Consider the following 72,089-nt stretch of genomic DNA (forward strand, 5'->3'; position numbering starts at 1 on the left):
CGATACTTTTTAATATCTTTATTAATGACCTTGTGGATGGGATTGATAGTAAAGTGTCAGTCTTTGCTGATGACACCAAACTATGTAGGATATTAAAAACTGACCTTAATAGTACAATATTAGAAAAAGATCTGGATAAGATGTCAGAATGGGCAGATACTTGGCAAATGAGATTTAATGTTGATAAATGTAAAGTAATGCACCTAGGATGGAGTAATCCTATAGCTGCGTATACATTAAATGGAAGTAAACTCGAGACTATGGAACAGGAGAAGGACTTGGGTATTCTTATTACAAATAAGCTGAGCAGCAGTATTCAATGTAAGGTAGCAGCTGCTAAAGCAAACAAGATTATAGGGTGTATAAAAAGAGAGATTAGATCCCGGGATCCCAATGTATTGTTACCCCTCTATAAATCACTTGTAAGGCCACATCTGGAATATGGGATTCAGTTTTGGGTTCCACATTTTAAGAAGGACATGCAGAAGTTAGAATCAGTTCAAATACGGCTAACTAGACTACTACAAGGAATGGAAGGCCTCCCATATGATGAGAGGTTGAAAAAGTTAGCTATGTTTAGCCTAGAAAAAAGATGTCTCAGAGGAGATCTCATTTATATGTATAAATACATGTGTGGTCAATATAAAGGACTGGCACATGACTTATTTCTTCCAAAGACAATACTAAGGACCAGGGGGTATACACTGCGAGTGGAAGAAAAGCTATTCCAACAGCTAAATAGGAAAGGGTTCTTTACAGTTAGAGCAGTCAGACTGTGGGATGCCCTACCACAAGAGGTAGTAATGGCAGACACTATAACAGCTTTTAAAAAAGAGCTGGATGATTTCCTCAGTACACACAACATTGTTGGTTATAAGTGTCTTAGGGACAAAATGTAGACTTGGTGGAGGAGTGCCCTGACATGCCGGCGGCCGAGCGCCCAGCTGAGAGCCGTCACATGCTGGCGGTCGTGCGCCCAGCCGAGCGCACTGACACGCCGGCGGCCGAGCGCCCCGCTGAGCGCCCTGACATGCCGGCGGCTGAGCGCTCAGCTGAGCGCCCTGACATGCCGGCGGCCGAGCGCCCAGTTCTTCTTTACAGTACCGGCCGAGCGCCCCGCTGAGTTCCCTGACATGCCGACGGCCGAGCGCTCAGCTGAGCACCCTGACACGCCGGCGGCCGAGCGCTCAGCTGAGCGCCCTGACATGCCGGCAGCCGAGCGCTCAGCTGAGCACCCTGACATGCCGGCGGCCGAGCGCCCAGCTGAGCGCCCTGACATGCCGGCGGCCGAGCGCTCAGCTGAGCGCCCTGACATGCCGGCGGCCGCTGAGAGCCGTCACATGCTGGCGGTCGGGCGCCCAGCCGAGCGCACTGACACGCCGGCGGCCGAGCGCCCCGCTGAGCGCCCTGACATGCCGGCGGCTGAGCGCTTAGCTGAGCGCCCTGACATGCCGGCGGCCGAGCGCCCAGTTCTTCTTTACAGTACCGGCCGAGCGCCCCGCTGAGTACCCTGACACGCCGGCGGCCGAGCGCTCAGCTGAGCACCCTGACACGCCGGCGGCCGAGCGCTCAGCTGAGCGCCCTGACATGCCGGCAGCCGAGCGCTCAGCTGAGCGCCCTGACATGCCGGCGGCCGAGCGCCCAGCTGAGCGCCCTGACATGCCGGCGGCAGAGCGCTCAGCTGAGAGCCGTCACATGCCGGCAGCCGAGCGCTCAGCTGAGCGCCCTGACATGCCGGCGGCCGAGCGCCCAGCTGAGCGCCCTGACATGCCGGCGGCCGAGCGCTCAGCTGAGCGCCCTGACATGCCGGCGGCCGAGCGCCCAGTTCTTCTTTACAGTACCGGCCGAGCGCCCAGCTGAGCGCCCTGACACGCCGGCGGCCGAGCGCTCAGCTGAGCGCCCTGACATGCCAGCGGCCGAGCGCTCAGCTGAGCGCCCTGACATGCCAGCGGCCGAGCGCCCAGCTGAGCGCCCTGACATGCCGGCGGCCGAGCGCCCAGCTGAGCGCCCTGACATGCCGGCGGCAGAGCGCTCAGCTGAGAGCCGTCACATGCCGGTGGCCGAGCGCTCAGCTGAGCGCCCTGACATGCCGGCGGCCGAGCACCCAGCTGAGCGCCCTGACATGCCGGCGGCCGAGCGCTCAGCTGAGCGCCCTGACATGCCGGCGGCCGAGCGCCCAGTTCTTCTTTACAGTACCGGCCGAGCGCCCAGCTGAGCGCCCTGACACGCCGGCGGCCGAGCGCTCAGCTGAGCGCCCTGATATGCCAGCGGCCGAGCGCTCAGCTGAGCGCCCTGACATGCCAGCGGCCGAGCGCCCAGCTGAGCGCCCTGACATGCCGGCGGCCGAGCGCCCAGCTGAGAGCCATCACATGCCGGCGGTCGGGCGCCCAGCTGAGCGCCCTGACACGCCGGCGGCCGAGCGCTCAGCTGAGTGCCCTGAAAGCCCTGAGAGCCGTCACATGCCGGCGGCCGAGCGCTCAGCTGAGCGCCCTGACATGCCGGCGGCCGAGCGCCCAACTGAGCGCCCTGACATGCCGGTGTCCGAGCGCTCAGCTGAGCGCCCTGACATGCCGGCGGCCGAGCGCCCAGTTCTTCTTTACAGTACCGGCCGAGCGCCCAGCTGAGCGCCCTGACATGCCGGCGGCCGAGCGCTCAGCTGAGCATCCTGACATGCCGGCGGCCGAGCGCCCAGCTGAGCTCCCTGACATGCCGGCGGCCGAGCGCCCAGCTGAGAGCCGTCACATGCCGGCGGTCGGGCGCCCAGCCGAGCGCCCTGACACGCTGGCGGCCGAGCGCTCAGCTGAGTGCCCTGACATGCCGGCGGCCGAGCGCCCAGTTGAGCGCCCTGACATGCCGGCGGCCGAGCGCTCAGCTGAGAACTGTCACATGCTGGCGACCACCGAGAAATTCTCGGCCACCGAGAAATGTTGCAGTAATGTTGTCCATGGTCCATCAGGACCACGGACAACATACAAAAACACGCAACCTCAGTGCCCTCATGTGCAGCAATCGCGGCAAGTCCCCATACGGTACATTGCATGGAGACTTGCTGCGATTGCTGTGTGATTTTTTTCCAATATAAGACATATCCCGAAAGTAAGACATAGTGGGACTTTTGGGGGTAAAAAGAATGTAAGACACTGTCTTACTTTCGGGGAAACACGGTAGGATGCCAAATTCAGCTTTTTGACAATGGTCACTACATTGCAACCTAAAATCCTTTGGTAATCAGATTTCATGGTGGCTTGCACACAGACAAGACATCCAGTGCCAGAGGTTGCAAAACAACCCCAAAACATCTTGAACCGCACCAAATTTGACTGTATGTACTGTGTTCTTTTGTTTTTAGCTCTATCTTGGTCTCATCTGTCCACAAGACACTTTCCCAGAATGATTTTGACTGACTCACATGTACAGTACCGACCAAAAGTTTGGACACACCTCATTTAAAGAGTTTTCTTTATTTTAATGACTCTGAAAATTGTAGATTCACATTGAAGGCATCAAAACTATGAATTAAAACATGTGGAATGAAATACATAAAGTGTGAAACAACTGAAAATATGTCTTATATTCTAGGTTCTTCAAAGTAGCCACCTTTTGCTTTCATTACTACTTTGCACACTCTTGGCATTCTCTTGATGAGCTTCAAGAGGTAGTTACCGGAAATGGTTTTCCAACAGTCTTGAAGGAGTTCCCAGAGATGCTTAGCACTTGCTGGCCTTTTTGCCTTCACTCTGCGGTCCAGCTCACCCCAAACCATCTCGACTGGGTTCAGGTCTGGTGACTGTGGAGACCAGGTCATCTGGCGTAGCACCCCATCACTCTCCTTCTTAGTCAAATAGCCCTTACACAGCCTGGAGGTGTGTTTGGGGTCAATGTCCTGTTGAAAAATAAATGATGGTCCAACTAAACGCAAACCGGATGGAATAGCACACAGCTGCAAGATGCTGTCGTAGGCATGCTGGTTCTGTATGCCTTCAATTTTGAATAAATCCCTAACAGTGTCAGCAGCAAAGCACCCCCACACCATCACACCTCTTCCTCCATGCTTCACGGTGGGAACCAGGCATGTAAAGTCCATCCGTTCACCTTTTCTACAAAGACACGGTGGTTGGATCCAAAGATCACAAATTTGGACTCATCAGACCAAAGCACAGATTTCCACTGGTCTAATGTCCATTCCTTGTGTTCTTTAGCCCAAACAAGTCTCTTCTGCTTGTTGTCTGTCCTTAGCAGTGGTTTCCTAGCAGCTATTTTACCATGAAGGCCTGCTGCACAAAGTCTCCTCTTAATAGTTGTTCTAGAGATGAGAAGTTGTGTCCAAACTTTTGGTCTGTACTGTATTTTGGAAAACTGCAGTCTAGCTTTCTATGTCTCTGTGTCAGCAGTGGGGTCCTCCTGGGTCTCCTGTTATAGTGTTTCATTTCATTCAAACGTCGGTGTATAGTGTGTGCTGACACTGATGCTCCCTGTACCTGCAGTACAGCTTGAATTTCTTTGGAACTTGATTATGACTGCTTATCCAACATCTATACTATCCTGCGTTTCAACCTTTCATCAATTTTTCTCTGCAGTCCACGACCAGGGAGATTAGCTGCAGTGCCATGGGTTGTAAACTTCCTGATTATATTGCACACCATGGACAAAGTAACACCAAGACCTCTGAAGATGGACTTATAACCTTGAGATTGTTGACATTCTTCAACAATTTTGGTTCTCATGGGTTTTTTTGTGTTGTTCCAATGTATATAAAAGAAATAACATGTGTATGACAAAATATGTGTAATTGCAATAATTTTCTGGGAGAAATACTTTATTTTCTGGAACAATTTCAAGGGTGCCAACATTTTTGGTCATGACTCTAAAGTGTGGGATCTACTGTGAGGGCCTGTCACAATTGTAGGCACTATTGTGGAGGGCAGTAATAATCTGTGGGAACTACTTTGGGGGCCATTATACAGTGTGGAAGCTAATGTGAGAGCCTATATAGAGTTTAGGGGCTACTGTAGGGACCATTACACAGTGTGTTGGTTACTGTGAGGGCTATTATACAGCTTCAGATGGTGAGGATGGGCTTGACTGCCAGTAGACGCTAGGTGCCACTACCAGGTCAGTGTCTGGAACTGTGGCAGCTGACCTCCAAGGTCGGGATGGGCTCAGGTATGGACAGACAGAGTCTCTATGGTAGGCAGGTGCAGGCAGAAAGGCAGATGCAGGTAATGATGACAGGTAATTGGCACAAGGAAATGGGACCTCAGAACTAGCTATGCATACAGACACTAACTAACTGTCCAGGTTACTCAAGCACCTGCCTAGTGGGAGGATGCCTTAAATACCTAGTGCCTCTCAGCCATAGCTTTAGAGGCACCTCCGGGTAAAAGGGCGTCAGCCCTGTAAAAGCAGGGAAGATGTGCGCGTGCGAGCCTTAAGCGCACTCCCGAGGGACATGTGCGGCATGCCAGGCCTCTGGAGCAGGAGGCAGCAGGAGCATAAGTGGATGGCTGTGGAGAGGCAGGGGAGGGTGCAGGCCGGCCGAGGCGGTAAGAACTTCGGTGTCCCTGCAGCAGGGACGCCAGCATTGCATAATGTAAGATCATCACTCAAACTGTGTGACTGGAGGGTGCTATGTTGAAATTCATTTATTTGCGGGTATCATACTGTGTTTTTGGGAAAGTTTGGTTGGCATGGGAACCAACAAAAGGATATCTTAATACGTTGGGACACTAAGGGGCTTCAATAGGAAGAAAATTGCTTTGTAAAGGATGCAATGTTGTGTGGTATGCACGTTTGTAACCCCACCAAATACAGTTAGGTCCAGAAATATTTGGACAGTGACACAATTTTCGCGAGTTGGGCTCTGCATGCCACCACATTGGATTTGAAATGAAACCTCAACAGCAGAATTCAAGTGCAGATTGTAACGTTTAATTTGAAGGTTTGAACAAAAATATCTGATAGAAATTGTAGGAATTGTACACATTTCTTTACAAACACTCCACATTTTAGGAGGTCAAAAGTAATTGGACAAATAAACCAAACCCAAACAAAATATTTTTATTTTCAATATTTTGTTGCGAATCCTTTGGAGGCAATCACTGCCTTAAGTCTGGAACCCATGGACATCACCAAACACTGGGTTTCCTCCTTCTTAATGCTTTGCCAGGCCTTTACAGCCGCAGCCTTCAGGTCTTGCTTGTTTGTGGGTCTTTCCGTCTTAAGTCTGGATTTGAGCAAGTGAAATGCATGCTCAATTGGGCTAAGATCTGGTGATTGACTTGGCCATTGCAGAATGTTCCACTTTTTTGCACTCATGAACTCCTGGGTAGCTTTGACTGTATGCTTGGGGTCATTGTCCATCTGTACTATGAAGCGCCGTCCGATCAACTTTGCGGCATTTGGCTGAATCTGGGCTGAAAGTATATCCCGGTACACTTCAGAATTCATCCGGCTACTCTTGTCTGCTGCTATGTCATCAATAAACACAAGTGACCCAGTGCCATTGAAAGCCATGCATGCCCATGCCATCACGTTGCCTCCACCATGTTTTACAGAGGATGTGGTGTGCCTTGGATCATGTGCCGTTCCCTTTCTTCTCCAAACCTTTTTCTTCCCATCTTTCTGGTACAGGTTGATCTTTGTCTCATCTGTCCATAGAATACTTTTCCAGAACTGAGCTGGCTTCATGAGGTGTTTTTCAGCAAATTTAACTCTGGCCTGTCTATTTTTGAAATCGATGAATGGTTTGCATCTAGATGTGAACCCTTTGTATTTACTTTCATGGAGTCTTCTCTTTACTGTTGACTTAGAGACAGATACACCTACTTCACTGAGAGTGTTCTGGACTTCAGTTGATGTTGTGAACGGGTTCTTCTTCACCAAAGAAAGTATGCGGCAATCATCCACCACTGTTGTCATCCGTGGACGCCCAGGCCTTTTTGAGTTCCCAAGCTCACCAGTCAATTCCTTTTTTCTCAGAATGTACCCGACTGTTGATTTTGCTACTCCAAGCATGTCTGCTATCTCTCTGATGGATTTTTTCTTTTTTTTCAGCCTCAGGATGTTCTGCTTCACCTCAATTGAGAGTTCCTTAGACCGCATGTTGTCTGGTCACAGCAACAGCTTCCAAATGCAAAACCACACACCTGTAATAAACCCCAGACCTTTTAACTACTTCATTGATTACAGGTTAACGAGGGAGACGCCTTCAGAGTTAATTGCAGCCCTTAGAGTCCCTTGTCAAATTACTTTTGGTCCCTTAAAAAAGAGGAGACTATGCATTACAGAGCTATGATTCCTAAACCCTTTCTCCGATTTGGATGTGAAAACTCTCATATTGCAGCTGGGAGTGTGCACTTTCAGCCCATATTATATATATATAATTGTATTTCTGAACATGTTTTTGTAAACAGCTAAAATAACAAAACTTGTGTCACTGTCCAAATATTTCTGGACCTGACTGTATACATTTATTTTTTTCTATGTGTGTTTGGAGGGGGGATGTTTTTACATCGCTTCTTCTTCTTGGCATGTATTTAGCATTATATTATACATTAATTATACTCCATTACTTTACTAGTATTATCAATACACAATCCATCATAAGCCTTTTATCATGAAATTATTTTCCACTTCAGTGGTTTTCAGAATCTGATATTATGTTTCATTATCTTATTTTTCACATTTATCCATACTGGCACTTAGAGAGTTAATTCTTCTCATTTATTCCCTGTATAACTGGAACCTGCTAAGCACATACTGTACTTCTGATTAAGTAATGGAGTAATCAGAAGCTGTAAACTCTCCCATCTCTCAATGTGCCACTATTTTGCTAACTGGTCATTGGGACTGACTTTCCCCCGTCACCTTCTTCCACTGTGACTACCAGTATTTATCTGAGAATGAGCTGAATTTCTCTATTTTTGTTGAAATATACGGTTTTATCTCCATAAACTGTCACTAGTACCCACTTACATATTAGGAGGTGAACATCGCTGATAATGTCATGTTTACTGACATCTGCCAGGACACATATGTGATAGAATAGACCAGATGTCACTGGCCCTTTTCACATGCCAATATGGAAGGGAGCCAAGCTCATATAAACTTTTAGCATAAAATGACTGTTCAAACCAAGCACAGTTGCTTCGTCCAGTATAATTGGTTTTCCATAAATAACTACCATCCTTTAATTATGGAGGAGTATATGTCACTCAATGAAGAGGGGGACAGATATATATGTAAAGCAAGTAGGTGCAAAGGTGAACTGAATTATTCAGCAATGCCAAGGGTACATCAAGCTCCCGTGTTTAGTTTGAACAGTCGTTTTGCTCTGACAGACTCCCTTAAGTTGATTTATGCCGCCCCCTGCCAGCAGCCGGCGCCTCTCGGATCCGGGGCCTACAGCACGGCTCGAGGGGTTTTCATTCGCGCGGACACTCCGAATAAAAGGGGGACGTATTTGTATGGGATTGATTGTAGAATGTCTGTGATGCCACCCACGGTGTGTGGTGAAGTGGAACACCACTGCTGCTGTTGTGGGATACCCGGGGGAGATGTAATGGCACCCGGATGTTAACCCCTCCGTGGGTAGGAATGGTTGCCCCGGGGCCCAGTGTCTCTGTGCAGGGTATGGTGACGGCAGGGCCTTGCACGCCCAGGTGAACCAGGGGATAGTTGATTACTCACAATTGAATGAATCACACGAGTCTTTTGGTAAACCAAGGTGCTGGTGGCCGGTCACCGTGGCCAGTTGTACTCTGGTCCGCTCACCCAGGCTGGTGGGCTCTGTCCTTTTCTCTGCACTGTTTTGTGTATTGTGGGTTGCCTGGTTTTGAACTCAGGAGTCTGCTCCCGGATTTCTGTTTGCCTAAGGAGCCATGCCCACTGACGCTGACCCGTGGGATCTATGGGTAGTGGCGGTTGCCCTATCCCTATCTGTGGGAGGTTGTCTGCTTTTGGGACTTTGGTTGGGACAGGACCTATAATCCTGCCCTCAATCGGTTAATTAGCTAGGTCTCTGGTTTCGGTCCTGGTTTCAGGGTCCGCGTACCCCCTCTGTGTACGGTTTCCGGTCGGGTCTCCGGTGTCGGTACCGGTGGGCTCCAACCCTTCTCCGGTCCTCCTCGGATCTGCCGATCTGTTTTCCCGTCTCCTGCTGATGGAGACCACCGTCTGCCACCTAGCCAAGGTACCAGGGCTCCGACCATGGCACCGTCCAACTTGAACTTCCTTGTTGGATTCAGCTAAGCCTTCACGACTGTGTGTGACAAGTTTGTTGATGGATTTTAATGAGAGAAAAAACAGCTATGAAGTCAGTTACAGCCAATATTACATGATATATAAAGCAATGAATTTACAAAGTTTCTTTAGTGTCCAAAGTTGGAAATAATGTAATAATAAAAAAATGTGTTTGGTTTTTGATTGAGATTGCTTTTGTACCTATTGTGCATTTTAATTTAGAGTAAAAATTGCTCAACATTCAACTTGTGGAATCCCCTCATTAATATGTTGTCTCTTTTGTCATTATGATTGCTACTATATAAAACGCTAATCTTTGTTTCTCTTTTGCTTTGTTTGTTTCTGAATGCATAGTACAACAGAGACTTTCTGTCACAGCTTGAGTCTGGTTAATCTCAGTTGCAACATAATCTCCATTTTAAGGAAAACAAGCACTGTCCTATTTTCTGATCTGAGGAAAGATACTGCTCGTTTCTGTAACTCTTAGGGGTGCTTCACACACAGCGAGCTCGCTGCCGAGATCGCTGCTGAGTCACGCTTTTTGTGACGCAGCAGTGACCTCATTAGCGATCTCGCTGTGTGTGACACTGAGCAGCGATCTGGCCCCTGCTGCGAGATCGCTGCTCGTTACACACAGCCCTGGTTCGTTTTCTTCAAAGGCGCTCTCCCACTGTGACACACAGATCGCTGTGTGTGACAGCGAGAGAGCGACAAATGAAGCGAGCAGGGAGCAGGAGCCGGCGTCTGACAGCTGAGGTAAGCTGTATCCAAGATAAACATCGGGTAACCAAGGTGGTTACCCGATATTTACCTTAGTTACCAGCCTCCGCAGCTCTCACGCTGCCTGTGCTGCCGGCTCCGGCTCTCTGCACATGTAGCTGCTGTACACATCGGGTTAATTAACCCGATGTGTACAGCAGCTAGGAGAGCAAGGAGCCAGCGCTAAGCAGTGTGCGCGGCTCCTTGCTCTCTGCACATGTAGCTGCATTACACATCGGGTTAATTAACCCGATGTGTACTGTAGCTAGGAGAGCAAGGAGCCAGCGCTCAGTGTGCGCGGCTCCCTGCTCCCTGCACACACAGCTAAGCGGTGTGCGCTGGTAACTAATGTAAACATCGGGTAACCATACCCGATGTTTACCTTAGTTACCAGTGTCCGCAGCTTCCAGTCGGCGGCTCCGTGCAAGCGCAGCGTCGCTTGCACGTCGCTGCTGGCTGGGGGCTGTTCAGTGGTCGCTGGTGAGTTCTGCCTGTTTGACAGCTCACCAGCGACCATGTAGCGATGCAGCAGCGATCCTGACCAGGTCAGATCGCTGGTCGGATCGCTGCTGCATCGCTAAGTGTGAAGGTACCCTTAGTCTTCAGAATATATAAATTAGTATATAAATAACAGTTGCTATAAACAATCTGTTAAAAAGAACCATATTCTTATAATGTTTCTGAAAGGGGCATTCTTATTTTAAGAAATTGATATAGTTAAGACAGCATGAAAATAAGCAAGTTTTCAGTTGACTTGCTTTTCCTATCTGCATACATTCTCCTTTTGTTAGAGCTTTTATGTTACATAGTGTACAGATTGTTTCCAAGGACATCAACTACCCCAGCCTGGTCAAGTATTCACCTTTGCTACATTCTATCATGAAACAATAACACATGAGATACAATTCAGGTCTCCATAGTACATTCATTTCTATACCGCAGTTAGCTGCTCACCTCCCTGTTAGCTCCTGACCTATTATCAATCCTGCAAAATTGTAATCTACCATCCCATTACACTTGCACCATGGGCAGTTTTCACTTGAGTCATAACTAACTCATTGACCAGGCACCACCCTTATGAAGAAGGTGCCTTAGACACCTGAAGCTTTTCAGCCAACCTGAAAGGCACTTCCGAGTCACGGCGTATAGGCTCTTTAAGAAAAGGGGCATAGCCGCACGCACACCCTACAGGCATTCCCAGGAGGCCTGTGCGATGTGTGCAGGCCCTGAGAGACAACAGTATGGACTGGAGTCGGAGCAGCCATTGCTGGGCGGCCAGGAAGGTGAGAGTGATGGTGTCCCCAACGGGGGAGTGGTGTAAGACAGCACAGGGAGGTTGGCATGGGCATTACAGTTATTAAATTTTGTCTTGAGAAGCACATTGCTCTTCAGTCTCTTTCACTTCCTTACTGATGAGGGAAAGGCATTTCTATTGAGTTTCAGTTCTGACTCAGTAACTGGTCTACTGCTGAGCTTATGCTACTGTTACACATTCAGACAAAGCATGGATTAAAACTTAACTTTTACTACAATTAGCTAAAAACATACAAAAAGTGCAGTGTATAATAATAAAGTGCAGTGTATAATAATAAAGTGCAAATAATTGTCAGGATCTCACCCAATCCTTCTCCACGAGTTCGTATACCATGCACACTGATCCAATAATGTAGTCAAGGCAGAAGATATGCTGGCAAGTCCAAAGGTATAAAGATAACAGCTAACCCCTGTCGTGCCCCATGCAATTGCTTCCAGGGCAGCACGACAGGGGTTAGCTGTTATCTTTATACCCTTGGACTTGCCAGAATATCTTCTGCCTTGACTACATTATTGGATCAGTGTGTACGGTATACGAACTCGTGGAGAAGGATCGGGTGAGATTGTGACAGTTATTTGCACTTTATTATTATGCACTGTACTTTATTATTATGCACTGCACTTTTTGTATGTTTTTATCTAATTGTAGTAAAAGTTACGTTTTAGTCCATGCTTTGTTTGAATACTGATCGGACTTAGGGGCACTATTTGTCTCTGTTTAGCAGAGAATTGGCTTTATTGTTGTTGTTACACATTCAGGTCTGTAAATATATTTTCTGATATCTATACTGTTATTATATATACATATAGCAATAAAACTTCATGATTACATTGCTATCATGCTTCTCCGAAAATAAGAAACTGCCATATTATTTTTTGCCTCGAAAAATGCGCTAGGCTTATTTTCAGGGTAGGGCTTATTTTCTTGGTCTGGTGTGACTTTTTCAAGTGTGAATTTTTAAGTGGACTATCAGAAATGTAATTCATAATATATCCTCCTGAATGCTGCCACCTCTATTGATCCGACAATCCATTTGTTTCATCCACAGGTATGTTGCTTTGCTGGCACATTTCCCACATGCACTGAAATCTCTTTTTACCTGTTTCTTTATTTTCCCCTGGTATGTTACTTTTCTGGCATATTTCCCACATCTCTCTGTATTGAATATCTTTCTCTTTAATCCCAGTTCACACCTGTATATATATATATATATATATATATATATATATACATATATATATATATATATCATCCATCTTAAGTGTCTACCTTTCTTGTGAAGCAGTCCAAATGTTTCTCTTAAGGTCCAGTCACACTAAGCAACTTACCAGCGATCCCAACAACAATAGGGATCGCTGGTAAGTTGCTAGGAGGTTGCTGGTGAGATGTCACACTGCAACGCTCCAGCGATCCCACCAGCAACCTGACCTGGCAGGGATCGCTGGAGCGTCGCTACACAAGTTGCTGGTGAGCTCACCAGCAACCAGTGACAAGCCTCCAGCGCCGCGTGGAAGATGTTGCGCTTGGTAACTAAGGTAAATATCGGGTAACCAACCCGATATTTACCTTGGTTACCAGCGCACGCAGCTACACGTGCAGAGAGCAGGGAGCAGTGCACACTGAGCGCTGGCTCCCTGCTCTCCTAGTTACAGCACACATCGGGTTAATTACCCGATGTGTGCTGCAGCTAAATGTGCACAGAGCAGGGAGCAGCGCACACTGCTTAGCGCTGGCTCCCTGCTCTCCTAGTTACAGCACACATCGGGTTAATTAACCCGATGTGCGCTGCAGCTACATGTGCACAGAGCAGGGAGCAGCGCACACCGCTTAGCGCTGGCTCCCTGCTCTCCTAGTTACAGCACACATCGGGTTAATTAACCCGATGTGTGCTGCAGCTACATGTGCACAGAGCAGGGAGCAGCGCACACCGCTTAGCGCTGGCTCCCTGCTCTCCTAGTTACAGCACACATCGGGTTAATTAACCCGATGTGTGCTGCAGCTACATGTGCACAGAGCAGGAGCCAGCACTGACAGTGAGAGCGGAGGAGGCTGGTAACAAAGGTAAATATCGGGTAACCAAGGACAGGGCTTCTTGGTTACCTGATGTTTACTGTGGTTACCAGCCTCCGCAGAAGCCGGCTCCTGCTGCCTGCACATTTAGTTGTTGCTGTCTCGCTGTCACACACAGCGATCTGTGCTTCACAGCGGGACAGCAACAACTAAAAAATGGCCCAGGACATTAAGCAACAACCAACGACCTCACAGCAGGGGCCAGGTTGTTGCTGGATGTCACACTAAGCAACATCGCTAGCAACGTCACAAAAGTTGTTCGTTAGCAGCGATGTTGCTAGCGATGTTGCTTAGTGTGACGGGGCCTTTAGTTTCTACCTACTAATTCACCCCTGCTGTGATTCTGTGTCCTGCTTTCCTGTGATCCCTCCCTCCTGCTCACAACTGAGACATCTTCTGTGCAAGATGTATAAATGTGATTGTCCAGGTCTGATACGACCTTGGTCTGGTGTGACTTTATCAAGTGTGACTTTTTAACTGGGCTATCAGAAATATACCAGAAATGTCTCAGAAGTGACCAGAAGGTAAGAGTTACCTCTCTTTAACTATGTTTGCGGCTTTCATTTTTTTTCCTCCTTTTCAAACCTTAATCTCAACATGCTTATGTGGCGCCCCTGAGGCTCAGTCGCCACAGGGTACTGCATCTCTTTTAAGATGTAGTATTCATTCCGAGTAAGAGGAGGTTAATTGCTGGTATTTGTTTCACTTGCACAACATCCAGTCAGTGAGTCAGCCAGTTATACAACACTGGAAGCCAGACAGCCTGGGGAATTCCCGGTTACCAGGGCAACAGCCACTATGCGTCATCCGAAAGTTGGGGGCTGTACTCAGAAAGTGTGAGCACACAACCAGCTTCTAGTCAGAAAGGTCTGTGACTCTGAAGAATATGGTCGCAAGAGAGCATGCTTAAGAGCTTCTCTTGCTAGAACCGGGCAGACTGGAAGAGGGTGAGAGTCAACCGGTGGAGATGGTGAGACAGAGGAGAACATGGTAGCTGGAGGTCGAGCCTAACCGTTCCCACAGTACCAGCGCTGACAGGGTGCAGAAGCCCTAGGGAAGATCATACTTTATGTTGTCTGCCAGAATCTGCAGGGGAAGGGGATTTTAAGTCCCATCGCTCACCACCCATTTTCCCAGAGCACAGTGATACATAGGATCCGGGGTTCTGATTGCAGCCAGGCCCCACGGCAAGGATCCGCGCCACCTGCATACAGGACAGGACACTTAACAAAGACACTGGGGTCCCCAAGCCACTTTAAGCCACGGGGATCCACAACCAAGCGCAAAGAAGGGAGTTCTCACACTACACAGATACCTGTGATTGCCTCTGATTTACTCGGGACCGGCTGATGCCCATTGCGATGGAGAGCAGCACCTCCGGGGCATCTTACAACTGTGAGTAAAGAGAACTTTGAACTGCAGCCCCCTGTATTGTCCCTGTCTTTGTCGTCGCCCCGAGCTTTGGCGCACCGTGGACTAGTGCCCTCGTCATACATCCAGGGCCCGCTCCACCTGTGGGGAGCGACACCATCCCAGCTGCCACAACATCTGTCCTGGCGAGGAATTCTGCAGCGGCGCCTACTCCCTGGCCACAGGTGGCATCACGACAAACTCTCCCAACAACCCCACTTTCCCTTCGTTTTTTGTACGCCTCGGGGCAACGAAACCGGGCAAGGCCACCCGTGACATTGCCTGAACTGACCCGCAACGGCCCGGCAACGAGTAGGTTAACCACCTGCCCCGTGGGGCGCTACACTTACCTATGCCCTTACAGTCTTTGCTCCACTAATCCTCACTGTGTTTCGCTATCCCCAAACCCCAGCACTCGCCAAACAAATAATTATCTCCCCTTCCCTTCTACCTTCTCATCTGTCATCACCTGATGACCTGCTCCTAATTCTCAGGTCTCTCCTAATAGCACGCAGAACATGCCAGCCGCTCTCCTCTCATCTGCTCTCCCTTTCTCTACTTCTCCTCACTGCTGGTGACATATCTCCCAATCCTGGACCCCCACACATGGTACACCCCTCTTTATCACCCAGTTATCACTCCCCACCTACATAAACTATCGCCATCATTCCAATATAAAATCCATTTCCTTCTCACCCACTCCACCACTCCCTTTCTCTGGAGCACTCTGGAATGCCCATTCTGTTTGTAATAAACTGCACGTCATTCACGATCTCTTTACCTCTAGCAATCTATCCTTCCTGGGCCTCACCGAAACATGGCTGACACACTCCGATACTGCCTCCCCTGCTGTGCTGTGCTACGGCGGCCGAAACTTCACCCACATGCCTCGCCCTGGCAATAGACAGGGTGGAGGAGTGTCTCTTCTTCTTTCTAACAACTGCAGCTTTAACCCAATCCCACCTCTAGCCTCCCTTGTTTTGCCTTCTTTTGAAGTGCACGCTGTCCAAATCTATTCTCCCTCCAACCTCCAAGTGGCTGTCATATACAGACCTCTGGGCCCTACCACTGCCTTTATCGACCAGTTCTGTGCCTGGCTTCTTTATTTCCTCTCTGCTGACATTCCCACTATCATCATGGGTGACTTCAACATCCCCACTGACACCCACCAGTCGGCAGCCTCCAAACTCCTGTTCCTCGCTTCGTCTTTTGGTCTATCTCAATGGTCCACCTCTGCCTCTCATAAAGATGGACATACACTAGACCTTATCTTCATCCGTCTCTGCTCTCTAACTGACCTCTCAACCTCCCAACCTCCCTACTCCCCCTATCTGACCACCACCTACTGATATTTTCAGCCCTGTCCTTCTCACCTACTCCCTCTGTCCAGTGTGACGCCCTGGGCAAGCCAGGGGTCACAGGTCACAACATCACATGCACCCCACATTCCCGGCAGGTACACCTAGGCTAACCTAAAATCCTTGTTGCCTTCCTCCAGGGGCTGATGTCCACACCAGGGGGTGGGCCAGGCGCTTGGCTCTGCCTACCGAGGAGTTCACAGCTCTGGAGGCTGGAAAACCAGGCAGTTAAGCTAGGGAAGTGAAGGAGTAAACAGTGAGAGTAGAGACAGTGAAAAGAAACAGTTTGTAAAGCCTGAAGCTGGTCCGGGTGTGTGCCCCGGACTGAGACAGCAAGGTCAGCAGACGGCGGTGATAGTCTGCAGGGGGACTGCTTGGAGGTTGCTGGAAGGACCGCGGACGGGTGGTGACCCGGCGGTACCGGAGCAGTATACGAAGAACAGTCAGCACCAGGGCAGGGGCCTTTCGGATCCCGGCAAGGCTAGGAGTCGCCATAATTTGCCAAATCCATCAGTGAAGGGGACCTCTGTCTCCTAACAACCAAGTCCCGATTGAAGGCAACAGTCCGACCGTTAAGGGGAGACACCGCCACCGCCAAGGCACCAGTTTCCCAGGGCCAGCGCCTGCGGGCAAGAGAGGGGCTCCTCCGGTCCATATCCAAGCCGGGGAGCGGGTAACCGGTGGGAACCCATCGCTACCAAAAAGACTTTACATAGGTGCAGGGAAGAGACCGTCACCGCTAACTGCAGGGAACAGCAGCACCGTGACCGTCCAAGGGACCCGTCCAACCAGCCGTTTGTTTACCGAGAACTGTGTCGTGTTTACTGGCTGAGTGAGTACCTCCGTGCCGTGCGGCACAGCGCTGCCCCTGCGCCCCTGCACCTCCACAGGCCCCATACCCGCCTGTCCATCATACAAACCCCATCACTGGGCCCCGGGAGCACCAAAACCCCCTACCCACGGAGGGGCAAATCAACAACTGGCTGCTCCACACCATCACTCCCGGGCTTCCCAGACAGAGCAGTGGTGGTGTCCACTTAATCACCACAACCGTGGGTGGCGTCACGGACAATAAACTATCCCAAATCCCAATCCCCTTTCACTCACGGGCGAGGAGCGCCTCTCGAGTCCCCGGGATCTGGCCCATCGCTCGAGCCACCGAGCAGCAGCAGGGCGCAGCAGCCGCGGCAGCCGGACCCGAGCAGAGGGAGAGCGCGGCGTCCCCTCCTCCGCCCGCGATAACTTGGCGTCACGAACAGGATCTTACCGCTCTGCCGTTGGGTAGAGGTGCGCCTTGTGACCGCCGGAGGTATCCGGCCGGAAAATTTCAGAAGTCGCCATCTTTGGCGCGAAAAGTTCCCGCTCGAGCGTCTTCTCGTGTAGTAGAGACGCGAAGGCCAAAACCCCGCCCCGATAGAGGAGGGGCCGGAAAGAGGCTAAGGGAGACGGAATGGCGGCTAGCTGCATGTGAGCGCGGCTATAAAAGCAGGGACGCCAGGACCCTGCAGCCATCTTGTTCCTGGGAGAAGCCGCCAGCAACATGTGGATGCCGTCCCGCAGCACCGTAGCCCCCGCGCCTGGAATCGCGGCGTGGGTGGAGATCCGGACCGCGCAGCTGTACCAAAGGCTGCAGGTCAAGATGCAGCTCCTCATGGAGGAGTGGGAGACCGACATGGCAGACGTCATAGCGACTGTGCGGAGACGCGAGGAGGAAGCGGAGGAAGGGAGGGTGAGTGACCCACGCCCCGATGCCCTTGATGGGCCGGTCATCGCGGCTGCGGGACCCGGTGCAAACCCTCTCCCCCTGCTGCCTCCCTTGCCACCCGTCTCGGAAGCCGTGACCCCGCCACTAGGCCCGCTACCACTGCAACCGGTAGCGATACCCAGCATGTCCGCCCAGGCGGACCGACCTGCAGCCGGAGCCCGTAGTCGACCGGAGGTGCTGCCATGGAAAGCCCCGAAAACCGAACTGGAGGCGTCCCCCGAGAAAGTCTCCGAGCCGGAGCCGATGACCCGCTCCATGCCGAAGGCCCAACTGCGGAAAGCCCCTGTGCCCATGCCCCACACCTCGGCTGAGGTTGCGCCGGGTTGCCGATGCAAGGCAGCGTCTAAGGCCAAGTCACCGCGGGACCTGTCGCCCAGAGTACCAGCAGTGGGCAATGTCAAACAGGTCTTGCGGGGCCCGACCCGTGTGCCGAAGCTCGCAGCAGCGCCGTATTGGGACAGGGAGCCGGTACTGTTTGGCCTGGAAATTGGTGAACGGGAAAGAAAGAAGGCGGAGTTGGTGGCCCGTGCAATCCGGGAAAAAGAGAGCCTCCGTCAGGCAACGTTCCGTGTCCGGGGCCCGCTGTACGAAGGGCAGGTGAGGCGGTTTGATGTCCGCCGGGGCTATGGGTTTATATATGAACCGGGCCTGGAGGCCGAAGTGTTTATAGCCCGGCGGGATGTGAATGCCCACCTGCCTGAGGAGCATCCCGGTCGTAACCTGATGCCGGGCGACATCGTGCAGTACACCCGGCACTGTGGGGAGAGGGGGTGGTTCGCGCTGGACGCTAAGGTAAGGGGCAGCCAGGAGTCCCGTGTGAGCGCCGCGCCCCCTCCCTCAGGTGATGTGGAGGACTCGGAATAACGGCAGCGGAGCACCGTTGCACTGTCCCCGTTGGGACCACCAGTGTGTTTGAAAGTTTTTGCAAAAATGATAAGTAAATGGAACCGAGGATTTATCTGATTCAACCGTGATTTGGAAACCGGCTGTTGCCGGCACCGTTGTCCCCGTGGGGACCGTTTGAAAAGTTTGCATAGAGAACTTTCTATGGACAAGCCCGTGAACTTGCAGGGCAACCACAGACGCTAATGGCTTGTAAATAAGTTGTGTTACCGTTACCGTTTCCGCATTTACCGCCTCCGGAGAGGCAGGTTGGAGGGAGGGCCCACAGCAGAGCAGGCTGGGGCCCAGCCACCACAGGAACCGGTGGCTACCCTCTGGAGGGAAAGGACAGATCCCGCTCGGGTAACTGGATCAGGACTGGGGTCAAGGGGTGCTGCCTGGGTTTTAGGGGCAGCATCAGGGCCAGGTTACTTGGGTGGGAGAGAGCGGAGACCGTAACCGTTAACCGTTTTGATGTTTGCAACGTTTAAGAACCGAACCTCCCGATGTGGGATGATGTCATAATTTGTATATATGTTACCGTTTTTATCTTTACAGAAAAAAACCGAAACAAAAGGAAAATAAAACCGGTGTTGGACGGGCAGCCCGAGGACGGTCTGCGTTTTGCTAAGGGGGAATGTGACGCCCTGGGCAAGCCAGGGGTCACAGGTCACAACATCACATGCACCCCACATTCCCGGCAGGTACACCTAGGCTAACCTAAAATCCTTGTTGCCTTCCTCCAGGGGCTGATGTCCACACCAGGGGGTGGGCCAGGCGCTTGGCTCCGCCCACCGAGGAGTTCACAGCTCTGGAGGCGGGAAAACCAGGCAGTTAAGCTAGGGAAGTGAAGGAGTAAACAGTGAGAGTAGAGACAGTGAAAAGAAACAGTTTGTAAAGCCTGAAGCTGGTCCGGGTGTGTGCCCCGGACTGAGACAGCAAGGTCAGCAGACGGCGGTGATAGTCTGCAGGGGGACTGCTTGGAGGTTGCTGGAAGGACCGCGGACGGGTGGTGACCCGGCGGTACCGGAGCAGTATACGGAGAACAGTCAGCACCAGGGCAGGGGCCTTTCGGATCCCGGCAAGGCTAGGAGTCGCCATAATTTGCCAAATCCGTCAGTGAAGGGGACCTCTGTCTCCTAACAACCAAGTCCCGATTGAAGGCAACAGTCCGACTGTTAAGGGGAGACACCGCCACCGGCAATGGCACAAGTTTCCCAGGGCCAGCGCCTGCGGGCAAGAGAGGGGCTCCTCCGGTCCATATCCAAGCCGGGGAGCGGGTAACCAGTGGGAACCCATCGCTACCAAAAGGACTTTACATAGGTGCAGGGAAGAGACCGTCACCGCTAACTGCAGGGAACAGCAGCACCGTGACCGTCCGAGGGACCCGTCCAACCAGCCGTTTGTTTACCGAGAACTGTGTCGTGTTTACTGGCTGAGTGAGTACCTCCGTGCCGTGCGGCACAGCGCTGCCCCTGCGCCCCTGCACCTCCACAGGCCCCATACCCGCCTGTCCACCATACCAACCCCATCACTGGGCCCCGGGAGCACCAAAACCCCCTACCCACGGAGGGGCAAATCAACAACTGGCTGCTCCACACCATCACTCCCGGGCTCCCCAGACAGAGCAGCGGTGGTGTCCACTTAATCACCACAACCGTGGGTGGCTTCACGGACAATAAACTATCCCAAATCCCAATCCCCTTTCACTCACGGGCGAGGAGCGCCGCTCGAGTCCCCGGGATCCGGTCCATCGCTCGAGCCACCGAGCAGCAGCAGGCCGCAGCAGCCGCGGCAGCCGGACCCGAGCAGAGGGAGAGCGCGGCGTCCCCTCCTCCGCCCGCGACACCAGCACCTAGCACACCCCCACAGACACCTTGCACATCTCAACATGCACACTCTCTCTGACTCTATCCTACCGCTGTCCTCCATATCTTCAGTCCATGACACAGACAGTGCCACCATTTTCTACAACGCCACTCTCAGATCATCTATTGATTCAGTTGCCCCTCTCATGCATGGCAGAATGAGATGAATCAAGAATCCTGGCACAACAGCCACCTGTGATTGCCTCTGATTTACTCGGGACCGTCTGATGCCCATCACGATGGAGAGCAGCATCTCCAGGGCATCTTACAACTGTGAGTAAAGAGAACTTTGAACTGCAGCCCCCTATATTGTTCCTGTCTTTGTCGTCGCCCCGAGCTTTGGCGCACCATGGACTAGTGCCCTCGTCATCCATCCAGGGCCCGCTCGACCTGTGGGGAGCGACACCATCCCAGCTGCCACAACACCTATCCCGGCGAGGAATTCTGCAGTGGCGCCTACTCCCTGGCCACAGGTGGCATCACGACAAACTCTCCCAACAACCCCACTTTCCCTTCGTTTTTTGTACGCCTCGGGGCAACGGAACCGGGCAAGGCCACCCGTGACATTGCCTGAACTGACCCGCAATGGCCCGGCAACGAGTAGGTTAACCACCTGCCCCGTGGGGCGCTACACTTACCTACGCCCTTACAGTCTTTGCTCCACTAATTCTCACTGTCTTTCACTATCCCCAAACCGCAGCACTCGCCAAACAAATAATTATCTCCCCTTCCCTTCTACCTTCTCATCTGTCATCACCTGCTGACCTGCTCCTAATTCTCAGGTCTCTCCTAATAGCACGCAGAACATGCCGGCCGCTCTCCTCCCATCTGCTCTCCCTTTCTCTACTCCCCACCGCCGGCGACATATCTCCCAACCCCGGACCCCCACACATGGTACACCCCTCTTTATCACCCAGTTATCACTCCCCACCTACATAAACTACCGCCATCATTCCAATATAAAATCCATTTCCCTCTCACCCACTCCACCACTCCCTTTCTCTGGAGCACTCTGGAATGCCCATTCTGTCTGTAATAAACTGCACGTCATTCACGATCTCTTTACCTCTAGCAATCTATCCTTCCTGGGCCTCACCAAAACATGGCTGACACACTCCGATACTGCCTCCCCTGCTGTGCTGTGCTACGGCGGCCGAAACTTCACCCACATGCCTCGCCCTGGCAATAGACAGGGTGGAGGAGTGTCTCTTCTTCTTTCTAACAACTGCAGCTTTAACCCAATCCCACCTCTAGCCTCACTTGTCTTGCCTTCTTTTGAAGTGCACGCTGTCCAAATCTTTTCTCCCTCCAACCTCCAAGTGGCTGTCATATACAGACCTCTGGGCCCTACCACTGCCTTTATCGACCAGTTCTGTGCCTGGCTTCTTTATTTCCTCTCTGCTGACATTCCCACTATCATCATGGGTGACTTCAACATCCCCACTGACACCCACCAGTCGGCAGCCTCCAAACTCCTGTCCCTCGCTTCGTCTTTTGGTCTATCTCAATGGTCCACCTCTGCCTCTCATAAAGATGGACATACACTAGACCTTATCTTCATCCGTCTCTGCTCTTTATCTGACCTCTCAACCTCCCAACCTCCCTACTCCCCCTATCTGACCACCACCTACTGATATTTTCAGCCCTGTCCTTCTCACCTACTCCCTCTGTCCAGCACCTAGCACACCCCCACAGAAACCTTGCACATCTCAACATGCACACTCTCTCTGACTCTATCCTACTGCTGTCCTCCATATCTTCAGTCCATGACACAGACAGTGCCACCATTTTCTACAACGCCACTCTCACATCATCTATTGATTCAGTTGCCCCTCTCATGCATGGCAGAATGAGATGAATCAAGAATCCTGGCACAACAGCCTCACTTTAAAACTTCAGCAAGTGTCTAGGGCTGCTGAGCAGCAGTGGAAGAAAACGCACTCGCAGGAAGATTTCACCACATTCAAAAATGCAATTCACACATTTGTTTGGACCTCACCTCTGCTAAACACGATTACTTCAGAACCCTCATATCCTCTTTAACATACAACCCCAAACAGTTATTCAATACTTTTAACTCCCTGCTTCACCCACCACTGCCCCCTTCAACTCCGCAGAAGACTTTGCCACATATTTCAAAGAAAAGATTGACCAAACAAGGCAAGTCTTTTCTGCTCAATCACCACAACCCCTTCATATAACACACCACTGGCCCTCCCCCATAAACTTCCTCCCCACCATCACCGAAGGAGAACTTGCACATGTTCTCTCAAAAGTGCACCTCATCACCTTTGTACTTGAACTCATCACATCTCACTTCCTCCCCAACCTCACCACTATTCTTATTCCAGCCTTAACCATCTTTTCAACCTATCTTTAACCTCTGGTACCTTCCTTTCTGCTTTTAAACATGCAATAGTCACACCGATCCTAAAGAAACCTTTCCTCGACCCAACCTCTACTACCAGCTATCGCCCCATATCACTACTCCGTTCGCTTCAAAACTCCTCGAACAGCACGTCCATGCTGAACTTTCCTCCCACCTCTCATCTTAGGGGTACTTTGCACACTACGATATCGCAGCTGCGATGTCGGTGGGTCAAATCAAAAGGCATCTGGCGTCGTTGTCGATATCGTAGTGTGTAAATCCTTTATGATACGATTAACGAGCGCAAAAGCGTCATAATCGTATCATCGGTGTAGTGTCCGACATTTCTATAATGTAGCTGCAGCGACGGTACGATGTTGTTCGTCGTTTCCCTGCGGCAGCACACATCGCTGTGTGAGAAGCCGCAGGAGCGAGGAACATCTCCTACCTGCGTCATCGCGGCTCACGCCGGCTATGCAGAAGGACGGAGGTGGGCAGGATGTTTACGTCCCGCTCATCTCCACCCCTCAGCTTCTATTGGCCGTGTGACGTCGCTGTGACGCCGCATGACCTGCCCCCTTAGTATGGGGGAGGTTCGTCGGCCAGAGCGACGTCGCAGGGCAGGTGAGTGCATGTGAAGCTGCCGTAGTGATAATGTTCGCTACGGCAGCAATCACAAGATATCGCTGCTGCAACGGGGGCGGGGACTATCGCGCTCAACATCGCAAGCATCGGCTTGCGATGTCGTAGTGTGCAAAGTACCCCTAACTCTCTCTGACAACCTACAGTCCGGCTTCTGTCCACATCATTCTAATAAAATCACAAATGACTTACTGCCAAAGCTAACAGACACTTTTCTATACTCCTACTTCTAGACCTGTCCTCAGCCTTTGACATTGTCGACTGCTCCCTCCTAGTACAGATCCTCTCTTCCCTTGGTGTCAGAGACCTTGCCCTCTCTTGGATCTCTTCATACCTTTCCAACCGCACTTTTAGTGTCTCCCAGAACCTCTTCATCCTGCCCTTTCTCTGTTGGTGTCCCTCAAGGCTCCATCCTGGGACCCTTACTTTTTTCCATCTATACATTTGGCCTGGGACAACTCATAAAGTCCCATGGCTTTTAGTACCACCTATATGCTACTCAGATCTACCTTTCTGGCCCAGATGTCTTGTCTCTGCTGTCCAGAATCCCAGAGTGTCTATCAGCCATGTCCTCCTTCTTCTCCTCTCACTTCCTAAAGCTCAATGTGGCCAAAACTGAACTAATCATATTTCCTCCATCTCACCTACACTCCCTACCTGATCTATCTATTACAGTAAACAACATCATGCTCTCACCAGTACCTAAAGTTCTGTGCCTCGGAGTGACCTTCGACTCTGCTTTGTCCTTCATACCACACATCCAATCCCTCACCACCTCCTGCCATCTTTAACTCAAAAATATTTCCAGAATTCATCCTTTACTCAATTCTTAATCTACAAAAATGCTAGTGCATGCCCTCATAATCTCCCAACTCGATTACTGCAACATGCTCCTCTGTGGCCTCCCTGCTAACACTCTCACACCTCTCCAGTCCATCCTTAATTCTGCTGCCTAACTAATCCACCTCTCTCCTCAATAACACCCCACTTCTCCACTCTGCAAATTCCACCATTGGCTCCCAATCCTCCACTGTATCCAATTCAAACTAACTAACTAACTACTAACACTGACCTACAAAACCGTCCATAATCTGTCTCCTCCGTATATCTCTGAACTAATCTCCCACTACACTCCAACCCTGCAGGTATGCGCCACACAGTCCTCCCATGCTTTGACTGACACACTCACATGCATCAGATCAAACACATAAACACACACACACACACACACGCACACATCAGATCGCACACATAATCACACATCAAATCTCACACACACACTTACCAGACCCGGCGATACTGATTGCTTCTGGCTGGCAGGGTTTAGATGGGATGCAGTGCAGTAGAGCGCGAGGGCCTGCGGTGGAACGCATTGATGTGTTCCACCACAGGTCCGTCATATATTCCACCATAGGTCTTCACGCTCCACTGCAGTACATCCCAGATTCCCCTGCCGTCCAGAAGCAATCAGTATCGCCGGATCTGGTGAGTGTTTGTGTCATCTGATGTTTGTGGGTGTGCGATCTGATGTGTGCACAATCTGATGTGTGTGTGATCTGATGTGTGAGGGTGTGCGTTACACTGCAGGTCATCCCATTCGGCATCTGGTGAGTATGATTGGGGATCTTCTGTCTTCTCTCTTTTGGGGGTGTCTACTTTCTATGATGAAGTGTCCTGCAGTATTCTTTAACTTTCTTAGCTGCATGGGCACTTCATTATTGAACCGCGACTAGGGCTTATTTTTGGGATAGGGCTTATATTTAAGCCTTATGCTGAAAATGCTGAAATATCCTGCTAGCAGCACTAAAGACCTTAGAACTAGCAACATAACTAACTCCTTGCCCAGGCACCTCCCTTAAGGGGAAGGTGCCTTAAATACCTGAAACCTCTCAGCTGACTTGAGAGGCACTTCCAGGTCACAGCGCAATGGTCATATATGAAAAGGGGTGTGGCCGCGCGCACACCCTACAGGCATTTCTAGGGGGTCTGTGTGATGTGTGCAGGCCCTGGAAGACAGCAGATGATCCGAGAATGGGGTGACCACTGCAGGACAACCGGGCAGGTGAAAGAACCAACGTCCCCTCTAAGGGAGGGGGGCAGGACAGCGCGGGGACGCCAGTATGGGCATTACACTAAGGAAGCTGTCTATTAGACAGAGGGAAGTTGTTGGCAAGCTATAGTTCTTACCTTACTGGACTCTGGTAGAACCTTTGACAATTTCCACAATTAAAACAGCTAGTTGTTGGAAAACTAATGGGTACTTTACACACTGCGAGATTGCTAGCATTTGCTAGCGATGTCGAGCGAGATTGCACCCGCACGCGTCGCACGGCCGATATGTGGTGATCGCTGCCGTAGCGAACATTATCGCTAAGGCAGCCTCACACGCACATACCTGCTCTGCGACGTCGCTGTGACCGGCGAACCACCTCCTTTCTAAGGGGGTGGTTCGTTCAGCGTCACAGCGACGTCACAGCAGCGTCACTGAACCGCTGCCCAATAGAAAAGGAGGGGAGGAGATGAGCGGCCGGAACATCCTGCCCACCTCCTTCCTTCCTCATTTTCCGGTGGAGAGAGGTAAGGAGGTGTTTGTCGTTCCAGCGGCGTCACACATAAACGACAAACAACATCATACCTGCAGCAGCACCGATATTATGGAAATGAACGGCGTGTCAACGAGCAACGATTTTGCACGTTTTTGCGCTCGATGATCGTCGCTCATTTGTGTTACATGCTGCGATGTTGCTACCGGCGCCGGATGTGCGTCACTAACGACGTGACCCCGACGATATATCGGCAGCGATGTCGCAGTGAGTAAAGTACCCCTAAGAATCTGGACAAGCATCTCTTGTCTGTAACAATCTCTTTAAATTGTATTTCCTGACAACTCTAATGGTTCAATGTATTCTGATTATTGAAGAAAAAGGAGGGTGATCCAGCTTCACTAGCAAAATTCCTTTATTGTAAATCAATTTAAAAGTCCAAGCAGGATAACAAAGATTAACTCAATCAATGTTCATGGCACTCTCCACGTGTTTCTGGTGTGTGAACACCCTTAATCATGATCACACAATTGATTAACAATAAAGTAATTTTACTCGTGAATCTGGATCATCCTCCTTTCCTTGGATAGTTCACGTCCGAGCAAAGATTACCCCGTGCTCTGAGTACTATGGATAAATATTGCGGTGAGCTGGATTTTTATTCCCTATCAGTATTCTGTGATTATAGACCCTCTATTTGTGTAGCACGTCCATATAAGGCTATGTGCGCACGTTGCGTTTTTTCCCATGTTAACGCTGCGTTTTGAACTGCAGCGTTTCAGTGCCAAATTGCATGCATTCTGCTTCCCCAGCAAAGTCTATGAGAAGTCCGAAAATTCAATGCACACACTGAATTTTTAAATGCAGTGTTTTGGATGTGAAAAATCGCTGCGGAAAAAAAAGCAGCATGTCACTTCTTTTGTGCGTTGTAGCTGCATTCTCCACCCATTGAAATCAATGATGTGGGTCAAAACGCAACCAAAATGCACCTGGACTGCATTTTTGTTGCGTTCCACATGCTTTTTTAACAAGCAAAACGCAGGTCTTTTAGTCTCTCTCTGCCGATGTCGGTCAATCTCTGACTGTGGATGTCGGTCAATCTCCATCTCGGTCGGTCTCTTTCTCTGTCAGTTGGTCGCTCTGTCTGTCTCTCTCTCTGTCCATCGGTCTCTCTCTGTCTGTCCCTCTCTCTGTCCGTCGGTCGGTCTCTCCCCCTCTCTCATACTCACCGATCCACGATCACTGGCACGGCGCAGCACGGCTGTCACAAAGCTCCGTCAGCTTTTCCGCTTTTAAAAATGCCGGCCGCTCATTATTCAATCTTGTATTCCCTGCTTTCCCCGCCCACTGATGCCTATGATTGGTTGCAGTCAGACATGCCCCCCCACGCTGAGTGACAGCTGTCTCACTGCAACTAATCACAGCCGCCAGTGGGCGGGTCTATATCGTGCAGTAAAATAAATAATTAAATAATTAAAAAAAAACGACGTGCGGTCCCCCCCAATTTTGATACCAGCCAGGGTAAAGCCACACGCCTGAAGGCTGGTATTCTCAGGATGGAGAGCTCCATGTTATGGGGAGCCCCTCAACCTAGCAATATCAACCAGCAGCCGCCCGGAATTGCCGCATCCATTAGATGCGACAGTCCTGGGACTCTACCTGGCTCATCCCGAATTGCCCTGGTGCGGTGGCAATTGAGGTAATAAGGAGTTAATGGCAGCAGCCCATAGCTGCCATTAAAGGGTGCTTTACACACTGCAACATCGCTAAAGATATATCGTCGGGGTCACGTTATTAGTGACGCACATGCAGCGCCGTTAGTGACATCGCAGCATGTGACACCAAGGAGCGGCGATCAACGAGTGCAAAAACGTGAAAAATTGTTGCTCGTTGACACGTCGCTCCTTATAAAAATTATCGTTGCTGCTGCAGGTACGATGTTGTTCCTCGTTTCTGCGGTAGCACACATCGGTATGTGTGACACCGCAGGAACGACGAACATCTCCTTACCTGCGTCCACTGGCAATGAAGAAGGAAGGAGGTGGGCGGCATGTTCCGGCCGCTCATCTCCACCCCTCCTCTTCTATTTTGATGGCCGTTTTGTGACGTTGCTGTGACGTCGCTATGACGCTGACCGCACCTCCCCCTTGAAGGAGGGATTGTTCGGCATCAACAGCGACGTCGCAGAACAGGTATGTGCGTGTGACGCTGCCGTAGCGATAATGTTCGCTACGGCAGCGATCACCACATATCGCACCAACGACAGGAGCGGGTGCTATCGCTCGCGACATCGCTATCAATCAGTAGCGATGTTGCAAGCGTGTAAAGCACCCTTAAGTCCTAGGTTAATCATGGCAGGTGTCCCCCCGAGATACCTTCCATGATTAACCTGTAAGTTAATAAAAGACAAAAAAAACACCCTCTTTCACCACTTTATTAACCCCCAAATACCCATCCAGGTCCGGCATAATCCACACGATGTCCCACGACGCTCTCAGCTCTGCTACATGAAGCTGACAGGAGCGATCACAGACCAGACCGCTCTCTGTCAACTCCATGCAGCAACTGAAGTGAGCCGCAAGATCAGCGATGACGTCAATCAGGTTACCCGCGGCCACCGCTGGATCCTCCAACTGTGACAGCAAGTCGCCCGAGTGACTGAAGTGAGCTGCGCGATCAGCGATGATGTCACAGGTTAGTTGCGGTCTCGGGTGGAGGAGTCCAGCTGGCCGCGGGTAACCTGAGTGACGGCAGCGCTGACCGCGCTGCTCACTTCAGGGGATTAGCGGTCACCGGTGAGTCCTTCACTGGTGACCGCTAATCAGGACGCGACACAGACACAGTCGCGGTATGACAATGAAGTCGGGTGAAGTTCATCCGAGTTCATTCTCATCATGCGACTCTGTCTGCTGTCAGCGGGCATGTAGCAGAGCTCAATGCCGTGGGACCACACTGCAAAAAATGCATCCAAAACGCATGAAAAATGCATGCAAAACGTATGCAAAATGCATCAAAAATGCATACATTTTAGATGTATTTTTTTTACAAATGCAGTGTTTACAGTTCTGAGGGTGCGTTCTTTTCTACACTGCTCAGAACGCAACGTGCGCACATACCCTAACTGTCTCCATTGAGTTCAGCTCTGTGTCTCACCACACAATAAAAAAATATTATTACAAAAATGGCAACTGCAGTAATATTGCCAGAAAAAAATAAAGTAATAAATCTTTAATTACTTTACTTCAATTTCATTTACTTTATAGATATTTTTTACAGTTCAAAAAGCACATAGTTAAATCCTCGCTATAGCAGGGAAGAGAAGACAAAAGTAAAGAGAAATCCATATTGATGACCAATAACAGTTGCTAAAGGCTGCTTTACACGCAGCGACATTGCTAGCCGTTATTTGTGCGTCACGGGCAAATCGCTGCCTGTGGCGCACAAAATCGCTAGTACCGGTCACACATACTTACCTTCCTAACGATGTCGCTGTGGCCGGCGAACAGCCTTTTTTCTAAGGGGGTGGTTCGTGCGGCGTCACAGCGATGTCACACGGCAGACGTCCAATAGAAGCGGGGGGGCGGAGAGCAGCCACATGAAAGTCACGCCCACATTGTTACCGGGGGAGGCAGGTACGGTGTTGTTCATCGTTCCTGGGGTGTCACACGTAGTGATGTGTGCTGCCTCAGGAACGACGAACAACCTGCATCCAAAATCAGCAACAATTTTTGGGAAATGGATGATGTGTCAACCATCAACGATTTGGTGAGTATTTTGCATCGTTAGCGGTCGCTCGTACATGTCACATGCAACGACGTCGCTAACGAGGCCAGATGTGCGTCACGAATCTCGTTAGCGATGTTGTTGCGTGTAAAGCCCCCTTAAGTCTGTGTTATATGGACAACCATTCTAAGTTAGAATTGAGTAAAAAGATTTAATTTGTTTAACAGCCTGCAGCTCAATCTCGAGCCATGGCAACTTGATGGATAAATGTTCTGTAGGAAGATCGATTTTGTGCAAGCTTAGATAGGTCCACCACACAGTCTTCTCCATTGTTATCTTGATAGTATCAAGCCATTGGGTTGACTGTCTTCCTCTTAAGGCCGCTTTGCATGCAACAACATCGTTAACGTGATGTCGTTGGGGTCACGAAATTCGTTACGCACATCCGGCCTCGTTAGCGACGTCGTTGCTGGGGAAACGCACGAACGACCGTTAACGATCAAAATTACTCACCTAATCGTTGATCGTTGGCGCGTCATTCTAATCCCGATTATTGCTGCTTTTACAGGACGCAGGTTGTTCGTCATTCCTGCGGCAGCACACATCGCTATGTGTGACACCGCAGGAACGAGGAACATCACTGTACCTGCGGCCTCCGGCAATGAGGAAAGAAGGAGGTAGGCGGGATAAAGTGTAAAGTGCCCTTTAGCCTTGTTCAGTGATTGTTCTCTTTGTGTGATGTGTTCAAACTAGGTAAGTTGTAGCTTGGTGATCTTTTCTTCAAGTGACATGTCTGGCTTGGTTTGTTCCAAAATTGATTTGTTTGTTCTTCTTGCCATCCATAGTATTGATAATATCCTTCTCCAGCATCCCATTTTGAACCCATTCATTCTTCTTCTGTCTTGTTTCTTCATCGGGCAGGTTTCACACCCATATGTTACTACTGAAAAGAATAAAAGTATGTACGAGCCGTAACTTCATGACCACTGAGGAAGGATTCTCCGGTCGTGATGGTTAGTATACCCCAAACTTAACCTAAAAATAACACACCGACTGCATGCGACTTGGTTAAACAAATTGGCCACAGCAGCCTTTATTACCTATTATTAACATACTAACACAAGGGAGCGCCGTCCAACGAGCGACCCCAAACACACAATAATAGGTAACACATAATAATAAACGGTACATTAAACTTTATGTAGGCCCAGTCCAGAAACCACTTCCTTCACCAATATCCCTGGCCGCAACACTCCGACCCAGAGATGAGGTATTAATCACCCCACGGATTAAAACCCCCCAAACTTTGCAGAACCCCGTGCCTGCAATTTCCCGGAACCCGGAGAAACCATACCAAGACAGTGCCTCTCGGTTCAGCTACCAATCCCTTACAACCGCTTCTGGACCAGACCTACCCCCGCTGCTGCGACAAAACATACATCCCTTTCAACAGTAGTTTAGATTTTTTGAACATAGTTAAAAACAAACTCACAAACCACAAAGGGAGGGTGGGCGGGAATCTGTCGCCATCCGGAGTCAAAGGGAGGTAAGACCCCTCCCCAATTATTTATATACTGCCCCCCTCCCCTACAGGGACCCTTTTCCGCCAATCCCCTATATGTAAAACTTTATTAACCCCCTCACTCCCTCCCTTCCCTCTGGTCACTTTGCCCCTCCCCCTAAGGGGTCCATGGCTTTCTTGACCACTGAGGAAGGATTCTCTGGTCGTGATGGTTAGTATACCCCAAACTTAACCTAAAAATAACACACCGACTGCATGCGACTTGGTTAAACAAATTGGCCACAGCAGCCTTCATTACCTATTATTAACATACTAACACAAGGGGGCGCCGTCCAACGGGCGACCCCAAACACACAATAATAGGTAACACATAATAATAAACGGTACATGAAACCCTATGTAGGCCCGGGCCAGAAACCACTTCCTACACCAATATACCTGGCCGCAACACTCCGACCCAGAGATGAGGTATTAATCACCCCACGGATTAATACCCCCCAAACTTTGCAGAACCCCGTGCCTGCAATTTCCCGGAACCCAGAGACACCATACCAAGACAGTGCCTCTCGGTCCAGCTACCAATCCCTTACAACCGCTTCTGGACCAGACCTACCCCCGCCACAGTACAGGACACGTGACACCTTACGTGGCCTGGACCCGCCACACACCCAAGGCTTGCTCCACACCATCACGCAAACCCAGGGCCCGTAAATCGTAACCAATATCATTAAGGTGAAACCCATCACTCCTCCTAAACTGCCACTTCGGCGATTCCAGGTCCACATGCCTCACCACAACACCGCCGTTTCTCCGCACGAAACGCGCAACCACCCTGTTCACTTGTGCCCGGGTGCGATTAAGCTTCTCAACCGACCGAGCCCCCTCCACCATAATCTGGCAACAATATCCGACCACACCACTATGAAACCCGTATACCTTGTCCATAAACGCAAGAGGTCCATCTTAATGTCCCTGATCAGATCGCGCGACGCCCGCAAATCCAGGTCATTTCCCCCACGTGTAAAACTAGCACATTCGGAGGTCTGTAATAATAACTCCAGCACGACCCTGCTCCATTCCATGCCACGCACTCCGATCCACTTGACCAACGCCAGCGATCTGTCCACACCCAACTGCCGACCATTCGGGCGAGCGTCGGCCCGACGGGCCCCCAGAAAATGAAAGAGTGCCCCAGAATCCAGATCAGACACACTCCTACAATAAAAGAAACAACTTTAATAAACAAAACACCACCATTCCAAATTGTACCAAGGAACAACAACCCAACGGCAGAACAAACAAACTCTATCCAGATCCCTCAACGAGATAACAACTGTGGGCGCTCATAACCACGAAAACGAGAGGACTCCCACCGACCAATCTGTCTCACCATGTCATCTCCAAGGCCCCAATAAGAAGTCTCCGTAGCCGCCCCGATCCTGAAGGAATGGGACCCATAATCCTCTGGGCGCTCCCCCGCCCAGCGCAAACAACTCCTCAGCACTGCTACAAATTGGTAACGAGAGAACCAAGCCCCGTCTTCGTGATGTAACAGCGGGCCCGGAAGACCGCCCCGCAGTCCACAAAACTTACCACCTGCACCGGGCACAACTCATCCCCTTGCACCGCATACAACACTACCAACCTACCTCGACCCATCTGGTCCATTTTGGACCGTCGAAGCCGACACTCCACTCTCTGTCCCACTACTGACACATCCTCGGATAGCAAACCGCCCCCACTAATCCTAGACGGGCTCACCAATTCCCCTATCCGAAAAGCCCCGAAAAAAGAGAACATAAAAGCAGTTTCAAACAGCACCATCTCATACGCTGAGACACAAATAACCTGCAAACCATCCACCAATCGTCGTAACAAGTCCAACGAAATGGGACGCCTAGTGTCCCGCACCTTCACCCCTTTCCGAAAACCTTTCAAGGCCTGCCGCACACGGAAATCCCGTGAAACGTCCTGCTCACCCCTAACCTTTAACCAAAAGGCCACGGCCGCCACCCTAAGTGCCACTGCCGATGCTGACCTCCCGGCCCTAAAATCCTCACTCACCAATGCCAAGAGCGCCAATAAATAATCCACTCGTCCGTTACCAAACATCGCTCCCAGCACTGCCTGCCACTCAACCCACACTTTAGCATAACGGCACCAAGTCACCTCGGTCACCAAATTCCTAATCAAACCCGCAATCACTGCCTCACCAGGCTCCACAAGTCCTCTGGACACACCGCTCCGATCTCGTCCGCCCCTGGCATTAACTCCCGAAACCTGTGGAACTGAAAACGAGATAAATCGTCAGCCACCCCGTTATCCGGCACATGTTTTGCAACCACATGAATATTCCACAGTAAACACTTGAGCACCAAATGCCGCAGATATGCCACTACCGGTCCAGACTTCGCTGCCAAGCTGTTTATTGCATGCACGACCGCCTGATTATCTCAATGAAAGCATACTTTACGTCCCGAAAATTGCAACCCCCACAACTCCACCCCCACCACGATTGGAAACAACTCCAGCAGGGCCAGATTTTTTTTTTACCAGGCCACTCTGCCGCCATTCCTCAGGCCACCTCCCAACACACCAATGTCCCTGAAAAATGGCGCCGAAACCCGCCGACCCGGCCGCATCCGTATACAGTTCCAGCGCACCATTGGGCACCACCTTCTTCAACCACAAAGCTCGGCCGTTAAAATGCCGCAAGAAGACATCCCAAACCAACAAATCTTCCTTGATGTCCCGCGTGACCCGCACAAAATGCCCCGAGGACCGCACGCCTGCTGTAGCTGTCGCCAACCTCCTGGCGAAAACATGCCCCATTGGCATAATCCTGCATGCAAAATTCAGCTTCCCGAGCAAAGACTGTACCACCTTAAGCCGCACTTTTTTCGCTGCCAGCATCGCCGCAACCGCGCTCCGCAAATCCACAATCTTGTCCTCCGGCAACCTACATTCGATAGCTAGAGAGTCGATTTCAATCCCCAGAAACCGCATAACCGGCGCCGGCCCCTCCGTTTTTTCCTGCGCCAAAGGGATCCCAAAACGATCTGCCACTCTCTGCAAGACGAACAACAAACCAGCGCAAACCATGGAACCCGCTGGACCAACACACAGAAAATCCAAATAGGGGATAATGGATGACAAGCCGGACACGTCCCGCACCACCCACTCAACAAAGGAACTAAACGCCTCAAAATACGAACAAGAAATTGAGCAACCCATAGGCAAACAACGATCAACATAAAACTGCCCACCCCACCAGCAACCCAGAAGGTGCTGACTCTCCGGATGCACCGGCAATAAATGAAACGCCTTTGCCATCAATGCACTGCGTCCCGCCACCCGTACCAGGTCCAGCGCTTTGTCAAATGAGACATAGTACACCGCCGACAATTCCGGCGCAATGCCATCATTCACAGACGACCCCTCCGGAAATGAGACATGATGGCACCACCCCCAGCGGGGACACCACCAGATTACTGCACAGCGGGCTCTCAAATGGGCCCCCTATCCTGCCCAGCTCAACCTCTTTACCCAACTTCTCACCCACAACCATAGGGTGGTCCCTTGCCGACTGTAAGTTACGACAAACCGGAGGCAATGCCTCAACCACCGATGGAATCTGAAAACCGTACAAAAAACCATACCGCAAAAGCGACGCCGCTGCCCCGTCCAAATATCTATTTAAAAACGGCGCCATCGCCTCTATTTTCACTGGCGTCCTCACTTTTACCAGACCCGTCCCCGGCCTTGCCTCTCCCTTTCTTAAAACATTTGGACAAACTATGTCCCCCCGCAGCCGGAGCACTCATGCTTGAACCTACACGCTGCACCAAATTTGCACTGGCCTTCGTTAAATTGCCAGCACAATCCCTTTTTCTGGATACCCGAGGGCCCGGCTCCCGTTCCCCCGGCACCGCCACGAAAGGGCTGGTTCGGGGCCGCCATTAAACGCATCCATAAGGAAATGTCCTTATGGTCCCACCGCATGCCGGGCCGCAACGCCTTCCGCTGCCTAAACTGCTCATCATACCGCAGCCATGCCAAGCCCCCGTACGTGCGATACGCCTCCCCGATTGCATCCATATAGCTGAACAGAGCCGGGCAGTGCTCCCGCTCCTTTTCCCCTATCACGCTAGCCAAAATTGCGAACGCCTGCAACCAATTGGAAAAGGAACGAGGAATGAGCCTATAACGGCGTTTTTCTTCCTCCTACTTTTCCTTCTTGGAATCGCTCGGCTTCACTTTGTCTAGATTACATTTTTCCAGGGGTAGTAGGGAAAATATCTCCACATACTCCCCTTTCCAAATTTTTTCCCTCACCTTTTTTTTGAGGTGCCCCCCTAGTGGTCCCTCAAAGAACACATACACCTCGCTCTTAGCCCTGTCATCTAGCCGCACCACCTCATCCTCCTTTTCCTTCTCCTTTTCTCCCGCTTTGTCGCCCACGGGCTCCACTACTCCGCTAACTGCACCCGTCCCCACCGGCGCCTTCTTGCTGCTGGCCGCCGCTGCGCCATCCGCCACCGACCCCGTCCAGGCCGCCGGCGCTCTCGCTAAACCCTGCAAAAGCCCCAGCAATTGACTAAGCAAAGCTGACCCCTCTGGCGCTGCTGTGCCCACAGCCACCTCCCCAACACCAGCACCCTGCGCTGCAAGCAACGTCGAATCCACGGCTAGCTCACCCGACCGTGACGCAGAGATGGAGATCGGTACTGCGACGTCCTCTGCCATCTGCTCCTCTGATTCGTCCCCCGACCTGAGGGCTCCTTCTTCTTCCTCACTGTAGCCGTCTTCCACCGTCCCAGCTCCAGAGGACGCAGCCGATGCATCCCCTCCACCACGGCCGCCCTCCTGGGCCGCCGCGTGGGCACTGGCAGCGGGCGTCCTGTGCTTTCAGTGCGGTGACCGCCCACAAGTCTGTCCTGTCCCCTGGGCCATCGCCGACCGAGTCCTCTTCCTGGAGGAGCCTCTCCCCGAGCTCAGGGGGCTCCCCACTGTCGTTTCCTGCCCTCCAGGGCCTCCAACCGGGACCTCCCGCTGGGTCCTCCCCTGCCTGAGGGAGACCGCGGCCGCCGGGCACAGTGCTGCTGACCTGAGGGACCTGGCAGTCACCTCAGGGCTCCTGCCGTCCCTCCTGCTCTCTGCAGCCTCACAGGTATCCGGGTGGCGCTTGCCCACACCGGTCCCCCTGCTGGCTGCCTGCGCCCGGCCCCCTACCATCCTTGGGGGTACTGCTGGCCTCCGTCATCAGCCGGGCACGCTCCTGTGCAGAAGCAGCCGCCGGGACGTGCCCCACCACCGGGGGCCCGGCGTCCAGAGCAGGTCCCAGGCTGGACACGCCCCCTCTCCAAGCCTCCCTTCCTTGCTGGGCATGTCCCGGATCCCAGGCTGCCGCTGGCCTGCAAAATTGAGCCCGAGGCCTGGGACCGTAAATAGGCCCCAGGCCGGGCCCACCGCCATCCAGGCCGCCGCTGGCCTCAGTTCGTCGCCGGCTCGCTCCCGGCCGGGAGACACCGCTGGGCTCTGTACGCCAGCCCGAGGCCCAAGACCGGAAGAAGGCCCTGGGCTGGCCACACCCCTTTCTCGGCCGCCGCGGCCTCACCGGAGATTCCTCCTGGCGGCCGGAGCGGACGCAGGGAGCTTCAACCTGCCTGCCCCGCCGCGGAGGGTCCCGAGGGGGGCTCTCACTGGGCCTCCTCGCTCCCCCCGCGCCCGGAGAGTACCTGACAGGGGGCCTGGAACGCCGCCCATGGCGAGGGGGGGAGCAAGGGGCAGGTGCCGACGGGGAAACCCAGGCAGCCCTGAAGTGAGACTGCACTGCCTGGGCCCCGTGCACCGCCATCGCCGCTCGGATCATCCGATTCAGTTCTTGGAGGTCCGCCATGTTCCCCGCCGCTGGCTACTCGGTTCTGGTCCTGGTCCTGGGTCCGGTCAAAATCTTTTGCCGTCCGGAGTCAAAGGGAGGTAAGACCCCTCCCCAATTACTTATATACTCCCCACCTCCCCTACAGGGACCCTTTTCCACCAATCCCCTATATTTTCCCATAATGCCCTTATTTAAAACTTTATTAACCCCCTCACTCCCTCCCTTCCCTCTGGTCATGTCGCCCCTTCCCCCTATAGGGTCCATGGCTTTCTTTGCCGGTGAAATGTTCATGAAGTTGAAGACCTTGTCCAGTGACTTTATTGATGATTTGTCCATAGCTATTCTCCTATTGACTTCCAGTGTAGTCACTGCATCTTGAGTAATCATTGATCCGAGTACGTTGAAGTCCTTTAACACTTCCCATTTGCCAATGTCCATCTCAAATTAGTCCCAGTCGTACCTGGCAGTAGCCAATATCTTTGCCTTTTTTGTATTGAGTAGTAGTCGCATGTTCAAGCTTTGGCTCTCCATCTTGAAACTAATAGGTCCTTCATTCCATCTATGCTTGTTGCTATCATTGTTGTATCGTCTATGTATGTAAAATTGTTGATGATTTGTCCAGTAATTTTGATTCCTTTTTCTTTTTTGGCAAGTCCACCCTTCCTGAAAATAGCTTTTGTGTATAGATTGAGGAGAAAATGTGACAGCATGCAGCCTTGTCTGACACCTCACTCTACTGTGAACCATGCCGTGTTACCATCTTCTTTTCTAACTGTTGTTTCTTGGTCGATGTAACAGTTCCTAATGCGCCTGATCAATCACCAATATTCATGGTATTCCAAAGTTTCTGGTGATCAACACAGTCGAAGGCTGTGCTGCAGTTGATGAAGCAGAAATAGATCTCTTTGTTGTATTATTTGGCACTTTTCATTATCCATCTAATGTTAGCAATTACATCTCTTGTTCCTCTGCCTTTCCAGTCTCCCATAATAATAACTATGTCTTGTTTTGGCATCTTTTCGATTTCTTTTTGAACTTGAGAGTAGAATAGTTCAGTGTTCTCTTCCTCGGCATCTGATATTGGTGAGTAGACTTGTATAACTGTAACATGGGTTGGCACTCCTTGTAGTCGTATTAAGATGACTCTATCAGTGACTACATTGTACTTCAGGACAGTGCTGGCCAATTTTCAGTTAATAATAAAAGCAACATGTTTCTTTTTAAGTTATCATTGCCAGAGTAGTAGACCTAATGTTTATTTGACTGAAAATATGCGAATTGAGACCTTCTTAGTTCATTAATTCTGAGTAAGTTAAGTCCTGTTTTATCCATTTCAGCTTTGACAATGCTAAGTTTGCTGTGAACTAGCATCTGATGAAACTTTAAACATGGCAGACATACAGTGGAGACAATAAAGGGGGCTTTACACGCTACGATATCGTTAATGTTTGGTCGTCGGGGTCAAGTTGTTAGTGACGAACATCCGGCGTCATTAACGATATCGCAGCGTGTGACACTGACCAGCGACCTTAAGCGACCTCAAAAATGGTGAAAATCGTTCACCATGGTGAGGTCGTCCCAAATTCAAAAATCGGTAAGGGTGGTTTATCCAGGTGGTTCATCGCTCATGCGGCAGCACACATCGCTATGTGTGACACCGCAGGAGCGAGGAACATCTCCTTACCTGCCGCCGGCCACAATGCGGAAGTAAGGAGGTGGGCGGGATGTTACGTCCTGCTCATCTTCGCCCCTCCGCTTTGATTGGCCGGCCACTTAGTGACGTTGCGGTGACGTCGCTGTGATGCCGAACGTCCCTCCCCCTTGAAGGAGGGATTGTTCGGCAGTCACAGCGACGACGACGACCAGGTAAGTGCGTGTGACGCTGCCGTAGCGATAATGTTTGCTACGGCAGCGATCACAAACAATCGCATGCATGACGGGGGCGGGTACTTACACGCTCGCTATCGCTACAAATTGCTAGCGATATCGCTACCGTGTAAAGCCCCCTTTAGTCTTTCATGCAATGCCGATTTTGCAAGGTTTACAACCTACAAAGAATGGAGAGGTCTGTAATTTTTATTATAGGCACACGTCAATTGTGACTGACAGAATCCATAAAAAAATCCAGAAAACCACAGTCAGATTTTTAAACAATTAATTTGCATTTTATTGCATGAAATAAGTATTTGATACAGTAGAGAAAAAGAACTTAATATTTGGTACAGAAACCTTTCTTTGCAATTACAGAGGTCAGATGTTTCCTATAGTTTGTGACCAGGTTTTCATACACTGCAGCAGGAATTTTCGCCCACTCCTAGATGCAGATCTTCTCTAGATCTTTCAGGTTTTGAGGCTGTCATTGGGCTACTTTGAATTTCAGCTCCCTCAAAACATTCTATATTGAGTTAAGGCTAGAGACTGGCTCTGCCATTCCAGGACCTTGAAATGATTCTAATGGAGCTTCCCTTTAGTTACCCTTGCTGTGGGTTTTGGGTCATTGTCATGCTGGAAGACCCAGCCACGACCCATCTTCAATACTCTTACTGATCAAAGAAGGTTGTTGGTCAAAAATCGTGCAATCCATGACCCCATCCATTCTCCATTCAATATGATGCAGCCGTCCTATCTCCTTTGCAGAAAAGCACTCCCAAAGTACTGTATAATGTTTCCACTTTCATGCTTTACAGTGTGGACAGTGTTTTTGGGGTCATACTCATCCTTCTTCCTCCAAACGTGGTGAATAGAGTTGATGCCAAAAAGCCTCATCTGACCACATGACCTTCTCCCATGCCTTCTCTGGATCATTCAGATGGTCATTGGTGAACTTCAAATGGGCCTGGACATGTGCTGGATTTTAATCCATGATGGTGTAGTGTGTTACTAACAGTAATCTTTGACACTGTGGTTTCAGCTCTCTTCAGGTCATTGACATGGTCCTCCTGTGTAGTTATGGGCTGAATCCTGACCTTTCTCAGAATCATCCTTACCCCACAAGGCAAGATTTTACACGGAGCCCCAGACCAAGTAGGATTGACAGTCATCTTATATTTCTTCCATTATCTAATAATTGCATCAACAATTGTTGCCTTCTCACCAACTGCTTGCCTATTTTCTTTAGCCCATCCCAGCCTTGTACAAGTCTACAATTTTGTCCCTGGTGTCCGTAGACAGATCTTTGGTCTTGGCCATGGTGGAAATGTTGGCGTGTGTTGATTGAGTGTGTAGGACAGGTGTCTTTTATACTCGAAATCAGTTCAAACAGGTGTTGGTAGTGTAGCAAATACTTCTTTTTCCCGCTTGTATTTCCAGATTATTATGTTCTGCCATTGATCCTCTAAATTAATTGTTCATTGTTTTTTTCACACAACGAATGATGATTTTGGTTAAAATATTTTGGTTTGATGAACTGTCGACTAATCTCTATATATATATATATATATATATATATATATATATATATAGCCAATAGAACAATGAAATTGAGAGCATTTAATAAAACTGAAGATAAAAGAGAGAATAAAACATAGTATTCAATAATGTTGGGAATTAGTGTACAGTTTATATTGTAACAGTGGTATGAAATCTTTTGTAACTCCTTAGAGAAAAAAGCATTAGGAGATTTGTCTTTTATTCGCCATGCTGTTAAACGAAGTCACTAGCTTTATTAATTATTCAGTGCTTTAATGAAGTCATACATTTCATTTCATTCCATCTTGCATTATGAAAAATTTCCCCAGTTTTAATAAACATTGAAAGTAGGCGCTATGTGTTCTGAAATTGATGGATTGAAGTATTTGAGCATTAATTGACGGTATCTCTGTTGGAAAGGATGCAATAATACAGGTGAGAACCTGGAAAACAAAACAAACCAGAATTCCACCGCAATTAAAAGAAGTTTAATTGGATTTACATACTTTGTATAATTGTGTTTATTGCAGTTCTTTTTTTGTGTCACTTCAAGGAGTCCTACTACACTTTATCATCCATAATACACAGGTGCATGTATGCCAAGGACAATATTCTACTCATAAAATCAAGTCTGGATACTGAATTGTCATGTAAACTTGAGATGTAGGATTGTTTCTTTATATCTCATTAGTATTTCACAGTAAAGCCTTATTCACATAGTAGAGTTGAATGCAAAAAACTGAATGACAGCACGTACAGTAAATGTACCAGGGAGCCGCATGTGTAACGCTGAACGATGCTATATTTGGAAAATCCCCCGTGGTCTGCAATGGAGAATACCACAGATTTTTTTTATGTTGAACTTGTATGGAATGTGACAGAAGAGAATCTTGTCATAAACAGAAATTACAACTGGGTCTTCTTTCTCTGTTCTGGGCTTTCACACAAGTCGTAGTTTTGTATTGGAAACAAAAGCATGATCATTAGGTTTTCTAAATTATCATATACCAAAATTACCTAGAAAAGTTAATTATATATTAGAGAGTTCTGACAGTATATGCAGCCTTGGGATTACTTTAAGCTTTTGTTAGGCTACTAAGTTATACATGGATAGTAGTAACAGCAGTGACGTAACTAGAATTTGATGTAGAGTTTGAGCCTCGGACCCTCCCATATGTTCGTCAGATATATGTGTCATTGTAGCATTCTAAATCCTATAAATAAAAGAAAAAGAGGGTGCACTCCTGTGTAAAATCTAATGATAATAATAGCAGCGCAGCCAACACCGTGGTTTTTTCATTATCCCCAAATCCTATAAATACATAGTTGCCCCCCACCCCCCTTCATTGTGTAGTAATGTCCTACATCCTGTACTAATGTCCCCCATCCTGGGCCACTTCCAGGTAAATATGTCCCCTATTCTGGTAAATATGTCCTCCATTCTGGTAAATATGTCTACATCATGGCTCCATCCTGGTGTATGACCCCATTATGAATATATCCTGGTATATATGGTCCCATCCTGGTGTAAGTCTCCATCAAGGATATAGTCTGGTATATATGGCCCCATCCTGGTATATATGGCCACATCCTGGTATATATGGCCCCATCCTGGTGTATATATGGCCACATCATGGCCTCATCCTGGTAAATATGTTCCTATCAAGGGCCCCATCCTGGTATATATGCTCCCATCATGGTCCCATCCTGGTATATATGCTCCCATCATGGTCCCATCCTGGTATATATGCTCCCATCATGGCCCCATCCTGGTATATAGCTTCACCCTGGATTATGTCCCAAGCATGTCCCCAACCTGATATATAGCCCCTATCCAAGTATAAAGCCCCATCCTTGAATATATGCATGCGTCCGAAACACGCTTTGCGGGGTGGGGGAGGGGCGGTTCGGACGTATGCCCCAATGGGACTTGTGAACATAAGGCAAAATGCAATGTGAAAGGAGCCTTAGATACAAGCACTGGAATTCAGCTCAGTTATCCTCTCCTGGCTGATTCCCTTGGTGCAATGTATAGATCTCAGACTTGGTCAGCAACACCCTATGTCGATTGTCATAGATAAGACCGAGAGTGAAAAAAAAACATCCACTGACACATACACAGGTGACTCAGGGGGCAAGGAGAAAGACAATGCTTGTGGGTCTCCACTAAGAAGCTAGATCACAATACTCACTCACTGTGCCTCACTCTTGGAGGAATGAGGACACAAGTGGAAGTTCAATGTACATGCCTCCCTGAAGGTGAAAAATTGGCTGGGATGCCCTGGAAACCTCTCCAGTAGTGGCAGCTTGGTTCTGGTGATCCGGCAACCAAAACAGATTGTGCCGGGGTAGCAGATTGAACCTAAACTGGCCCTTAGGCCTGGGAAACCCTGGCTGACCCTGATCCAAAAGCATACCTCCCAACCGTCCCGGATTCTGCGGGACTGCCACGATTTTTCAGGTCTGTCCTGCACTCTCGAGGCTCACAGCTGATGTCCCGGCTCCTCCCCTCAGTGCAGTGAATAAATTAAATTAAATTATTATCGGCTCTGACCGGGGACTCAAACCGTGAAACTGTGAAGCTCATTGTTCCATAGGCAGCAGCTCTACCGCTGAGCCACTGCCCATATTGATAACCATGGGAAGATTTGGTAATCTTAACCTCTATACTGCAGTAGACAAAGCAGAAGCAGATTATTTAGCTGCAAAGATTGATGGATGGATGATAGAGGGATATATATATATACATGACAGATAATAGATACATACATGATAGATAAATAGATAGACATATGGATAGATACATGATAGATATATAATAGATAGATAGATAGATAGATAGATAGATAGATACATGGATAGATAGACAGACAGACAGATAGATAGATACATGGATAGATAGATAGATACATGGATAGATAGATAGATAGATAGATAGATAGATAGATACATGGATAGATAGATACATGGATAGATAGATAGATAGATAGATAGATACATGGATAGATACATGGATAGATAGAAACATGGATAGATACATGGATAGATAGATAGATAGATACATGGATAGATAGATAGATAGATAGATAGATAGATACATGGATAGATAGATAGATAGATACATGGATAGATACATGGATAGATAGATAGATGGATAGATACATGGATAGATAGATAGATAGATAGATACATGGATAGATAGATAGATACATGGATAGATAGATAGATAGATAGATAGATAGATAGATAGATAGATACATGGATAGATACATGGATAGATAGATACATGGATAGATACATGGATAGATAGATAGATAGATACATGGATAGATAGATAGATAGATGGATAGATACATGGATAGATAGATAGATAGATACATGGATAGATACATGATAGATGATAGATAGATAGATAGATACATGGATAGATAGATAGATACATGGATAGATAGATAGATGAATAGATACATGGATAGATAGATAGATAGATACATGGATAGATAGATAGATAGATAGATAGATAGATAGATAGATACATGGATAGATAGATAGATATATAGATACATGGATAGATAGATAGATAGATAGATAGATACATGGATAGATAGATAGATAGATAGATACATGGATAGATAGATAGATGGATAGATACATGGATAGATAGATAGATACATGGATAGATAGATAGATAGATAGATACATGGATAGATAGACAGATAGATAGATAGATACATGGATAGATAGTTAGACGGATAGATAGTTAGATGGATAGATACATGGATAGATAGATAGATACATGGATAGATACATGATAGATGATAGATAGATAGATAGATAGATACATGGATAGATAGATAGATAGATACATGGATAGATAGATAGATAGATACATGGAGAGATAGATACATGGATAGATAGATACATGGATAGATAGATAGGTACATGGATAGATAGATAGGTAGATAGATAGATACATGGATAGATACATGGATAGATGATAGATAGATAGATAGATAGATACATGGATAGATAGATACATGGATAGGTAAATAGATACATGGATAGATAGATAGATAGATAGATACATGGATAGTTAGATAGATAGATAGAGGGATAGATAGATAGATAGATAGATACATGGATAGATAGATACATGGATAGGTAAATAGATACATGGATAGATAGATAGATAGATACATGGATAGTTAGATAGATAGATAGAGGGATAGATAGATACATTGATAGATAGATACATGGATAGATACATGGATAGATAGACAGACAGACAGACAGACAGACAGATAGATAGATAGATAGATAGATAGATAGATACTGCATCTCTTTGTAGGTGAAGGAGTCAGATTCATTTGTACCCATAAAACTACTATAAAGAAATGTGTAAAAAATACAAAATTACAAAATAAATTTTTTTTTTTTTTTTATTTTCACCAACTTGGATTTGAACCAGCAACTTTCAAACATGTCTCCAGCAGCCTCCTAGTGTCCTAGCTGCACAGGCTGTTGAGCCACTAGGAATTGATGACATCAGACAGAGGATTTTATATAAATAAACCTACAATGCAGCATCTTACACAGCAGATTACACAGGACACAGCTCCATTGCACACAGCAGTGTATTTCTCCTTTATTCTAAAGGGAGAGGAAAAGAGATTTTTTTTTCTTTCAATAAAATTACTAAAAATAACAAAAAAATAGAATAATGTAATTTTATTGCACTTTTTTCTAAAATAATAAACATCAAAAATCAGCAAATAACATGGACATATTTGGTGTCCCTGTAATCGTAACGACCCAAAACAACGCAGCGATCAGATTATTGATGGGGTCGGTAAATGGCGGGAAAAAATGGCGCAATTTATTATTTTTCTTTATTAAAACCCATAAAAAATGTAATAAAAATGTATCACTGAGGCCGTGTTCACACGTATCAGAAATGCTGCATTTTTTCTGCAGGTGTCCGGGCCATGAGCGCAATAACAATCTCCTCTGATTATTGCGCGTCTGCGGTATTTTTTATGCATTGTCCCTTATTTGATACATGTTTGGTGCAAATAAGCAATGTCATATAGTGACACATAGAAATATAAGAAAATTCTGGCTGCTATGACTATTAACGCACAGTCTGGGGCATCTGCTGAATAACCCTTACTGACAAATGGGTGTGGCTAGGGGCGTGGTCAAATTCTTCAAAAGTTGGGAGGTATGCAAAAGATACGTCTGAAGGTGGCGATGTTTGGCCCACCTTTCCAAACATAGCTACTGAACAACCCTTGTCTAGTGGCCCTCCTCCCTACACCCAGGAGAGAGCTGGGACAGGAATGATTAATCCCACACAAATAAACAGACAGGGGAAAACTGAAAATCAAACTTATAACAATTACCCACAGATGTATAAAATAAATACGTGATCAGGAGGAAACTAAAGAGAGGGAGGGAGTAATCAGACAAGAGTATTTCCACAACACACCAAACAGCACAAAGAAGTGTGCCAGCAACTGGATATCAAAGCACAAGGACCAGGATCGCATAAAACTATCATCAGCATGGGAGACCAGGCTCCACCATATTAAAACGGGTGTAGGCAACTGTGATAGGCTTCCTGCAACATGTGGCTCAACCAGTAATTCACAGGCTAGCAGAAATTAATTCCTGCAAGCCCGATTACTAACAAGAGCACAGCTGGTCAATGCCCAAGCTTGTCAGTGCAACTCAAAAGTAGCATTGTGTGCAGTGTCTGACTCAGCTGTGTGAACAGCATCAGAAGTAGTTTTGACACTCTGTCACACGAGTGACACCAGAAGTATGGCATACGATGCAACACACAACACAAGGGGTACACCGGGGACACTTTAACAATGGTGGGCCCTAGTGGTAGTAAAGGGATAGGTGGGATAACTCCTTCATTCACCTGCAGCTGTACCCTACACTCCTAACCAGTTCCTACACAGGTTCCACACCTGTCATCGAACAGGATACCTGAGACCCTGGTAGACCCTTCTACCTCCAGGATAAGCATCCAAATGAGTAAGAGAATAACCAGCACCCTCTACAGGGAGCAGAGGATGTATATATATATATATATATACAGTTAGGTCTAGAAATATTTGGACAGTGACACAATTTTCACGAGTTGGGCTCTGCATGCCACCACATTGGATTTGAAATGAAACCTCTACAACAGAATTCAAGTGCAGATTGTAACGTTTAATTTGAAGGTTTGAACAAAAATATCTGATAGAAATTGTAGGAATTGTACACATTTCTTTACAAACACTCCACATTTTAGGAGGTCAAAAGTAATTGGACAAATAAACCAAACCCAAACAAAATATTTTTATTTTCAATATTTTGTTGCGAATCCTTTGGAGGCAATCACTGCCTTAAGTCTGGAACCCATGGACATCACCAAACGCTGGGTTTCCTCCTTCTTAATGCTTTGCCAGGCCTTTACAGCCGCAGCCTTCAGGTCTTGCTTGTTTGTGGGTCTTTCCGTCTTAAGTCTGGATTTGAGCAAGTGAAATGCATGCTCAATTGGGTTAAGATCTGGTGATTGACTTGGCCATTGCAGAATGTTCCACTTTTTTGCACTCATGAACTCCTGGGTAGCTTTGGCTGTATGCTTGGGGTCATTGTCCATCTGTACTATGAAGCGCCGTCCGATCAACTTTGCGGCATTTGGCTGAATCTGGGCTGAAAGTATATCACGGTACAATTCAGAATTCATCCGGCTACTCTTGTCTGCTGTTATGTCATCAATAAACACAAGTGACCCAGTGCCATTGAAAGCCATGCATGCCCATGCCATCACGTTGCCTCCACCATGTTTTACAGAGGATGTGGTGTGCCTTGGATCATGTGCCGTTCCTTTTCTTATCCAAACTTTTTTCTTCCCATCATTCTGGTACAGGTTGATCTTTGTCTCATCTGTCCATAGAATACTTTTCCAGAACTGAGCTGGCTTCATGAGGTGTTTTTCAGCAAATTTAACTCTGGCCTGTCTATTTTTGGAATTGATGAATGGTTTGCATCTAGATGTGAACCCTTTGTATTTACTTTCATGGAGTCTTCTCTTTACTGTTGACTTAGAGACAGATACACCTACTTCACTGAGTTTGTTCTGGACTTCAGTTGATGTTGTGAACGGGTTCTTCTTCACCAAAGAAAGTATGCGGAGATCATCCACCACTGTTGTCATCCGTGGACGCCCAGGCCTTTTTGAGTTCCCAAGCTCACCAGTCAATTCCTTTTTTCTCAGAATGTACCCGACTGTTGATTTTGCTACTCCAAGCATGTCTGCTATCTCTCTGATGAATTTTTTCTTTTTTTTCAGCCTCAGGATGTTCTGCTTCACCTCAGTTGAGAGTTCCTTAGACCGCACGTTGTCTGGTCACAGCAACAGCTTCCAAATGCAAAACCACACACCTGTAATCAACCCCAGACCTTTTAACTACTTCATTGATTAGAAGTTAACGAGGGAGACGCCTTCAGAGTTAATTGCAGCCCTTAGAGTCCCTTGTCCAATTACTTTTGGTCCCTTTAAAAAGAGGAGGCTATGCATTACAGAGCTATGATTCCTAAACCCTTTCTCCGATTTGGATGTGAAAACTCTCATATTGCAGCTGGGAGTGTGCACTTTCAGCCCATATTATATATATAATTGTGTTTCTGAACATGTTTTTGTAAACAGCTAAAATAACAAAACTTGTGTCACTGTCCAAATATTTCTGGACCTAACTGTATATATATATATATATATATATATATATATATATATGGACTGTGAGTGGTCCAAACTGGAAAAACCTGGGAAGGTAATGGAATGCCTGCTGTCAAGAAATACCGACATTAACCCTTTCCTCGCCAAAGTAAAGGGAATACATTTAATCTGCATAGTCTCAAAGCAAAGAGACTCTGGCGCCAAACTTGTCACTAGTCTCTACAACAGAGAGACCACCATGACACACTCGGTGAGTTTTAAGCCAGACAGTCTGACATGCAGTAAGTGTAGAGCTAACTGTTGGAGAAAAGTAAGTGTATTAGAGGCATGTAGGCAGGAATATTAGCCTTACTGCTGCTGCAATGTAAAAATCTATTTTATTCTATAATAAAACTGCTCTTATCTGCATTTAGTGTACGGCAAGCTGCTGGAGAAGGGTTAAGCTGGTGTCACACATAACGACGACGACAACGACGTCGCTGCTACGTCACCATTTTCTGTGACGTTGCAGCGACGTCCCGTCGCTGTCGCTGTGTGTGACATCCAGCAAAGACCTGGCCCCTGCTGTGAGGTTGCCGGTCGTTGCTGAATGTCCAGCTTCATTTTTTGGTCGTCACTCTCCCGCTGTGACACACACATCGCTGTGTGTGACAGCGAGAGAGCGACGAAATGAAGCGATCAGGAGCCGGCACTGGCAGCTGCGGTAAGCTGTAACCAGCGTAAACATCGGGTAACCAAGGGAAGCCCTTTCCCTGGTTACCCGATGTTTACGCTGGTTACCAGCCTCCGCTCTTGCTGCCAGTGCCGGCTCCTGCACTGTGACATGTGGCTGCAGTATGCATCGGGTAATTAACCCGATGTATACTGTAGCAAGGAGAGCAAGGAGCCAGCGCTAAGCAGTGCGCACGGCTCCTTGCTCTCTGCACTGTGACATGTAGCTGCAGCACACATCGGGTTAATTAACCCGATGTGTACTGTACCTAGGAGAGCAAGGAGCCAGCGCTAAGCGCGGCTCCCTGCTCTCTGCACATGTAGCACAGCGACGTTATGATCGCTGCTTCTGCTGTGTTTGACAGCTAAGCAGCGATCATAACAGCGACTTACAAGGTCGCTGTTACGTCACCGAAAATGGTGACGTAACAGCGACGTCGTTGTCGCTGTCGCTTAGTGTGACACCAGCTTTAGTGTATTAGAGGCATGTAGTCAAGGATTCTAGCTTTACAGAACTTGCTGCTGCAACATTATAAAATCTATGCTATTCTATAATAATAGTACTGTTATATGCATGTAGCGTAGGGTAAGTTTCTGGAGAAGGAATAGTGTATTAATGTTGATAAATGTAAAGTAATGCACTTAGGACGGAGTAATCCTATAACTGCGTATACATTAAATGGAAGTAAACTTGGGACTACAGAACAGGAGAAGGACTTGGGTATTGTCATTACAAATAGCTGAGCAGCAGCACTCAATGTCAAGCAGCAGCTGCTAAAGCAAACAAGATTCTAGGGTGTATAAAAAGAGAGATTAGATCCCGGGATCCCAACGTATTGTTACCCCTCTATAAATCACTTGTAAGGGCACATCTGGAATATGGGATCCAGTTTTGGGCTCCACATTTTAAAAAGGACATTCAGAAGTTAGAGTCAGTTCAAAGGCGGGCAACTAGACTACTACAAGGAATGGAAGGCCTCCCATATGATAAGAGGTTGAAAAAGTTAGATATGTTTAGCTTAGAAAAAAGACGTCTCAGAAGAGATCTCATTTATATTTATAAATACATGTGTGGTCAATATATAGGACTGGCACATGACTTATTTCTTCCAAAGACAATACTAAGGACCAGGGGGCACTCACTGCGAGTGGAAGAAAAGCGATTCCGACAGCTAAATAGGAAAGTGTTCTTTACAGTTAGAGCAGTCAGACTGTGGAATGTCCTACCACAAGAGGTAGTAATGGCAGATACTATAACAGCTTTTAAAAAAGGGCTGGATGAATTCCTCAGTACACAAAACATTGTTGGTTATAAAGACTAAGGGGTACTTTGCACACTACGACATCGCAGGTGCGGTGGGGTCAAATTGAAAGTGACGCACATCCGGCATCACAGGCGACATCGTAGTGTGTAAAGCCTAGATGATACGATTAACAAGCGCAAAAGCGTCGTAATCGTATCATCGGTGCAGCATCGGCGTAATCCATAATTACGCTGACGCGATGGTCCGATGTTGTTCCTCGCTCCAGCAGTAGCACACATCGCTGTGTGTGAAGCTGCAGGAGCGAGGAACATCTCCTATTGGCGTCACCGCGGCTCCCGTAGGATATGCGGAAGGGAGAAGGTGGGCGGGATGTTTACATCCCGCTCATTTCCACCCCTTCGCTCCTATTGGCCGCCTGCCGTGTGACGTCGCAGTGACGCCGTATGATCCGCCCCCTTAATAAGGAGGCGGGTAGCCGGCCAGAGCGACATCCCAGGACAGGTGAGTCCATGTGAAGCTGCCGTAGCGATAATGTTCGCTACGGCAGCTATCACAAGGATATCGCAGCTGCGACGGGGGCGGGGACTATCGCGTTCGGCATCGCAGCATCGGCTTGCGATGTCGCAGCGTGCAAAGTACCCCTTAGTGACCAAATGTAGAACTTGTGGAGGAAGGTTGAATTAGATGAACCTAGGTCTTTTTTTAACCTTAGTAACTATGTAACTATGTAACTATGTATTACAGTCATGTAGGCAGGAATTATAGCCTTACAGACCTTGATGTTGCAATATAAAAAATCTATTCTATTTATAATAATACCGCGAGCGTGCCCTAAGTGTACAACCAGGAGACCTGCACGATGTGTGCAGGCCCAGGGAGCTGGGAGCTGCGGTATGTAACAGAGTAGGAGGCATGACATGTGTGCGGGCACGGCAGTGAGTTTGTCATCGTCTCTGCCATGAGAGAGAAGCAGGGACACTGGCTTTACATCCATACAATTCACACAGCCAAAGAAATCAAACCATAGATGTCCATAAATTCAGTTAAGTGTAATAATAAGAACAGATCGTAGAGAAAAAGTATTGAAACATGAAGAGAGATGCAAAAAGCCATGAAAAGTCATGACACCAACTGAAATCTATCAGTAATTAGAAAGCAATCCTGCCACCTAGGGAAAAATATCAGCTGGTTCAAAGATGGCCCATAAAAAGCTGTCTCATTACTAAGGTGTCACACGAGAAACATCTCATGATGGGTAAAATCAGTGAGCTGTCTCAAGATCTTTGCAACCTTATTGTTGCAAAACAAACTGATGGCATTGGCTATAGAAGAATCTGTAAATTACTGAAGGTTCTGGGAGCACTGTAAAGGCCCTGAAACATGCAACAGCATCGCTAACGAGATATCGCTGGGGTCACGGATTTCGTGACGCACATCCAGCGTCGTTAGCGACGTTGTTGCGTGTGACACATACGAGCGACCGCTAACGATCCCAAAAATGGCACAAATCGTTGATTGTTGACACGTCGTTCCATTCCCAAATATCGTTCCTCGTTTTGGACGCAGGTTGTTTGTCGTTCCTGAGGCTGCACACATCGCTATGTGTGACACCCAAGGAACGACGAACAACAGCGTTCCTGTGTCCTCCGGCAATGAGGTGGGAGTGACGTTCATGCGGCTGCTCTCCGCCCCTCCGCTTCTATTGATGGCCCGCTGTTTGACATCGCTGTTACGCCGCACGAACCTCCCCCTTAAAAAAGAGTTTGTTCGCCGGCCACAGCGACGTCGTTAGGAAGGTATGTTCGTGTGACGTGTACTAACAATATTGTTCGCCATGGGCAGCGATTTGCCTGTGATGCACGCACGATGGGGGCGGGGTGCGATCGCTAGCGACATCGCTAGCAATGTCGCTGCATGTAAGGCTAAGTTCACATACTGCGTTTTTTGACCCTGCGTTTATGTGCATTTTTTGCGGCACAAAAACGCACCCGCGGCAAAAAAATGCGGCAAAAATGCATGCGTTTTGGTGCATTGTTTTGCTGTGTTTTGCTGCGTTTTTGCTCATTGCATTTTTATGCATTTTTGACAGTGAACAATGCCATTAAAGATTGTTGAAAAAAAAAAAGGTCTGATGTCATTTCCTTCTTCAATATGCTCTTCATTCTCCACTAGTGTATGCAGGAGAGCAGACAGCTGCAGAACTACAAGGCTCAGCATGCTCCATCCAGGACTGTATGATGGAGGGAGAGGCAGGGGGAGCAGAACTACAAGGCTCAGCATCCTCCATCCAATAGTATATGCAGGAGAGCAGACAGCAGCTGCAGAACAACAAGGCTCAGCATCCTCCATCGAATATTGTATGCAGGAGAGCAGACAGCAGCTGCAGAACTACAAGGCTCAGCATCCTCCATCCAGGACTGTATGCAGGAGTTTTTTGTCCCCCCAAAAAATGACGTGGGCTTCGCCATACTTTTGTATGCTAGCCAGGTACAGCAGGCAGGAACCGGCTGCCCCCAACCCCCAGCTGCCTATTTGTACCCGGATGGGAACCAAAAATATAGGGAAGCTCTTTTTTGTTTTAATTATTTCATGAATTTCATGAAATAATTAAAAAAAAAAAATAATGTGGGCTTCACCCAATTTTTGAGTCCAGCCAGGTACAACTAGGCAGTTGGTGAGTGCTCAAGCTCAAGCTTTCTGGGCACCCCCGCTGTGAATTGCAGTCCGCAACCACCCCAGAAGATGGCGCTTTCATAGAAGTGTCATCTTCTGGCGCTGTATCCCACTCTTCCAGCTGCCCTGATGCCGGGTGGCTCACTGGGTAATGATGGCTTTATGGCTAGCTGTATATTATCAGCTGGCCCTAAGCCCGAAATTCATGGTGTCACACCAATATTAGACATGGCCATCATGAATTTCTAGTAAAGATAAAAAAAACACAACACAGAAAAATATTTTTATTAGAAATAAAACACAACACAATTAGAGACTCCATCTTTATTGAAATAAAGAACCCCCCTTCGCAGTAATCTTGGGTCAAGGGTCCAGCGCCGTCCAATCCCTATCCAATATCATCTGATCGGTTTGCTGATAGTCAAAGCAATCAGATGATGTGTCAGGTTCAAGGGCCTGAATCACATGACACATCAGCTGATTGTAGAAAAGCCGTTTATACAATCAGCTGATGCATCAGTGCAAAAAAAAAAAAAAAAAAATACTCACTTATGTGCTGACTCCTGTCTGATCGCACCAGGAGCTGCCGGTAATCAGCTGATGAAGTCTGTTGACGGCATCAGCTGATAGTTAAAGCCAGCCAGGCCGGTAAAAAGCAGGCCTCACCGCGAGACTTACGATCAGCTGATGTGTCAGGTGACCGCATCAGGTGAACACCGCAAGGTCCTGCAGCTATCGGACGTGCTGCCCGGAGTCGGCACACAGCCAGAGCGGGGGTGGTGGTACCGAGAGAGGAGCTAGGAGCGGACATGGCACCGGTAGCCTGCAGACAGGTGAGTATGACATTTTTTTTTCTACTGTTCACTTTTGATTTCGCAGCTGCTTCCTCCTCCCACCCGCCCATGGCACCGCACGAGAGCGGACATGGCGCCGGACGGGAGGTGGAAGCAGCGGTGGCGGTACTGGGAGGATTCACGCTTCTGTGTTTACGAACAGAAGGAATCCTCTTCCTGTACATGTAACTTTACTACCCACCCCTTGCGTTTATAGCTGCGTTTTAGTCATAGAAACGCACTAAAACGCAGCTATATTTGCAATTTGCGTTTTTCATGATGCGTTTTTGTGGGCACAACAAAAACACAGCTAAAAAAACGCTGTGTGCAGACAGCAAAAATTAAAACTCATAGACTTTGCTGGGGAAGCAAAGTCATGCAGTTTTCTGAGCAAAAACGCACCCGAAAAACGCGCAAAAACGCCGCGAAACATGTAGTATGTGAACTTACCCTAAAAGCGACCTCTAGGCTATGTGCGCACGCTGCGTCTTTTTTACGCTGAGTTTTTGTGCGTTTCTGGCTGCTAAAAATGCACAAAAATGCATAAAAACGCACCCGCAGCAAAAACGCGAAAAAACCCGCACTGATAAAAACGCATGTATTTTTACCGCGTTTTGGTGTGTTTTTGGCTGCATTTTGCTGCGTTTTTCCAATGCATTGCATGAGGGGAAAATGCAGAAAAACGCAGGAAAGAATTGACATGTCCATTTTTTTTTTAAGCTCAAAAACGCAGCTTAAAAAAAAAGTTGTGTGCGGACAGCAAAAATGAAATCTCATAGACTTTGCTGGGGAAGCAAAGTCATGCAGTTTTGAGCCGAAAAACGCACAAAAACGCACCCGAAGAACGCACAAAAACGCCACGAAAAATGTACTGTGCGCACATACCCATAGGGCCATAATCTAGAAATTAAATGAACATAATTTCACTGTAAACCGGCTACAATGAGGATTTGCCAGAAGATTTCAGACAGTTCAGTGAAAAGAATTATCAGAAAAGCTGTCCAAGAGCTAATGACCACCTGTGGAGAGCATGGAATCAGCAGGTACAATTGTTTAAAAAAAAAACAATGATTAAAGGTACTGTCACACTAAAGGTCCAGTCACACTAAGGGTACCTTCACACTTAGCGATGCAGCAGCGATCCGACCAGCGATCTGACCTGGTCAGGATCGCTGCTGCATCGCTACATGGTCGCTGGTGAGCTGTCAAACAGGCAGATCTCACCAGCGACCAGTGAACAGCCCCCAGCCAGCAGCGACGTGCAAGCAACGCTGCGCTTGCACGGAGCCGCCGTCTGGAAGCTGCGGAGACTGGTAACTAAGGTAAACATCGGGTATGGTTACCCGATGTTTACATTAGTTACCAGCGCACACCGCTTAGCTGTGTGTGCAGGGAGCAGGGAGCCGCGCACACTGAGCGCTGGCTCCTTGCTCTCCTAGCTACAGTACACATCGGGTTAATTAACCCGATGTGTAATGCAGCTACATGTGCAGAGAGCAGGGAACCGCGCACACTGCTTAGCGCTGGCTCCTTGCTCTCCTAGCTGCTGTACACATCGGGTTAATTAACCCGATGTGTACAGCAGCTACATGTGCAGAGAGCCGGAGCCGGCAGCACAGGCAGCGTGAGAGCTGCAGAGGCTGGTAACTAAGGTAAATATCGGGTAACCACCTTGGTTACCCGATGTTTATCTTGGATACAGCTTACCTCAGCTGCCAGACGCCGGCTCCTGCTCCCTGCTCGCTTCATTTCGTCGCTCTCTCGCTGTCACACACAGCGATCTGTGTGTCACAGTGGGAGAGCGCCTTTGAAGAAAACGAACCAGGGCTGTGTGTAACGAGCAGCGATCTCGCAGCAGGGGCCAGATCGCTGCTCAGTGTCACACACAGCGAGATCGCTAATGAGGTCACTGCTGCGTCACAAAAAGCGTGACTCAGCAGCGATCTCGGCAGTGAGCTCGCTGTGTGTGAAGCACCCTTAAGCAACTTACCAGCGATCCCAACAACGATAGGGATCGCTGGTAAGTTGCTAGGAGGTTGCTGGTGAGATGTCACACTGCGACGCTCCAGCGATCCCACCAGCAACCTGACCTGGCAGGGATCGCTGGAGCGTCGCTACACGAGTTGCTGGTGAGCTCACCAGCAACCAGTGACCAGCCCCCAGTGCCGCGTGGAAGATGCTGCGCTTGGTAACTAAGGTAAATATCGGGTAACCAACCCGATATTTACCTTGGTTACCAGCGCACGGAGCTACACGTGCAGAGAGCAGGGAGCAGCGCACACTGAGCGCTGGCTCCCTGCTCTCCTAGTTACAGCACACATCGGGTTAATTACCCGATGTGTGCTGCAGCTACATGTGCACAGAGCAGGGAGCAGCGCACAATGCTTAGCGCTGGCTCCTTGCTCTCCTAGTTACAGCACACATCGGGTTAATTACCTGATATGTGTTGCAGCTAAATGTGCACAGAGCAGGGAGCAGCGCACAATGCTTAGCGCTGGCTCCCTGCTCTCCTAGCTATAGCACACATCGGGTTAATTAACCTGATGTGTCCTGCAGCTACATGTGCACAGAGCAGGAGCCGGCACTGACAGTGAGAGCGGCGGAGGCTGGTAACAAAGGTAAATATCGGGTAACCAAGGACAGGGCTTCTTGGTTACCCGATGTTTACATTGGTTACCAGCCTCCGCAGAAGCCGGCTCCTGCTGCCTGCACATTTAGTTGTTGCTGTCTCGCTGTCACACACAGCGATCTGTGCTTCACAGCGGGACAGCAACAACTAAAAAATGGCCCAGGACATTCAGCAACAACCAATGACCTCACAGCAGGGGCCAGGTTGTTGCTGGATGTCACAGACAGCGACATCACTAGCAACGTCACAAAAGTTGTTCGTTAGCAGCGATGTTGCTAGCGATGTTGCTTAGTGTGACGGGGCCTTTAGGGGTGCTTCACACATAGCGACAGCGACAACGACGTCGCTGTTACGTCACCATTTTCTGTGACGTAACAGCGACCTGGCAAGTCGCTGTTATGATCGCTGCTTAGCTGTCAAACACAGTGACGCAGCAGCGATCATAACATCGCTACATGTGCAGAGAGCAGGGAGCCGTGCACACTGCTTAGCGCTGGCTCCTTGCTCTCCTAGCTACAGTACACATCGGGTTAATTAACCCGATGTGTACTGCAGCTACATGTGCAGAGAGCAGGGAGCCGCGCACACTGCTTAGAGCTGGCTCCTTGCTCTCCTAGCTACAGTACACATCGGGTTAATTAACCTGATGTGTACAGCAGCTACATGTGCAGAGAGCCGGAGCCAGCAGCACAGGCAGCGTGAGAGCTGCGGAGGCTGGTAACTAAGGTAAATATCGGGTAACCACCTTGGTTACCCGATGTTTACCCTGGTTACAGCTTACCGCAGCTGCCAGATGCCGGCTCCTGCTCCCTGCTCGCTTCATTTCGTCGCTCTCTCGCTGTCACACACAGCGATCTGTGTGTCACAGCGGGAGAGCGCCTTTGAAGAAAATGAACCAGGGCTGTGTGTAACGAGCAGCGATCTCGCAGCAGGGGCCAGATCGCTGCTCAGTGTCACACACAGCGAGATCGCTAATGAAGTCACTGTTGCGTCACCAAAACCATGCCGTAGCAGCGATTTCGGTAGCGATCTCGCTATGTGTGAAGCACCCCTTAAGGCCCAGTCACACTAAACAACTTACCAGCGATCCCAACAACGATCCAACCTGATAGGGATCGCTGGTAAGTTGCTAGGAGGTTGCTGGTGAGATGTCACACTGCGACGCTCCAGCGATCCCACCAGCAACCTGACCTGGCAGGGATCACTGGAGCATCGCTACACGGGTTGCTGGTGAGCTCACCAGCAACCAGTGACCAGCCCCCAGCCAGCAGCGCCGCGTGGAAGATGCTGCACTTGGTAACTAAGGAAAATAAAGGGTAACCAACCCGATATTTACCTTGATTACCAGCGCACGCAGCTACACATGCAGAGAGCAGGGAGCAGCGCACACCGCTTAGCGCTGGCTCCCTGCTCTCCTAGTTACAGCACACATCGGGTTAATTACCCGATGTGTGCTGCAGCTACCTGTGACAGAGCAGGGAGCAGCACACACCGCTTAGCGCTGGCTCCCTGCTCTCCTAGTTACAGCACACATCGGGTTAATTACCCGATGTGTACTGCAGCTAAATGTGCACAGAGCAGGGAGCAGCGCACAATGCTTAGCGCTGGCTCCCTGCTCTCCTAGTTACAGCACACATTGGGTTAATTACCCGATGTGTGCTGTAGCTACATGTGCAGAGAGCAGGGAGCAGCGCTCAATGCTTAGTGCTGTCTCTCTGCTCTCCTAGCTACAGTACACATGGGGTTAATTACCCGATGTGTACTCTGCTACACGTGCAAGGAGCAGGAGCCGGCACTGACAGTGAGAGTGGAGGAGGCTGGTAACGAAGGTAAATATCGGGTAACCAAGGACAGGGCTTCTTGGTTACCCGATGTTTACCGTGGTTACCAGTGTCCGCAGAAGCCGGCTCCTGCTGCCTGCACATTTAGTTGTTGCTGTCTCGCTGTCACACACAGCGATCTGTGCTTCACAGCGGGACAGCAGCAACTAAAAAATGGCCCAGGACATTCAGCAACAACCAACGACCTCACAGCAGGGGCCAGGTTGTTGCTGGATGTCACACTAAGCAACATCACTAGCAACATCGCTGTTACGTCACAAAAGTTGTTCGTTAGCAGCGATGTTGCTAGCGATGTTGCTTAGTGTGATGGGGCCTTTAGAGATGCTCCAGCGATCCCACCAGCGATCTGACCTGGCAGAGATCGCTGGAGCGTTGCTACATGGTCGCTGGTGAGCTATCAATCAGGCAGATCTCCACAGCGATTAGAGATCAGCCACCAGCCACCAGCCACCAGTGACCCGTGTAACGACGCTGTGCTTGGTAACCATAGTACACATCAGGTTACTAAGCAAAGCGCTTTGCTTATAGTTACCCGATGTGTACCTTGGCTACGTGTGCAGGGAGCAGGGAGCCGTCTTCTAGAAGCTGCGGACGCTGGTAACCAAGGTAAATATCGGGTAACCAAGCAAAGCACTTTGCTTGGTTACCTGATGTGTGCCTTGGTTACCAGCGTCCGCAGAAGCCGGCTCCCTGCTCCCTGCACATTCAGATCGTTGCTCTCTCGCTGTCAAACACAGCGATGTGTGCTTCACAGCGGGAGAGCAACGACCAAAAAATGGTCCAGGACATTCAGCAACGACCGGCGACCTCACAGCAGGGGCCAGGTCGTTGCTGGATCTCACACTCAGTGACATCGCTAGCAAGATCGCTGTTGCGTCACAAAAAACGTGACTCAGCAGCGATGTCGCTAGCGATGTCGCTTAGTGAGACGTGGCCTTAAGGCACTCAACCTTCATGGCCTGTATACACCATCACCACACAAGACTCCTTTGCTGAACAAAAAACATGTTCAAGAACATTTTAAAGTTTAGAGAAGCCTGTGAAATACTAGCAGAATATAGTCTGGTCAGATGACCAACATTGAACTCTTTGGATGTCATGATGCACACCATGTTTTGAGGCCAAGTGGCACGGTATATCACCCCAAAACCACGACACCAATAGTGAAGTTTGGAGATGAGAATATCATTGTGTGGAGCTTTTTTTCAGCATATGGCACCTTCAAACTTCATATAATTGAAGGAAGAATGAATGGACAAAAGTACTGCAATATTATTGCTAAAAATCTGCTGCCATCTACCACGAAGATGAAATAAGGGTGGACATTTCTGCAAGACCTAACCCACAGCCAAGGAAACTCTCAATTGATTTCATAGAAAGAAAATAATAGAATAGAATGGCCCAGCTAATTACCTGACCTGAATCCAATAGAAAATGTATGGAAGGAACAAAAGCTCAGATCAATGATTTCCAGTTATTGGTGATTTCTAGGTACCAGGTGAGTCATTTACACCCTATGCATTATATCCTACTATCGTGTTTTGATCTCATCTTTCTAATGCAATATATTTTGCACATTCTAATCTCCCTTGTTCATTTTTGTGGTTTTAATTCAGAGGGTGCCTAAAGCTGTTATCCCCAACATAGGCTTACGTATGAAGTATTAAATAAATCTGTGTTCAAGACTTTCTCCCTGTTCACTTCTCATTATTACATATAACATATATATGTATATATATATATATATATATATATATATATATATATATATATATATATATATATAAAAAATATATATATATATATTATATCACTAAAATGAATAGATCCCTCACATTTGTAAAAGTTTTATTATATCTTTTCATGGGACAACACTGCAGATGTGACAGTTTAGTATAATGTAAATTTGGTGTGCCATCTAAATAACTCAACATGCAGCCGTTAATGTCTAAACAGCTGGCAACAAAAGAGAGTACACCTCTATGAGAATATGGCCAAATTGTATCCAAAGTGTATGAAGTGTATATATTTTGTGTTGCTACCATTATTTTCAAGCACTGCCTTAACTGTCTTGGGCATGAAATTCACTAGAGATTCATAGGTGCACCTGGAATCCTCTTCCAGTCCTCTATGACTACATCACAGAGCTAGTGGATGTTAGAAAGCTTGTGCTACTCCCCCTTCTATTTGAGTATGCCCCACAGATGTTCAATAGGGTGCAGATCTAGAGACATGGATGGCCAGTCCAGCACCTTTACCCTCAGTTTCTTTAGAAAGGCAGTGGTCATCTTGAAAGTGTGTTTGGGGTTGTTTTTGTGTTGGCATACTACCCTGTGGCCCAGATTCTAAAGGGAGAGGATCATGCTTTCTTCAGTATGCTACAGTCCATATTGGCATTCATGGTTCCTTCAATGAACTGTAAGGCTATGTGTCCACAGTAAAAGGTCCCTGCGGATTTTTTTGCCTGAAAATCCGCAACTTTCGCGGCAAATCCGCACCCGCGGATTTGCCGCGGATTTACCGCGGATTTGCCGCGGATTTTGATGCGGATTTTATTTTATTTTTTTTCCCCATTCAAAACAGAAAATCCGCACCAAATCTGCACCAAACAATTGACATGCTGCAGATTGTTCCGCATCAAAATCCGCGGCAAAATCCGCAGCGGAAAAATCCGCAGCATGGGCACAGCATTTCCAAAATGCCATTGAAATGGCTTGGAAGTGCTGCTGCTGCAGATTTTCGGCAAATCCGCGCTAAATCCGCGGCAAAATCCGCGTCAAATCCGCGATAAATCCTATAGCGTGGGCACATAGCCTAACTCTATACAGCGGGCAGCACTAATGCAGCCTCAAACCATGACACTCCTACCACCATGTTTGACTGTAGGCAAGACATACTTGTTTTTGTACTCCTTGCCTGGTTGCTGCCACACATCACCTATGCCTCATTATTACATACTATTATGATTTATCTCTATTTCTTTCTCAAGATCAATTCCACATTCCACAAACTAAATTAATGGAATATATGTATCCTAGTACACATTTATTGCTTGCTTTATTATTGGATTAATAGCCCCTCCCAGGTATATATGTCCCCCAAACTGGTATATATGATTCCCTTCCTGGGCCAATCCTGGTGTGTACGTCCCAAATCCTGATATATATGATCCCATCATGAGCCCATCCTGGTATATATATCCCCCATCCTGGTATATATGTCCCTCATCATGGGCCCATCCTGGTATATATGCCTTCTGTTATGCAGCACATATCAAAAAAATAAACGATTCTCCTCACCTTCCATCTGCTCCCCCAGTACACAGCGTTCTCTTTTGAATCCAGCAATTGACTTTGGTATGTAAATGGGGCTTTGCATGATGTCAATGCCATGCCCCCCAAGTAACATGCAGATATCAGCGCTCGCTAATGCAAAATTAATATTCACTGCTCCCTGAAGTCCGGAATTATGGGCGTGCAGAGCAGTGAATATTCATTTTCTTTAATAGCAGACATACATGATTGCTACAGTCGCTGCAGTAAGACAGAATATCCGCTATCACAGAAAATGAATATTCACTGCTCCCCATGCCCATAACCTCACCCACCTCTTGGCATCAGTTTCAGTGCCAAGAGGTGGATGGGATTATGGGTATTGGGAGTAGAGATGAGTGAACCTTAAGCTCTGTGTTTCCAAGAAAACAAAGTTCGGGAGATTTTCGTATGAACACCACCCACAGGAGCATTGCTGTGCTTGGGTATGCACGCTGCTTAGCCCAAAGTAAGCGGCTTGCAGTGTTTGAATGGCTGACGCCGGGAGTAACAACAGTATGATCAGATGTAGTGTGTAGCAAAAAAGAAAAAATTGAAAAGGTCAAGCCCACCCTTCCCCAGCAGTGATCTCTTTATGACTAGCTGCATGTAAGTGGAGACCCAATCTGCTAATCAGTGACTTCAAATGAAGTTCAGGTCAAAAACCCGAACTTTAAAAACTTCCACTGGCCCGCTCATCTCTAGTTAGGAGCAGTGAATATTCATTCTCTTTAATTGTGGGTACACATATCCACTTCAGACGCTTCTTTCAGCAGCAACCCTGCTCCTGCAACCTGTGAGCTGCTGCACAGCTGGTGCCACCTTTCCACAGTAAGCCAGGTACAAATGGACTGTAGGACGCAGCCCCCAATTTCCTAACAAATTTTTGGGGAAAAAAGTTTGTCTTAAGCGGGCTTTACACGGTACGAGATCGCTAAAGCGATCTCGTTGGGGTCACGGATTTTGTGACGCACATCCGGCCGCTGTAGCGATGCCATTGCGTGTGACAGCTATGAGCGATTTTGCATCGTCGCAAAAACGTGCAAAATCGCTGATCAGTGACATGGGGGTCCATTCTCAAATATCGTTACTGCAGCAGTAACCAAGTTGTTCCTCGTTCCTGCGGCAGCACACATCGCTCCGTGTGACACCGTAGGAACAAGGAAGCTCTCCTTACCTGCCTCCCGGCCACAATGCGGAAGGAAGGAGGTGGGTGGGATGTTCGTCCCGCTCATCTCCGCCCCTCCGCTTCTATTGGGTGGCGGTTCAGTGACGCTGCTGTGATGTCGCTGTGATGCTGAATGAACCGCCCCCTTAGAAAGGAGGCAGTTCGCCGGTCACAGCGACGTCGCAGGGAAGGTAAGTCCGTGTGACGGGTCCGGGCAATGTTGTGCGACACGGGCACAGATTTGCCCGTGTCGCACAACCAATGGGGACGGGTACGCACGCTGGCAATATCGGCACCGATATTGAAGTGTGTAAAGCGGCCTTTATAGTCCGAATAATATGGTAAGTATGATCCCTGCCCCTCCTACTTCTTGGAGTAGTGAACACTGCAAGGACTCTTTTTAAATATTGATTAAATTTTATATTCTGAAATTGCTTTTTAAAGGGTCACTAAGCATAAAGTTAAAGCTACTATAAGGAAGGTCTATGAGTAAAAGTGGGGTTTTAACTCTTTGAATAACTTAAAATCAAGTTTGTTACAGTCTTCAAGCTCTAATGATCCATTAACAAACAATGTGAATTATATTTGGGAGTAATTTTTCAAGTGTTTTTGTACACTTTAGTTTATTTTTCTTTTCTTCATTATCATGTAATATGATAAATTATAAAGCCAGATTACAAAAACACAGACAGTTACGCTTATGATCTTAAATTCTTTACCTAAACTTTGCCAAAGTCAAAGAACGACCTTTCTTGCTAAACTGGAGGAGGGGGTTTTAATCAGTCTGAAGTTTTCATCTTTTTATTATTGATTTTGTTTTTTTCCTGAAGCCACGTGAATTTCCAGGACATAAGCTTATTCATTAGACTCAATCTCCTACTATTACACTATAAGCTTCCCTTGAACTCTAGAGGATTTAACATGAAAAATTAATTCCCAGTTCATATTTACTTTATTCTCCGTTCCTTTCCACCACAGAATAACACTATCGTACTGTTCTTTCAAAAATAAGCTTGGAATAGTTTTCTGAAGTATATATTCAACTCATTAAATATATGTATATTTATACAGTCATGCTCGAAAGTGTTGGCACCATTGACATTTTTCATAAAATGAAATATTTCTCCCAGAAAATTATTGCAATTACACAGTTTGTTGTACACATTTTTATTTCCTTTGTATGTATTGGAACAACACAAAAAATAGAGGCAAAAAAGGTGAATTAGACATAATTACACACAAAACTCCAAAAATGGGTTGAACAAAATTGTTGGCTCCCTCAACTCAATATTTGGTTGCAAACCCTTTGGTATAAATAACTGCAATCAAGCACTTCCTATAACCATTAAGAGGCTTCTTACATCTCTCAACTGGAATTTTTGACCACTCTTCTTTCGCAAACTGCTCCAGGTCTCTCATATATGAAGGCGCTTTCTCCCAACAGCAATTTTAACATCACTCCACAGGTATTCAATGGAATTTAGATCCGGATTATTGCTGCCAGTTCAGAACTCTTCAGCGCTTTGGTTCCATCCATTTCTGGGTACTTCTTGAAGTTTGTTTGGCATCATTGTTCTTGACTTGGGGCACAAACATTGCTTTCTAGCACTGAGCACTACATTGCAACCCAAAATTCTTTGGTCTTCAGATTTGATTATACATTGCTCAAAGTCAAGTCATTCAGTGCCAGAGGCAGCAAATCAACCACAGAACATATTTAAACCTCCACCATATTTGACTCTAGGTACTGTGTTCTTGTCTTTGTAAGCATTATTCCATTTTCAGTAAACAGTAGACTCATGTGCTTTACAAAAAGCTCCAACTTGGTCTTATCTGTGCACAAGACCCTTTCCCAGATGGATTTTGGCTCACTCATTTACATTTTGGAAAGCACCAGTCTAACTTTTTTATGCCTCTGTGTCAGCAGTGGGGTTAATTTAGGTCTCCTGCCACAGTGTTTAATTTCACTCAAAGGTCAATGGATATTTTGCTGACACAGTTCCATCCTGAGCCTGCAGGACAGTTTGGATTTCTTTGGAACCTGATTCGGTCTGCTTATCCCCCATCCAAACTGTCCTGCGTAGCAAACTTTCATCAATTATTCTCTGCCATCCACTTCCATGGAGATTAGCTAAGGGGTCATGATCTGTAAACTTCTTGATTATGCTGCACACATGGAACATCAAAATCTTTAGAGATGGACTTGTAACCTTGAACATGTTGATATTTTTCAACAATATTGTTTCTTAAGGTCTCAGACAGTTCTCTTCTTTTTATGTTTATGCAAAGATTGAGTTAACTTTTCCATTTTTTGACTGGTTTCAGGTGTGATTTTCAAGTTGCCCACATCTGTCACTTGCATAAGGTGAGTTTTCACCAGCATCACATGCTTTAAACAAAGTTGTTTGCCAACAATTTTGGAAAGGTACCAACAATTTTGTCCAGCCCATTTTTGGGGTTTTGTGTGAAATTTTGTCAAATTTTCCTTCTTTTTCTCTTTTCTTTTTGTTATACACAGGAAATAAACGTGTATAACAAATCATGTGTCATTGCAATAATTTTATTGGAGAAACACTTCAAAGAAAGAAAGAAAGAAAGAAAATATGTAAATTCATATGTCAATCAAAAATATAAGTACAAATTAAAACTAATCAATCACTGAAAAATTTCACAAGGATGGTGAAGTATTCAAAATAATGTCAGAATGTGACCGACGTTGATATCACAGCTGACTGGACTTGCCAGATGACAAGTTGAATTTTCAAGACAAGAAAAGCAGGCAGACAAATGTAGCAGGATACACCAGGACACACAAAGCTATAGGTGTAGACAAGTGCAGAAACTGAAAATATATTATCAGTCCCAGAATAGCAGCAGCATTTGCAGCGTTTGTAATGTGAACTAGTCCAGATGTAGGTTCGTAATGCTTTCAACAGATAAAAGGTTAATAAGCAAACAATGGATAGTCGCTGGCAGCAGAGATGAAGAGCCAACTTGTTTATAGAGGCAATAAACTCTGTTGCAGTAGTGATAGGACTATGAACAGTCTCTAGATAGAAGTTCCTTAAGGTACCGTCAAACATAACGAGATCGCTAGCGAGATTGCAGCTGAGGCACGGTTTCTGTGACGCAGTAGCGATCCCGTTAGCGATCTTGTTATGTGTGACACCTACCAGCGATCAGGCCCCTGCTGCGAGATCTCTAGTCGTTGCAGAATGGTCCAGGCCATTTTCTTCAAAGGCGATGTCCTGCTGGGCAGGACACATCGCTGTGTTTGACGCTGTGTGACAGGATCACAGTGACTGCTGAGATCGTTATACAGGTCGCTACTGCGACCTGTATTGTTCCTGCATCGCTGGTAAGATCTGACTGTGTGACATCTCACCTGCAACCTCCCAGCGACTTACCTGCGATCTCTATCAGGTCGCATAGTTTTTGGGATCGCTGGTAAGTCGTTGTGTGTGACTGGGCCTTTATGCTTACGGTAGACAATCAGTTATTTTTGTATTAATAATAATGTTTACGGAATTAAGTATTTTTAATATAAAATTAAACTCAATGCTTATTTAGTTTTATTTAATTCTAGTTTTACTGGTGGCTGCCATCTTGGATCTGCTGTGTGTAATGACAGTTACCTCATTTATGGCAGCCCACTGTGCATTGATTCTGAATGTTGGGCTCTGACCCTATTCCATAACACAGAGACAGCTTCTGCTGTAAGCTATACATGCCCCCTGGGCTGTCCAGATCATAGAACTCACAGTGTATGCTGTGTCCTGCACTTTCCCCCTGTCACCCCCCGGGATGGGGTGAGTATCGGTGCCAGCCGGCAGCACAGTACATGGGGGCGCAGGATACAGTGCTGCACGAGATACAGTATGATGTGGGATACAGTACGGCGCGGGATACAGTGCGGTGCGGGATACAGTGGGGCACTATGCCAGCTGTCCTTAGTGACACTTTAGACATTAGGATCACTTTGCGGTCACCAACAAAATGGCTCCGCACTGTGATCCTAAACTTCATTCTCTCTTAACCTTTTGGAAACACCCAGATTGGGAGGGGGAGGTGACATCACACACATGAGAGCAGATTCTGCCTACTTTTACTGCAGCTGTAATCCAGGCTAGTTCTACAGTAGTTTTACAGCAGGATTTCAGCAGCTGCTAAAATATCAAACTTTTATTTTTTTTTTGTATATAATATTTAAACAAAACGTAAAAACATTAATACGTTACATTTTTTCAGTTATTGAAAAAAACATTTTTGACGTCACCTTCCCTTTAATCAACATGTCTGAACTAGAAAGAAGACTGTAGAAGCAAACAAGAGTTTGAAGAGATAACTCCAGCTAAGAAAACTAGTTGGACAAATTGCAAGGCTGAAGGTAGCAAACACATAGTTTAGTCTGTACTCCAACATATAGTCAGGGCCAGTTTTAGATAAATTAGGGCCCTGGGCGAAATTCAAAGTGAGGCCTCCAATCCTGAAATACTCCATCAACCACAATGTTAGGGTAGGTTAACACGAGCATAGAAAAAAAAATTGTTCAGCGTTTCATCCAGAAAAGTGAAACAATTTTTTTCTCATTTATCATCTGTGTACAATCCATTTTTTTTACAGGAGCAACAATTAATCATTCGCATGACCATTTAGAGTTTCCTATGTTACAGAATTGCAATGCATCCCTAAAAACCATATGCTATACTTTGGTTCTGTGTTGCATATGATTTTTTTCATGTACCCATAGACTTGAAGGGGTGAGTCTCATTCAAGTTACAGTAAAAACTAGTGCATGTTGAGATTTTTTTTTCACAAGCAGATTCGGTCAGTGAAAAAAAACACTCATCTGTATTGCGTCATTGAAAAACATTGGGCAAAGGGCTATCTGTTTTTTTTCACGGATAGTACTCATACCACAAAAAAGGTTGTGTGAATGAATCCGTAACCCTAACAATCAAAGAATAAGAAACATCAGCACAATGCCTTCTTTTTGTACATCCGACCTCACAAACAGCAGAGTTAGGCTGCTTTCACACTACATTTTTTTAACATCCGTCATGAACATTTTTTTACCGCAAAAACGGATCCAGTGCAAATGCGTTTTCATTTCAATGCATTTGCAATGGACTCGCGTCAACATGCGTTCACCTGCGTTTGCGTGCGTTATAGTGAGGATCCAGCGACTTGCAGTTTTTTAACTTTTTTCAAAAACGCTACTTGTAGCGTTTTTGAGCTGCGTCCAAATACTGCAAGTCGCTGGATCCTGACTAAACAGCATGCAAATGCATGTGAACGCTGGCATGCTGATAGACAGGATCCTGCTTGCTCTACTGAGCATGCCCAGAAACCAGCCTCGGGAGATCAGTCCCTCTCTCCACCTCCCCCTCCCTCTCTCTCCACCTCCCTCCCTCCCCCTCCCTCTCTCTCCACTCTCCCCCGCCTGAGAGCGGAGGATTCTCGTAACCAAGGTAAACATCGGGTAACCGCGGTCTTAGTTACCCGATGTTTATCTTGGTTACGTGTGCAGGGAATCGGCTCCTAGCAGCTGCAGACGCTCCTAACCAATTTACATATTGGGTATCCAAGCAAGTTACCTGATGTTTACCTTGGTTACGAGACTCCACAGCTGTCAGAAGCCGGCTCCTAGTCTATCACGTTCAGTTCCACTGACTCCCGATCACATGACTCCAATGCCCGCCCATAAACTTAAAGTGACAGGATCCTGCAAAATAATACATGCGTTTGCATGCCTTTTTTTGCTGTAAAAACAGGATCCGCTTTTGCAGCAAAAAACGTTCATGACCCATGTTAAAAAAACGTAGTGTGAAAGCAGTCTAAAAAGTGATAAAAAAAACGAAGTAATTGTTCCTAAACTATCTTGCTACTCACCTCTGACTTCAGTGTCCTGCCAGTTGTTGTTAACATTGCAGATATAATAGAAGGTGCAGCCACCAGATCACTGCAGCCATGTGGGAAGACTGCCAGAGACTTTCAGAGCAATGGTGCTGGAGTCACAAGGAATTTATCATTTCATGTAAATTTTTTTACAGTCTCAGAAAACGTTTTTAGGCTACATTCCCACTATGAGCTGTTGGTGAGTTTTGACTGCATGTTTTAACTGTGCCAAAAACACAGCATCTTACAGTTCTAGCAAAGTGTAATGGATTTATAGAAATCCCGGGCCCACTGGGCTTCTGTTTTAGACCTGAAACACACTTCCGCATAAAAAACATACGTGTCTCGCATTCCGTTTTTCGGGTCCGTGTTCCGTTTTTTATGGGCATTTCTCCGGTACTTGTGACATCCGTGTGATGGCGTATGCTTGCCGTGTGTGCGTGTGGAATGTCCGTGTATGTTTACGTGTAATGTCCATGTGGTGTCCATATGTGTTGATCTGTGTGTGTTGTAAAATGTCGTTGCTACATACCCGCTGACAGCCGACACAGACAGAGACGAGTGATGAAAATGAGCTCGGGTGAACCTCACCCGACTTCATTGTCATACCACGACTCTGTCTGTGTGTGGCGTCCTGATTAGTGGACATCCGTGATGGAATCACCGGTGTCCACTATTCCCCTGAGTAACTGAAGTTAGCGGCGACATTAGCGCTGCCGTCACTCAGGTTACCTGCGGCTAGCTGGAGTCACCCACCTGACACCGCAACTCAACTGTGACTTCTTCACTGATCACGCAGCTAACTTCAGTCACTTGGGCGACTCGCTGTCACAGGTGGAGGATCCAGTGGTGGCCGCGAGTAACCTGACTGATGTCATCGGTGATCGCGCGGCTCACTTCAGTTGCTGCTTGGAGGTGACAATGAGCGGTCATTGTGTGTGGCCGCTCCTGTCACTTTCATGTAGCAGAGCTCAGAGCGTCGTGGGACATCCATGGATTATGGCGGACCTGGATGGGTTTTTTGGTTTTATTAAATTGGTGAACGAGGGTATTTGTTTGTTTTAATTATTATAAACAAAGGATTTTTTTAATGTGTGTGTTTATTTAATTTTAATAACAGGTTGAACATGGAAGTTATCTTGGGGAGACGGCTGCCATGTTTAACCTAGGACTTAGTGGCAGCTATGGGCTGCTGCCATTAACTCCTTATTACCCCGATTGCCACCGCACCAGGGCAATTCGGGAAGAGTCGCGTAGAGTCCCGGAAATGTTGCAACTAATGGATGCGGCTTTTCCGGGCGGCTGCTGGCTGATATTGTTAGGATGGTGGGCTCCCCATAACGTGGGGATCACCATCCTGAGAATACCAGCCTTCAACCGTGTGACTTTACCATGGCTGGTATCAAAATTGGGGGGGACCGCACGCCGGTTTTTTAAATTATTTATTTATTTTACGGCACAATATAGACACGCCCACCGGCTGCTGTGATTGGTTGCAGTGAGACAGCTGTCACTCAGCGTGGGGGCGTGTCTGACTGCAACCAATCGCAGGTGCCGGTGGGCAGGGGAAGCAGGGAATAGTAGATTGAATAATGAGCGGCTGGCATTTTCAAAATAGTTAAAGCCGCCGTATATTTTGCACAGCTCTTCTTCGCCGTGCTGGTGACTAGGGAACGGTAAGTATGAGACAGGGGGAGATACAGACCGACCGACAAATGGATATTGACTGACAACCACAGAAGAAAAGGGAGATTGACTGTGAACCACATAAAAAATAGATTTGACCGACATCGCTCACTAAAAAACGCACACAGACGGTACGTGTAGCACACGGACATGCTACGTGTGCCGTCCGTGCAGGCACGGACCCATTGACTTTAGCGGGTCCGTGCCTGCGTGATGCCGGTGAAAATCCGACATGTCGAGCGTGTTGGAAAACGCACACACGTACAAATGACACGGACACACGTTCCGTGTGTTTTTACGTGTGTGTGCCTGCTACCATAGGGTAGCATTGGTCTACGTGTCTCCGTGCCGCCGGTCCATGCAAAAACGTACCAAACATGTACCGGCGGCACGGATGTGTGTCGGAGGCCTTACTCAGTGTAATCTGACCTTCGGTGCATTTTTAAAATCTGCAGCATCGCAATATCTCTTGCGTGTGTGCTGAGTTTTATGTGAAGATTTCCCCATAGACTTGCAGAAAATCCACTGGTAAAAACGCTCATGCGCTTTTAGTGCGTATCCATGTCGGAAACGCATCAAAATCACAAGAAATCCGCACCTAAGAATGTCGATAACATTTTGTCAAAGCCAAATGAATGGAAGTTTAAAAAATAAAGTAGCTTTATTTAAAGCATGACATACCAAATAGAGACAAAAAAAATGCAGCATCAAAAACACAGTAAGGCTATGTGCGCACTGGAAAATGGACTTTTCTTAAGAAAAATCCACACCCTCTGGCAGAATACCGCACCTGCGGCATTAACCGCGGCAAAACGGCACCCGCATTTTTGCCATGGTTTGCTGCGTTTTTGCTGCGGTATTGCCGTGGAATTGCCGCGGTTTTGCCACGGTTTTTCCATGGGTTGGTGCCTGTGGTTTTTTACCATTATCTATGGCAAAAACCGCAGGTACCTGCGGAAAAGAAGTGACATGCACATTAATTCCGCGGGTAAATCCGCAGGTATAAAAAAACGCTGTGTGCGCATAGCATTTTTTTTATACCCATAGGTTTTGCTGGGGAATGACTGCAGAAATGTTAGAAACATTTTCTGCAGCAAATCCACGGCAAATCCACGGTAAAATCCGCAGTAAATCCAAAGCGTGCGCACATAGCCTAAAAATGCAAGTAGCCCAATTTAGATAATAGATGCAGCAATGCGGCAGAAATCCTACATCAAAAACTCACCAAATACTCAATGTGTGCATGTGGCCTTAGTGTATGTTCGCATACCCGTTTTTATGGTGGATTGTCCTGCATCAAAAAACAGAGTGTTGGCAGTAAAAATGTTGCGCGCAGTACACATGTTTTTGCACTTGCATTTTGTTTCCCATTCATTTAAATAGGGAAAAAACACTGCAATAACACTGAAAGAATTGACAAGTTGCACATTTATAAAAAAAAAAAAAGTGTCTTCTAGCCGGTGTTTGTATCTGAGAGCTGTACTGACATAGCTTGAAATACTATATAAGGCCTCTGCCACACTCACGTGAATTTCACGCACGTGCCGAGAGACACGTATTTTCCCTGCGTTTTGCGTGCAGG

This window comes from Anomaloglossus baeobatrachus, chromosome 2 (assembly GCF_048569485.1).
Source record: "Anomaloglossus baeobatrachus isolate aAnoBae1 chromosome 2, aAnoBae1.hap1, whole genome shotgun sequence".
NCBI classification, from domain to species: domain Eukaryota; kingdom Metazoa; phylum Chordata; class Amphibia; order Anura; family Aromobatidae; genus Anomaloglossus; species Anomaloglossus baeobatrachus.